Below are 72089 nucleotides of genomic sequence, written 5' to 3' on the forward strand. Positions count from 1 at the left end.
GGGCTTTTACTGAGGAGAGGCTTCTTTTTGGCCGCTCTGCCATAAAGCCCAGATTGGTGGAGTGCTGCAGTGATGGTTGACCTTCTGGAAGTTTCTTCCATCTCCACCCAAGATCTTTGGAGTGATCATTGGGTACTTAGTCACCTCTTTTACCAAGGCCCTCCTTCCCCGATTACTTAGTTTGGTGGGGCAGCCAGCTTTAAGAGTCCTGGTTGTTCCAATCTTCTTACATTTAAGAATTATGGAGGCCACTGTGCTCTTGGGAACTTTCAGTGCAGCAGAAATCTTTTTGTAACCCTTCTCCAGATCTGTGCCCCCACACAATCCTGTCTCTGAGCTCTACAGGCAGTTCTTTCCTCCTGATGGTTTGGTTTTTGCTCTGATATGCACAGTCATCTGTGAGAACTTTTATAGACAGGGGTGTGTCTTTCCAAATCATGAATTTACCACAGGTGGACTCCAATCAAGGTGTAGAAACATTTCAAAAATGATCTGGAGAAGGCTAAACTTCAAGTGTCAGAGCAAAGTGTCTGAATATTTATATCCATGCACAATTTCCGCTTTTAATACATTTGTAAAAATTTCTAAAGTTCTGTTTTCACTTTGTCATTACTTTTTCACTTTGTATAAACTTGAATTAGGGACAACTCTGTAAATGTCCTTAAGTGTCTCAGCCAGAGTCCTGACTTCAACCCAATTGAAAATCTTTGAAGAGACCTGAACATGGCTGTCCACCGACAGTCCCCATCCAACCTGACAGAGCTTGAGAGAATCTGCAGAGAAAAATGGCAGAAAATCCCCAAATCCAGGTGTGCAAACCTTGTGGTATCATACCCAAGAAGACTGGAGGCTGTTATCACTGCCAAAGGAGCTTCAACTAAGTACCGAGTAAAGGGTTTGAATACTTACCGTATGTCAATGCAATATTTTAGTTTTTCCTTTTCAATAAATTAGCAAAGATTACTAACATTCTGTTTTCAATTTATCATTATGGGGTATTAAGACCAGAATGATGGGGAAAAACTTACATTTTTTATTTATTTTATTTATTTTAGCACAAGGACTTTTCGAATGCATTGTAAGTCTCTTTCTATATTTTTTCAATGCACTGTGATCATAAAGTGTATTGATTGAGAAATAGAATCAACCAATCGTTATCTTAGTTCCTTATAGTACATGATGTACTTAAAGGGGAACCAAGAAGAATAAAAATACCCATTATAATATGTAGGAAATTGTGTTTAACATTTATTATGAGGCTGCACTTTTGTGACATTCTGTCCTAATTTATGACAAGTCCAGTGTTTCTTGCTATCCCTTCGTTTTTTGTTATCAGATGCGTGAGTCTGAATCAACAAATACATAGATGTCCTCACATATACCCACATAACTACCACTACTCAGGCCAGGTAGGATGCAGATATTAATCCCTCGATGAGAAGCACCATACATTTATGGCCTTGAGGCTATGTACTGTAGTTAGCACCAAGCACCGTAAAAGTATGGCGTGGGAATAATGCGGGCACAAAAGCCGTGTCAACACCATCCGCCAAAGTTGTCAGCATTATATTACAGTCTAAACTATGTTGCAAGGGCCAGGATCAGAGATGGCTCTGATCCTGTCCATTTAACCCCTCAAATGACACTGTCAACAGCAACCCCGGCATCTAAGTGGTTAGACAGAGAGGGAAGCTCCCTCTGTCGCCTTATCAGATAAGCAAATAACATTGATTGTCTCGTTACAATGGCACCTGTCAAGGAATGGGATATATTAGGAAGCAAGTGAACAGCCATTCTGGAAGTTGATGTGTTGGAAGCAGGAAAAATGGGCAAGTGTAAGGATCTGAGTGACTTTGACAAGGGCAAAATTGAGATTTTGTGCTGACTGAATCAAAGCATCTACAAAACGGTTCGTATGCAGTGGTTAGTACTTACTAAAAGTGGTCCAAGGAAGGACAACCGGTGAACCAGCGACAGGGTCATGGTTGCCCAAGGCTCATTGATGCGTGTGGGGTGTGGATGCTGGAATGATCCCACAGAAGAGCTATTCTAGCACAAATTGCTGAAAAATATATAGCTGGCTATGATGGTATTCCCTAATGGCAGTGGCTTCTTTTAGCAGGATAATGTGACCTGCCACAATGCAAAACTTATTCAGGAATGGTTTGAGGAACATGATACAGTGTTCCAGGTGTTGACTTCGCCTCCGAATTCCCCAGTGGTCAATTTGATTGTTTAACTGTGGGATGTGCTGGAAAAACAAGTCCGACTCATATAGGCCCCACATCTAAACTGCTACTAATATCTTGTGCAGATATCAAAGGACACCTTCAGAGGTCTTGTGGAGTCCATGCCTCAACGGTTCAATACTGCTGTGGCTACAAAAGCGAGACCGACACAATATTAGGCAGGTGGTTTTACTTACTGTTATGGCTAATCAGTGTGTATATATGTATACAGTATATATATATATATATATATATATATATATACAACCAAATTCACTTGCCCTGCAGAAGCCATTATAAGAATACAAATCTGTTAATGGAAATTTTATCAGAATCATAAATCAGATGTTTCACTCTTTTGTTCTGTCCAGTTAGTTGTCCTCCAATGGTCCAAGTGCTGAACTTGTCAGAAAGTCAAAATTAATTTTGCGAGCTATACGTACATTTTGAGCTTCTTTCTGCAGCCTGTCCTTGCATATCCCAATAGATTCCTTTGGCCTCAGATCAGATGCGGTCTGTGGCATCACCTAGTTTCTGTGATATTTCATTATATACATATTTCTTGTGACAAAAAAGAATGTTGAGGAACTCCAACCTGGCAAGTTGATTCTGACATCTCAAATTGTCAGCACTTCATTTTAAATAAATAGACTTCCTAATAGCTTATAGAATTCTGTTCTCTGTATGGGCACCAAGTATTACATACAAAAACAAATTTGGCAGATGAGCTGCATAGAGTGAGAAAGCTACACTCCCTTTTTTCTGACAAATGCAAAAAAAAATCTAAATGTTGTGTTAGGAGGAGGGCTGGATAAGTATGGCGTCCCGAATGAAAACTGGCATGATTGCATTTATAAATATGACCCAATGCAGAAAAGTAGCGCTCATTAATACAGCGCTGATGTCCAAAGTGACACAGATTGCTTTTGCAACAATAAATGAAGAACTGGATTACTTTCAATGGGTAAATCCGAGTTTCTTATTTTTCATGCACAACTAACCTAGAACCCACCTAATACATTTATGAGAGAATTTCATTGTACACTGTTTTATATCAAACTTCCAAGGATAGCTGATACAGTACATGCGGTAACACCCAGGAGACAGTTGTTACCAATGCCACGCTGAGTGCCTTGCCAGGTCTTTTTTTAATTTTAAACTCTCCTGTCATCACTTATTTATTGAGGCTTGGGGCTCATTGTTAAGTGTTTCCATCCTCTTTTATTTCCATCATCATCTTCGGTATCGTTCTAATTATTGCTAGTTTGCTAGCAGTCCATAGCCCTGAACGCTGAAATGTCATATTCGCAAGAGATTTTTATTCTAATCATAACTATGACTTGTGGCTTGGTGGGTTGAATCTCCTACCAAAACTGAGTTTTCAGATTTCGTTTTTTTCAGTGTCTGAATTTAAGCAATGGATATTTTCATTCACTGACAGCAAGTAGAGATCTCGAAAATGGGGAGAAAATGAAACAACATTTAAAAAAAAAAAAATGCATTACTTTTCATTGCATTGTTAACCACCTACTGTACATTGTACGATTTATAATACTGGTGTCTTCTTTTGTAGCAAAGGGTCCAGTTTCGGCTGCTGCCTCCGCAGTCCCTATAGCTACACCTCTGGAACTAACTTAAAAAAAGCCTTTAAATACAATACCGTACCGTCCGTCCCCCCTCCTTTTAATTGCCACATAAAACAAAGAAAATACTGTGTAGGATATATAGGTGAAGAAGCTTTGAAACAAACAAACTCTTACACTTACTCTTACAATAAATGCAGTACATGAAGCAACAGACACCTGAAAGATGGATATAAAGGAACACTCAGTGGCGGTCATCATAGGGGAGTTTTAGGTAGCTGCCCGAGGACCTATGGCTGTCTGAAGTACATTGCAGTTTTGATGCATTTTTTGCCATGAATTGTGGCAAAAACTGTGACAAAACTGCATTGTGTATGTCCTGCAAAAGGCCCTGCAGACATAAGGTCACATGAACTTATGTTTGAATATCTTGTTACTGTTGAGAGACCTGCAGGTCACATGATCACAGGTACTAGAACAGCAGCAAGACTCCAGGGAAAAGACTGTGAGCTGCTTTGTAAGTATAAGTGGGATGGATTAGTTTAAGGAGTAAGGGGTTTGTATTTAGGTGGTCGGGTCTGGGATCTGTATTTAGGGTGTCTGGTATGGGGTCTGTATTAGTTTAAGGGGTTTGGAATCTTTATTTAGGGGGCCTGGTCTGGGGTCTGTGTTAGTTTAAGGGGTCTGGGTCTGTATTTAGTGGGCCTGAGAAACTGTATTAGTTTTGGGGTCTATATTTAGGGGTCTGTATTTCAGGGGTATAGGGTCTGTATTAGTTTAGGGGGTCTGGGGTCTGTATTTTGGGGTCTGTCTTAGTTCAGGCAGTCAGGTCTGAGGTCTATTTAGGGGGTCTGCCGTACATGTACCCCACACATTTGTAACTATGTGCCTATGCAGTTCTATATGTCTGCCATTGATTTCCATTAGAAATCAAACCTCTTTTTTGCATATTGTTGTTTATGAAAAGAACTGTGCTCCAATGCATTTCGGCCAAATGCATGCCAACTGTACAGTACATTGTTTAGAAAATGTTTGAGCATTACAGTCTATGGGCATGTAGTTGTCACGTCAGGAGATTTTTCCGGCGTATACACAGAACGTGGAAGCGTAAAGCAAGTGGGGGCGCAGTGTGAGTATATCCCTACCTATCTCCCTGCTGTTGTCAAATAATCATTCATGTCTGCTCATTTGGTAGAATATAGTAAGGGATTCGTCATACCTGGTTAACCAATTGTTTGCTCTTTGTAAAGCGGCATGCAGACCGAAGAAAGCACACAGACCAGAATAAAAACATTCCAAAGCCTTTTACTGCTCTTGTCTACTTTGAAGCACTTATATTTTTGAATAAAGTAACACAAATGTTCTATTAGAAAACCTGAATAGAACAGATTTAAACGTCATGTACAACAATAATAAATGATATCAGAGGAGTAGCTAGGTTCCCCAGCACCAGGGGCAAAGATTCAGTTTGGCGCACCCCCCAACCTCTTTCTCGACATCTCCTTCCCCCTCGCCGTGTTTGTTTTCTCTACCAATCGACGTGTAATTTCTTTTTATGTAACGCGAGCATAAAAATATTTGTACATTTCACAAGCAATATGGTTCTATACACAACACCAGAACCAAGCTCAGTACATATATACAGCCCCAGAAGCACGCTCACTACATATATACAGCACCAGCACAAATACAGCTCAATTTAGTGCAACCCTTGCCGTATAGGTGTGTACGGCGTAAAACTACAGCTCCCAGCATGGCCCGAACAATGATAAGGATATGCTGGGAGATGCTGTTTCACAAAAAATAAATCCTATCATAATCATCTCGCTGCAGATCATACAGTGACTACAGTACTCAGAGGTAGAATAAACATTTACATTAAGTGACTCACCGGTGACGTCTCAGATTCTAGTTATTTTTCTCCATCCGGTCCAGACCTCTATGGTGGCTTCTCCCGGTCACAGCCCATTTCTCCAGTTTGCCGCTCACATGTCTTCAGCTTCTCACTTTTCCAACATTTCTGCACCTATAAATAAATATAAAGTTATCATTATACCACACACTACACCCCTAAATATAATAGCGCCATACACTGCACCTCTAATTATAATAGCACCATACACCGTGTTCCACACACACACTGTGCCCCCTGTAGATAGTGCCTGCCATAGAGCCCCTGTAGATAGTGCCCCCATATAGACCACCCCTGTATATAGTGTCCCACAAATAACTCCCCCTATAGTGCTCTACAGATAGCCCACCCCTGTATATAACCCCCTGTAGATATAGCCCACCCCTGTGTTAGTGCTCCACATATAGTCCACCCCTGTATATAGTGCTCCACTAGATAGGCCACCCCTGTATATAGTGCTCCATAGATAGCCCACCCCTGTATATACTATATACAAGGGTGGGCTATCTGTGGAGCAGTATATACAGGGGTGGACTATATGTACAAGGGGGCTATATACAGGGGTGGGCTTTCTGTGGAGCACTATAGGGGGAGCTGTTTGTGGGATACTATATACAAGGGTGGGCTATATCTACAGGGGGACTATATACAGGGGTGGGCTATATCTACAGGGGGACTATATCCACAGGGGGACCATATCTACAGGGGGACCATATCTACAGGGGTGGACTATATCTACAGGGGTGGACTATATCTACAGGGGTGGACTATATCTACAGGGGTGGGCTATATCTACAGGGGGACTATATCCACAGGGGGACCATATCTACAGGGGGACCATATCTACAGGGGGACCATATCTACAGGGGTGGACTATATCTACAGGGGTGGACTATATCTACAGGGGTGGACTATACACAGGGGGGCTATATCTACAGAGGGGGGCTATATACAGGGGGCTATATCTACAGGGCTGGGCTATATACTGGGCGACTATATCTACAGGGGGGGGCTATAAACTGGGGTGGGCTATCTATGGAGCACCATATACAGGGGTGGGCTATATCTACAGGGGGCTATATACTATCTAGCCATGAATAAGGACGGAGATACCGTCTGAAACGCGTAGGCTACCTACCATTACTCCTATCATTGCAAGATATTATACATGCTATCGAACCTCTTATTTTTTAACAAGAATAATTAAAACTTGGAAAAAGATTCCTTTTATTTCCACGAATGCTGGATCCAACCTTCCTTTCCTTCTAGGCTATATACTATATAGCCCCCCCTGTAGCTATAGCCCACCCCTGTATATGGTGCTCTATAGACAGCCCACTCCAGTATATAGCCCCCCTGTAGATATAGTCGCCAAGTATATAGCCCAGCCCTGTAGATATAGCCCCCCTGTAGATATATTCCCCCTGTATATAGCCCACCCCTGTATATAGCCCCCCTCTGTAGATATAGCCCCCCTGTAGATATAGCTCCCCTCTGTAGATATAGCCCCCCTCTGTAGATATAGCCCCCCTGTAGATATATTCCCCCTGTATATAGCCCAGCCCTGTAGATATAGCCCAGCCCTGTAGATATAGTCCCCCTGTAGATATAGCCCCCCTGTAGATATAGCCCCCCTCTGTAGATATAGCCCCCCTGTAGATATATTCCCCCTGTAGATATAGTTCCCCTGTAGATAGACACCCCCCGTAGACAAAGTCCCCCCTCCCCCAGCAGATACAGCCGCACACTTCTATTACATTTAAAAAAAAAAACATTCAAACTCACCTTATTCCCGCTCCCACGCCGTCCGGCAGCCATGGAGACCTGCTCTCTTCTGCGCAGGTCTCCAGGGGGTTGAACGCAGCGTCTATGAAAGGCGCTGATTGGCTGGGCAGGATGACTTTCCCTGCCAGTCAGTCAGCGCCTTTCATCGACGGAAGCGTCACTGGTACAAAAGGTACCAGTCGCTTCATTCGTGGAGAGGCGCTGAATGGCCGGGCATGGAACGTGCCCGGTCATTCATTGCTTCTAATTGTACCTGTGTCCTTGCGACACAGGTACAATTATAGTGTAGGAGGAGGGGGCGCTGGCGCCCCCCTCTGATCTGCGCCAGGGGCATGTGCCCCGCCTGCCCCCCCCTAGCTACGCCCCTGATGATATCACTTCAGATGGAAAGCACATCATTCTGGCACATTAATGCTGCTTTTCATGGCAATTTATCATTCACATGATGACATTGTCTTTCAATAACGATAAGGCCAGGATCACACCACACACACACACACACACACACACACACACAGTTTTGATGCCGTTTTTGGCTCAGTTTTTAGTCAAACATAGGAGTGGACACAAAAAGAAAGGAGGTGCATCAGTCTTTTCTTTATACCTTTCCTTCCTTATGATTCCACTTCTGGTTTTGACTAATAAAACTGTGTGTGGTGCTGGTCTAATAATTGCATTGGTTGCTATGGACAACATTGCGTGGCTTTTTTTGTTATTGTATTCATATACAACTGCTTTACATTAACCCCTATCCGCACTCCTCAGTAACTAAACGTCGTTGCAGGAGGTTACTTCCCGTACGAGGACGTATAGTTACTGAGTCGTTCCCGGTGCACACTGTCGGCGATTTCCCGGCTTCCGACAGCTGAAACTCCACTTCGGCAACAGTGTTCATCAGGACCCGGGAGGTCAGCTGTCCCCGACAGCTGACACTCCAGTGTTGCCGATCAGCGGCTCATCGCCGCTGATTTTGGTAATTAACCCCTTAAATGTGACAATGGATTGCGATTGCTACATTTAGGGAGTTTGTAGCACATCGGCAGCCCCCATGCGATCGTGGCGGTTGCCATGGCAAGCGGTGGCCAGACAACGGCCTCTGGCTGGTCCTCATAGGCTTGCTGTCAGAGTGAGTGTGACGTCATACTGACCGCTGCTAGAATACATTACACTACCTAGGTAGTGTAATGTATTCTAGCAGCGATCAGAGCTGCAGGTCAAAAAAGAAAGTGTAAAAAGTTGAAAAAAAAAAAGTTAAAAAAAAGTTAATAAAAATGTTTTATAAAAGTGTAAAAATAAAAGTTTTTATTCCCTATAATAAGTCTTTTATTATAGGAAAAAAATGAAACCGTTAAAAAAAAGGACACATATTTGGTATCACCACGTTTGTAACAACCCAAACTATAAAATTATAATGTTATTATTCCCGCATGGTGAACACTGCAAAAAAAATAAAATGAAAAACTATGCCAGCATCGCTATTTTTTGGTCACAACCCCTCCCAAGATATAGAATAAAAAGTGATTAAAAAGTCGCATGTACCTCAAAATAGTACCAATAAAAAAACCCGTCCCGCAAAAAACAAGACCTCCCACAGCTTTTTTGAATGAAAAATAAAAAAGTTATGGCTCTCCGAATATGTTGACATAAAAAAGAAATAATTTTTCAAAATTTGATTTTATTGTGCAAACGCTGCAAATCATAAAAAAAACTATATACATATAGTATTGCCGTAATCGGACCGACTTGCAGAATAATGTAAAACGTAATTTATTGCGACGGTGAACGCAGTAAGGGCATGACCACACGTGGCGGATTTCCTCCGCAACTGTCCGCATCAATGCCGCACAGAATCTGCGTTGCAGATTCTGCTGCGGATCTGCACAAAATGTGCAGTAAATTGATGCGGACTAGCTGCTGCGGACTGCGGGAAAAGTGCTTCCCTTCTCCCTATCAGTGCAGGATAGAGAGAAGGGACAGCACTTTCCCTAGTGAAAGTAAAAGAATTTCATACTTACCGGCCGTTGTCTTGGTTACGCGTCCCTCTTTCGGCATCCAGCCCGACCTCCCTGGATGACGCGCCAGTCCATGTGACCGCTGCAGCCTGTGCTTGGCCTGTGATTGGCTGCAGCCGTCACTTAGACTGAAACGTCATCCTGGGAGGCCGGACTGGAGACAGAAGCAGGGAGTTCTCGGTAAGTATGAACTTATATTTTTTTACAGGTTGCTGTATATTGGGATCGGTAGTCACTGTCCAGGGTGCAGAAACAGTTACTGCCGATCGCTTAACTCTTTCAGCACCCTGGACAGTGACTATTTACAGACGTCTCCTAGCAACGCTCCCGTCATTACGGGAGCCCCATTGACTTCCTCAGTCTGGCTGTAGACCTAGAAATACATAGGTCCAGCCAGAATGAAGAAATGTCATGGCAAAAAAGCAAGACGCATCCGCAGCACACATATCATGTGCATGACAGCTGCAGACTTCATTGCGGAACTTAGAATCTCCATTGAAGTCAATGGAGAAATTCCGCCATGAGTCCGCCACTGCTCCGCAACAGACAGAGCATGCTGCGGACACCAAATTCCGCTCCGCAGCCTATGCTCCGCAGCGGAATGTTACGCATCGTCTAAACGAACACTTCTAAATAGAAGTGGAAGTCAATGCAGAAACGGCTCCGCTGCGGATTAACGCTGCGGAGTGTCCGCAGCGGAATTTAAGTGAAATTCCGCCAAGTGTGAACCCAGCCTTAGAAATAAAGAATTTAAAACGAATTTAAAAATGTAATAAAAAGTGATCAAGAAGTTGTATGTACCATAGAATGGTACAAATAAAAGCTACAGCTCGTCCAGCCAAAAATAAGCCCCCAGACCGGTCAATCGACCAAAAAATAAAATAGTTATGCTTCTCAGAATGTGATGATAGAAAACAATGTTTTTTTTTTTAACAAATAGTCTTTTCTTTGTAAAAGTAGTAAAATATAAAAAAACTATATAAATTTGGTACCACCATAATCGTATTGAGACGCAGAATAAAATTAAGTTGTCGTTTTTACCGCATGGTGTAAGACGTAAAAACAATGGAAGAATCACAGTTTTTTTCCAATTTCGGCCCACAAATTAATTTCTAATAAATTTCTAACTTAATTAATTTCTAATAAAAAAACATTTATGACCACGTGGGGTATTGCTGTATTCGGGAGAAATTGCTTTTCAAATGTTGGGCGGCTTTTTCTCTTTTATCCCTTGTGAAAATTAAAAAAACAACATTTTAGTGGACACAAATGTTGATATTAATTTTCACGGCCTAATTCCACTAAATTCTACAAAAAAATCAGTGGGGTCAAAATGCTAACTATACCCCTAGAAAAATTCCTTGAGGGGTGTAGTTTCTAAAATGGGGCCACTTTTAGGGGGTTTCCACTATTTTGGTCCCTGCAGGGCGTTGCAAACCCGACATGGCACTGAAAACCAATCCAGCAAAATCTGCGCTCCAAAATCCAAAAGGCGCTCCTTCCCGTCTGAGCCCTGTTGTGGGTTCAAACATCAGTTTATGACCACATATGGGGTATTGCCGTAATCGGGAGAAATTGCTTTACAAATGGTGGGGTGCATTTTCTCCTTTATTCCTTGTAAAAATGAAAATATTCTATGTTTTAGCAGAAAAAAAAGTTGATTTTCATCTTCGCAGACTAACTCCACTAAATTCTGCAAAAAAAACTGTGGTGTCAAAATGCTAACTATACCACTAGAAAAATTCCTTGAGGCATGTAGTTTCTAAAATGGGGCCACTTTTAGGGGGTTTCCACTATTTTGGTCCCTGCAGGGCGTTGCAAACCCTGACATGGTACTGAAAACCAATCCAGCAAAATCTGCTCTCCAAAATCCAAAAGGCGGTGTAATTTCCAAAATGGGGTCACTTTTGGTGGGTTTTGACTGTTTAGGCACCACAAGACCACTTCAAACCTGACATGGTGCCTAAGGTTCTGTTCACATCTGGGTTGGGGTCCCGTTCTGAGGTTCCGTCGGAGGTTTCCGTCAGAACGGGACCCTGAACAGACACAAACTGACACAGACAGAAACCAGAGGTTTCAATGGTGACGTATCCGATGCCCATGGTTTTTTCTGTTGTGCACCGGACCCGTCGTTTTGCCGGAAGCAATAGCGTAGTAAGCAAGTAAAAAAAAAAAGGTAGATAATCCAAAAGAGGAATGTTAGATCTGCCTAGATAACACAGGACTATTTGTAACATTTTGAGAATCAGAAGGAGAAAGGGCAAAGAAGAAAAAGAGAGGAAAGGAAAAAAAAAGGAGGGGGGATTTGCTAAAATAAATAAATAAATTAATAAATAAGCAAATAAATAAATTTGTAAATAATAATTAAACAAAAGTTACCTGCGCAAGCACCCCAGTGCCTAGAAAAAAAACGAATAGGAGGAAAGCCATGTAACAAGCTTGTCACTTTCTCTGAATGTCAACCATGGGGTCCAGAGGGAGCGATAAGTTCTTCCATTCAATATATATATATATATATATATATATCTCAGCTATTTTTTTAGAGTTTAGAAGTGTTGTCGTTTCCTTCCAATATCTGGGAATAAGTCATCTAGAGGCTACTAAATGCGAGGGGGATTACGACCTCTGGGCCCCTTCCCGATTCTCAGAATGGAAGGGCCACAGCACTGATTAGCTCTTTGTCCCATTCGCTGTTTTTCCCTAGATTGTGGTGTCCCAGCCACGTGCTGTGCAGAGAACTGCAATTAGGCCCTTAATCAGGTGAATGCTGGGCTTTTCTTCACCCAGGGCAGAGATTCCGTTTGTCACTGTAGTATTGTATCTCAGTACCTCGGCCAAGCCAGAGTTGCTCCCCTAGGTACACCCAGGCATTAGGCTGCCATCATTGTCTGGGGATCTTTCTACTGCTTAGTCGAGCATTCACATAGAGCTATATTTCCTAAACAGTTATTAATGTAAATGTGGATATTGAGATATTGCTCCTGCTGGGTCCAAAATGCTACTCAAACTAACAAAAGCCACTGACAACTCAGCTGACAACATTATAGTGTCTATTACTTCTGTGCTGTTAGTTATTTTGGTTCTGTGCTGCTACTATATGAAGCCCAGTGTGGTCGGGACAAGTCATTACCATCTCACTTTCATGTATCAGCAAAGTCTAATGTGAGAGAAAGTTGCACTTACTGGTATTGGAGCTTCACCATACATATTCTTGGTGTACCTATGTGAATCTTAACTTTATTATGTGATGTGGCAAAAAAAAGACCTGGTCACTGTTGGGGGGGCAAACTGAGCAATTGCCCAGGGCCCCATCCTTCCAGGACCCCCTGCCCAGTGGCGGAACTGCCACTATAGCAGCCATAGCGGCTGTTACGTGGTCCCCAGAATGAGGGGGCCCGTGCCACCCGGCACATAACATTTACAGGCCGGGCGGCACGGGCTCTTCAATGGCAGGTGGCATCGCTATCATCGGGGGGCTCCCGGTGCTAGTGACAGCCACATTCAATTGTACAGTGCATTCGGAAAGTCTTCAGACCCTTTCACTTTTTTCACATTTTGTTATGTTGAGGCCTTGTGCTATAATAAAAAAAATTCAAGTTTTTCCCCATCATTCCGCACTCAATAACCCTTAATGACATAGTGAAAACATAATTTTAGAAATTTTTACAAATGTATTAAAAATGAAAAACTCAAATTGTGCATAGACAGTATTCAGACCCTTTACTATGACACTTGCAATTTAGTTCTCGGGGTCTCCCATTTCTCTATATCATCTTTGAAATGTTTCGACACCTTGATTGCTGTCCACCTGTGGTAAATTGATTTAATTGGACATGATTTGGAAAGACACATCCCTGTCTATATAAGGTCTCACAGCTGACAATGCATATCAGAGCAAAAACCAAGCCACGAGGAGAAAAGAACTACCTGTAGAGACAGGATTTTGTGGAGGCACAGATCTGGAGAAGGGTACAAAATAAAATTCTGCTGCAATGATAGTTCCTGCATGATTCTTAAACGGAAGAAGTTTGGAACAACCAGGACTCCTCCTAGAGCTGGCCACCAAACTAAGTAATCGGGGGAGAAGGGCCTTGCTAAGAGAAGTGACAAAGAACTCTGATCACTCTGGCTGAGCTCCAAAGATCTTAAGTGCAGGTGGGAGAAACTTCCAGAAGGTCAACCATCACTGCATTATTACTGTGTGGGGGCACAAAGGGGGCACGGTTACTGATGGGGCACTTTTATTGTGTCGAGCACTAATGGATCATTAATACCATCTGGGGCACTGTGGATTACGAGTTTGTTTAGAGGATGGGGTATAGGTGGGGGGAGGGGGTACTGGAAAAGCGAGAAACCATGTCTGTGTGTCTAATTCTGCAAAGACGAGTCCTGGCTGGAATAAGTCGTCACAGTGGTCTGGGCCGGATGGAGAAAAAAAGAGAAAGTGAACGACTCATATCAGAGAAAACATCACCTGTGAGTCACTGGATAGAAATGTGCTGTAATCACTATATTGTCTGCAGTGCTCCTGTGTATAACTGGCATCTACCACTATATAGCCACTACATGGTGGTAATATTGGTCTTTGTATAGTGGTTTTTATTCAGTAACAGTATGGGGGTATTATTCAATCACTCTGTGGTTATAGTGTGGCGGTATTATTCAGTAACAGTATGGGAGTATTATTCAGTCACTATGTGGTTATGATGTTGCGGTATTATTCAGTAACAGTATGGTGGTATTATTCAGTCACTATAGTGAAGTATATGGCAAGGGGATGTCTATAAAGGACAAATGGTGACTAGAAATACACTATAAATGTATATTTCTTTTTAATTATTTTAATTATTTTGACGCACTAAAATGAATTTTCCTACTTTAACAAACAATAAGGAAACTTTGTCTTTCTTAATATATTTAATAGTATACATATTCAGATACAATATATTCTTTAATAATCACATGGATAAACACTTTACAGTTGGTAACATTTATAAATAAAGTTTGTAACGAAGTGAGAAATCATTATGCAGTTATAGATAGAAATTGTTTGGTATCCCTATTTCATGTAGTAAGATCCCCACTCCCACAATTACATGAAAATATGGCATCATATACTATATACCATTAAAGTATCCTTTACAAACTGGAAAAATTGGGTTGTATATGTCATGTTTTATTCTTCCAATGATTTACTTTCGACAGGGTGTATCTTTTTTCCTATCTATATGAGGGCAAGATGTCAAAATTTGAACTTGCTATGATTTACAATTTATTTTTTATATATATTACAAGCCCTTGTATAAAATTTTATTGTACTAGCTTCCACTCAAGTCAACTTTGTTGGCTATGGCTGCATGGGGTATTGTTTTCTCTTTAGCTGCAGGTTGTGGAATTCCAATTTGTCGGAAACACTAACCATGATGTTTAAAAAATTATAGTATAATATATATAACATGCACAATTTTTATTAAACATAAGACAAGATGTACAGATGTGTCATTTCTTAAATTTCTTCTTATCTCAACATGAAAACACACCTTGACAGATCTGTGGCCCGAGATGAACAGCTTTAAAAAAATTATTTCATGAGATTCTATCACGAGATGTCTAGTTCTATGTGTCTATGTGTCTATGCGTCTTGCTGGCATGTTGCAATATTGTATCTAAATGGTTTCATGAGAAATTGGAGCCCTTAACCTAGTTCAAGCAAAGGTAAGGGTGGACACATTTGTAACCCAAAATGTAACCCACCCACCTAATGTACCATAAACCACAAGTCACACATTTTTTCAATTACATATCTCCTTTAAATGCAGATATCACTTTCTTGATTTCTGAGCGAATACATTCATGCAATAATAGTCACTTGCTGATACCTTTAGATCCAGGTGTGGGCTTACATCTGATTTAAGTCTCTAAGGGGAGATTCACACGAACGTTGCGTTTTTGCGCGCGCAAACAACGCAGCGTTTTGCGAGCGCAAAAACCATTTGACAGCTGCGTGTGTCATGCGTGTCTGATGCGCGGCTGCGTGATTTTCGCGCAGCCGGCATCATAGAGATGAGGCTTGTCAACGCCCGTCACTGTCCAAGGTGCTGAAAGAGCTAAATCTTTCAGCACCCTCGACAGTGAATGCCGAACACAACAGCGAAAAACCTGTACAAAAAAAAGATAAAGTTCCTACTTACCGAGAACTTCCCGGCCGTTGCCTTGGTGACGCGTCCTTGGTGACGCGTCCTTGGTGACGCGCCTCTCTTGACATCGGGCCCCACCTCCCTGGATGACGCAGCAGTCCAAGTGACCGCTGCAGCCTGTGATTGGCTGCAGCCTGTGCTTGGCCTGTGATTGGCTGGAGCTGTCACTTGAACTGAAGTGTCATCCCGGGAGGTCGGACTGCAGGAAGGAGACAGGAGTAATCGGTAAGTTAGAACTTCGTTTTTTTTTACAGCTTAATGTATTTTGGGATCGCAAGTCACTGTCCATGGTGCTGAAACAGTTTAACTCTTTCAGCACCATGGACAGTGACTATCTCCTGACGTCGCGTACCGATAATTTTTTTGCCGGGATCGGCCAAAACGAGTTTGGCCGAACCCGGTGAAGTTCGGTACGCTTGTCCCGCTTCGCTCATCGCAAAGACACTCCGTTTGGATGTTCGGAAACAGAAAAGCACGTGGTGCTTTTCGGTTTTCATTCATCCTTTTCACTGCTGTTGCGCGAATCACGCTCGTCCCACGGAAGTGCTTCCGTGTGGTGCGCGTGATTTTCACGCACCCATTGACTTCAATGGGTGCGTGATGCGCGAAATACGCAGAGTTTTTGAACCTGTCGCGCTTTTTGCGCAGCAGACAAACGCTGCGCAAAAAGCACGGACTGTCTGTACTGCCCCATAGACTTGTATTGTCCATGCGTGCCGCGTGAAAACCACGCGGCCCGCACGGACCGAATACACGCTCGTGTGAATCCCCCCTAAAGCTAAGAGTCAACCAATTAAATTTGTACTGTACAAAGCCAATAATAATATTGTAACTGATTGAAAACCCATGGCTTAATGTTAAATTATTACCAACCTAGCATAAAAACTTATTCACAAATTTATATACATTACAGGTTTGTCTACAGTTTTTGCAGCGTTGACAACTGGCTTTACCATTCCCCTTGACAACAGGATGTGCCCGTACACAGTCCGACACTGTCAGCACTGATTGAACAATGTCAGAGCCAATTACATGGGTAGATGCCCAAAAGGAATAAGCAAAACAAGGTCATTACTATAATAGTAATAACTATGAAAATGATCATCTGAAATATAATAGATTAAATAATTTTTTGGATGTATTTGATGAGTCTTTTAAAATTCCTTACAAAAACAAAGCAGAGCAAACAGACATGATATCCTAAAACATTCACATATTCGTAGCAGTATGCTTAAAGTGTTCCTCCTGCTACATTATTTGATGGTAAATGCATACTACAGTCTGCATAAAGCATTTTACCATTGTATTTTATTAGTCGGCGGTGCTCTGATTGCTTATACTGAGCTCCGAATATACTGTTTTCCCCACTTTCTTTAAAGAGGAGCTATCACCAGGTCCTGACACCTAAGGTATATTTATTACCTTTAGGCTAAATGCACACATTGCGTAATTTGATGCAGAAAATCTGCATAAAAAATGCAGGTATACACACATAATTCCTTAGCTAAAACCCAAAGGGCACACGTAGCGGAATTGCTGCATATTTTTCATCTGGAATTGCAGACGGGAAAATCCGCAGCATAATACAGTAGCAGCAAAGTGGGTGAGATTTAACAAATCTCATCCACACGCTGCGTAAAATTTCCAAGCAGAAATTCACCTGCGTGGCGCATTTTACATACCGTAGTATGTCAATTCCTGCTGCGGAAAGTGGACGGAATTGCTGCGTTTTTCAGAGGTGAGGTCACCATCTCTCAACATTGTGAAAAACGCAGCAAAATCTGCAACATTTTCTGCAGTAAAAAAACGCAGGAAATGGTGTGGCTTTTCCGCAGCGGAATTTCTGATGGTTTCATTGGATTTTCTGCAGTAATTACGTTACGTGTGGACAAGCCCTAACGGTGCGTTTTTTATGTGCGGTTTTTACATTTTGATGTGGAAATAGGTGCAGTTTTATGCTGCGTATTTTGGTGCGTTTTTCTTTAAAACTAGTCAGATACAATTTGCAAGCGGAAACGCAGGATAAGTTGACATGCTGCGGATTTTAAAATATGCACCGAAAGTCAATTTACGTGTAGAAAGAAATCTGCACCGTGTAGATGAGATTTTTGGAAATCTCATTTACTTTGCTGGTTCTGTATTATGCTGCAGAAGGTGTGTTTTTTTATGCGTTTTTTCGGTGTGGTTTTTAAGTTTTGCTGCGTAAATAACTGCGTTTTCATGCTGTGGGTTTTGCTGCGTATTTCTTTAGAACTACAGGGATAGAATTCGCAAGCGAAATTGTGAGGTAAATTGACATGCTGCAGTTCCAAAAATACGCACCGCAGATCAATTTATATCCTGAAAAATACCGCATGGACATAAGATTACCTGGAATCTCATAGACTATGCTGGTACTGTATTACGCTGCGGTTTTGTTGCATGCGACTACGCGCAGCAAAACCGCACGTAATACGCAATGTGTGCATTCCACCTTAGCTTGTTCTCTACCTGTTTCCATCAGCGTTTCTTTTTTTGTTCTGCTTTCCTCCGTTCCTGAGTAATTCCTGAGTAATTGTGCTCCAACCTATAGGCTCCTGAAATGGTAATTCCCTGTAAGGGTATGTTCACACGGCCAAATTTCAGACGTATACGAGGCGTGTTATGCCTCGTTTTACGTCTGAAAATAGGGCTGCAATACGTCGGCAAACATCTGCCCATTCATTTGAATGGGTTTGCCGACGTACTGTGCAGACGACCTGTCATTTACGCGTCGTCGTTTGACAGCTGTCAAACGACGACGCGTAAATATACTGCCTCGGCAAAGAAGTGCAGGGCACTTCTTTGCCACGTAATTTGAGCCGTTCTTCATTGAAATCAATGAAGCATGGCTCAAGGTTTGCGAGCGTCTCAGACGCCTCGTAAATTACGAGGAGGAGCTTTTACGTGTGAAACGAGGCAGCTGTTAACAGTCTGTCTTTTCACACGTAACTGCCTCTCAGCGTGTGAACATACCCTAATTAGCACTGATTGGACCGCATCAGAGGTAGTGAAGATTGCTCCACCCAGGGAGATTCACTGCAGTTCACCCCCGTTGGCTTAATAAAGTGAATTACCATATCGGGCGGGTAAAGAATGGCGCCCGACATGGCAGAATTACTCAGGAACGGCGGGGGGCAGAATAAAATAAATAAACGGTGATGGAAACAGGGAGGGAGCGGACTAAGGGTAATATTTGTATATTAGATGTTAGGACCTGGTGACAGTTCTGATTTAATATTGAAGTTCCGGTGGCGTCACTAGGGGTATTGACCCACTTACATCCAACTACAGATACCAATTAACTAAAAATAATCCACATTTAAATGGAAACCAGTGGCACACCCTGGCACGGTCACATGTAGCATGCATTTTATATATTATAATTACAGAGATAAGCACACTTTAACATAATTTGAAAACAAAGATGGTAGAGATTATAGCGAAATTAAATTCTGTTGCTTTGTTTTATTTGTAGCATATAATAGTCACGATAAACCCTTGATCTTTTCATAGTGATCAGTGAATATTTTTCATGTATGTTTTTGTACTTTTTGTATAGCATGTAAAGAATGGAAAGCCCCTATTATAGTGCATGCTGTGCCTGTTTATAATTCCGTATTATAACACTCCCACTGCTCATCTGTGCCAGAGGCGCCTGCAGTACAATGGTAGAACAATGAGTTGCAGGGCACATTGGCACAACAGGGCCCAAGGCATCACTCTTCATTTCTCGCTATGTGCACCTAGAAGCAAAAATAATTCATGGCTGAAAATACATCTATCAGCACACGTTAGAGTTGCATAATTTGGTTGTTAATGACGAAAGGACATTGCACGCCTTATAAATATGCATGTTGGAGGAGCTTTGCTTTATAATTTATTCAGTCCTATAAACTAGGTCTGTATTTGCAATAGACTGCTGCATGAGATATCTGATTAATTCTGATAATAACAATGTCATAATAATTATAAAAAGAACTTAGCGTTTCTATATTTAGGTATTATGTCTAAAGTCAATTAACTCCATCAGCATTTGTAATATCAGTCATGCAAGACTCAGGTTAGTATGTTAATAAACAGAGTTTGAATGTGATTTGTCCGCAAAAAGAGACATTTTGTAGCAAATACTAAGAACTTTTAACTTGTCTACATTGCATTTAAGCGGCTGTATTTGCTTTAGGCTCAGGCTCTCTGCAATAAAGTTGCCTCTTCTGTTCTTCTTGTAGAGAATGTAACATATTAAGTCTGAATTCCAGCCTCTGACTCCATTCTTCTCTTAATCTGAAATAATCCAAGATTTGCACAATTAACTTGCAATTTTGTAGTGCTTCATATTTATATATAAATATAAATATATAGTTTCTTTATACAGCGTTCACCACGCGTTATAAATTACATGTTAACTTTATTCTACGGGTCAGTACGATTCCGGCGATACCTACACTACCGTTCAAAAGTTTAGGGTCACTTAGAAATTTCCTTATTTTTTAAAGAAAAAGCACAGTTTTTTTCAATGAAGATAACATTAAATTAATCAGAAATACACTCTATACATTGTTAATGTGCTAAATTACTATTCTAGCTGCAAACGTCTGGTTTTTAATGCAATATCTACATAGGTGTATAGAGGCCCATTTCCAGCAACCATCACTCCAGTGTTCTAATGGTACATTGTGTTTTCTAACTGTGTTAGAAGGCTAATGGATGATTAGAAAACACTTGAAAACCCTTGTGCAATTATGTTAGCACCGCTGTAAACAGTTTTGCTGTTTAGAAGAGCTATAAAACTGACCTTCCTTTGAGCTAGTTGAGGGTTTGATTAAACTCTCAAAATGGCTAGAAAAAGAGAGCTTTCATGTGAAACTCGACAGTCTATTCTTGTTCTTAGAAATGAAGGCTATTCCATGCGAGAAATTGCCAAGAAGCTGAAGATTTCCTACAACGGTGTGTACTACTCCCTTCAGAGGACAGCACAAACAGGTTCTAACCAGAGTAGAAAGAGAAGTGGGCACAACTGAGCAACAAGACAAGTACATTAGAGTCTCTAGTTTGAGAAATAGACGCCTCACAGGACCTCAACTGGCAGCTTCATTAAATAGTACCCGCAAAATGTCAGTGTCAACGTCTACAGTGAAGAGGCGACTCCGGGATGCTGGCCTTCAGGGCAGAGTGGCAAAGAAAAATCCATATCTGAGACTGGCTAATAAAAGGAAAAGATTAATATTGGCAAAAGCACACAGACATTGGACAGAGGAAGATTGGAAAAAGTGTTATGGACAGACAAATCGAAGTTTGAGGTGTTTGGATCACACAGAAGAACATTTGTCAGACGCAGAACAACTGAAAAGATGCTGGAAGAGTGCCTGACGCCATCTGTCAAGCATGGTGGAAGTAATGTGATGGTCTGGGGTTGCTTTGGTGCTGGTAAAGTGGGAGATTTGTACAAGGTAAAAGGGATTTTGAATAAGGAAGGCTATCACTCCATTTTGCAACGCCATGCCATACCCTGTGGACAGCGCTTTATTGGAGCCAATTTCATCCTACAACAGGACAATGACCCAAAGCACACCTCCAAATTATGCAAGAACTATTTAGGGAAGAAGCAGGCAGCTGGTATTCTTTCTGTAATGGAGTGGCCAGCGCAGTTACCAGATCTCAACCCCATAGAGCTGTTGTGGGACCAGCTTGACCATATGGTACGCAAGAAGTGCCCATCAAGCCAATCCAACTTGTGGGAGGGGCTTCTGGAAGCATGGGGTGAAATTTCTCCCGATTACCTCAGCAAATTAACAGCTAGAATGCCAAAGGTCTGCAATGCTGTAATTGCTGCAAATGGAGCATTCTTTCACGAAAGCAAAGTTTGAAGGAGAAAATTATTATTTCAAATAAAAATCATTATTTCTAACCTTGTCAATGTCTTGACTATATTTTCTAGTCATTTTGCAACTCATTTGATAAATATAAGTGTGAGTTTTCATGGAAAACATAAAATTGTCTGGGTGACCCCAAACTTTTGAACGGTAGTGTATATATAAGATTATATACATAAAAAAACAAAAGCTTTTATGAACATAGTAACAAGGCAGTAGGCTGGACGAGAAACCTTTAACAAAATGTTCATATTTCACAAAGACTTGAACAGTCGTCAATGCTTATTTATAAAGTATTTTTCGTTTTGTAATTGATGCCTCACAATGTCACAACATTTTGGTGAGAGATCATCAACAAACGCAAAATATACAGTTCTAGAGCCAGGTTGCAACGTGACAAAATCAAGAAAGAGAAGGGAATAGAGGGTTAAGGGAAATAACGACGGTATGCGTGTATTACAACTTAACCGTATTAAAGTACTGTATGAGTAATAAACTCATCACAATTCCTCTCTCGTTATCCTTCCTGACTAATTATTCTCTTGTTTTACGTTTTGCTATTGTCCTTCTCACTACTGGCGGTACCTCCGGTCCATTAAGGTTGCACGGATAGTCCAGCTCATCCAGGATAGCACTTACATAAATGCCATTGCAAGAAGGTTTGCTGTGTCTCCCACCACACTCTCAATAGCATGGAGCAGATACCAGGACATGGGCCATTACATGAGGAGAGAGAGACAGGGCCATAGAAGGGCATCAACCAATCAGCAGAACCAGTATCTGCTCCTTTGTGCCAGGAGGAACAGGAGGAGCACTGCCAGAGCCTTACAAAATGACCTCCAGCAGGCTACTGATGTTCAAGTTTCTGACTGAACTGCCAGAAACCAACTCCATGAGGGTGGCATGAGGGTCTGACCTCCTGTAGGGGAACCTTTGCTCATATCCCAGGATGGTGCATTCGCTAGAGAATACCAGAATTGGAAGTTCCGACATCTGTGCCCCGTTCACTTCACAGAAGACACCAGGTTCACACTGAGCTCATATGACAGACGTGAAAGAGTCTGAAGACGCATGGTGAACGTTATACTGCCTGTAACATCATCTAGCATGCCCGGTTTGGTGGTGGGTCAGTGATGGTCTGGGGTAGCATATTCACCTTTCCGTTGAAGGCGTTTTCAATGGGAAGGTGAAACGTGCCTAGACACTGGGTGAATAAACTGTCTTGATATTTAATTTGGATTGCTGCCTTTTTCCTTGGTCTCTTCCCTGGATTTGTGCAGTTATATACTTGAGTTTATGGCCAGAACTCTCTGAGGCTTATATATATATATATATATATATATATATATATATATATATATATATATATATATGTAAAGGCTCCCATTTTAAACCGTCACGGTATTAATATTAATTTTCCTTGATTTTTTTTCATTTGCAGCAGTACTGTTTAATACTCTTTAGGTGACAGCATGACATTGTATTTTAGTGGATGCTCCTTATCAAACGAAGCTTCGAGAGTACGGATGAAATAACAAGTCTGCCTGAGCCTAGTTGATTGAAAAGCATTTCTTGTCATCAGGCTTTGCATTTAAATAAACAAAGTAAATTGATACTGTGCGTGAAAAGTGGCAGCAGCTTGAAGGGTATCATAACGCCAATACATATTACAAGACTAGTTGTCAGCAGAATCATCTGTATGTGAAGCTTGCAGAAGGCTCGAGCAAATGGATATCATGTATCATCAGGTTACCATGTTCCACTTGTTTGTTAATGATGATAAGATGTGAAAACACCAGTGGTCATTTTGTGATAATTTTTAGTTTATTACACACATTCATTGAGTTTTTATTATATATACAGAGAATATACACAAATAAATATATATTTTATGCACAAACACCACATATAATATAATCTACTTATATAATACCTTTTCTACTCTTTGTATAATTCTTTAAAGAGGCTCTGTCACCAGTTCATAACTTCCCTATCTCCTACATAATCTAATAGGCGCTTTGATGTAGATAACTACTGTTTTGTTTTTTAAAAAGTTTATTATTGTCCAAGTTATGAACATTTTTCAATTTATGCAATTTTTTTCTAATCAGAAGTCATACACTTCTCTTCATTCAGGCCCAGCTTGATTCACAGCACAGTGTGATCTCGCGAGACCACGCTATGATGTGACTTCCTCCAGCAGGTCCTTCATCGGAGAGACGGAAGACTGAACAGACATCTCCTCCAGCCATGCCAAGACGTTTATCCGAATCTGCAGCAGTTTATCCGAATATGCAGTCTTCCGTCGCTCCGGTGAAGGACCTGCATGAGGAAGTGACGTCACAGCGTGATCTCGTGAGATCATGCTGTGCTGTGAATCAAGCCGGGTTGGAATGAAGAGAAGTGTATGATGCTGATTGGTGAGCGTCATACACTTTTCTATACAACGCCCACTTGGTGCATAGAAAAATAATGCCCAGTTGGGCATTAAGAAAAAATTAGCATAAATCTAAAAATGTTCATAACTTGGTCAATAATAAAAGTTTAAAAAACAAAAACAAAACAGTAGTAATCTACATCAAAGCGCCTATCAGATTAGGTAGGAGATAGGGAAGCTATAAACTGGTGACAGAGCCTGTTTAACCACAGGAAGTCTACCATCATGTATGGCATTCAGTGCCACTATAAATAATAGTAGACATATATACTAAAGAAAACAGTAGTCACAGATGCTTCGCTTCCACATACAGTAGTTTTGTTCTGGTATAAATTTGCTATATTTAGGGAATGATTTACAGAAAAAGGGAAAGAGAAAGTAAAAGGTGGGAAGAGAGAAAAATGGAGGGGGACTGCATGGTATAACAGAACACTGGCAGTGATACAAAATCTATAGAAAATTGGTGAAGAGCTCCTTGGCTGATGATATTAGCTCCAGTCTAGCAGTATGTCCCTTAACTATCTGAAAAATAATTTTAAATTAAAATTGTAAAAGCAATTTTAAAAAGGGAATGACAAATGACATGCTAGCAATTTTGGTATTCCTTAGTATGCAATTTATGCAAATAAAATTCTGCCTCCCCAAGCACCTGGACCTCCATAATTTTCTGCCACCTCTCTTGTTTCCCTTTATATAGACTCCTATTCAGGACATTGACAGAAGAGAAAGAGCATGGTGTCCTGTGCCTCATCACATTACCAGCATGAAGGTCAAGAATCAGTTTATAAGGAGCAAAGGGAACCCAGAACAACAATAGTTAACTTCTGTAACCTGCTTTTTGGAACTTAATATGGTGAAGAAATGTGGAAAAAAAGGGAATAGGTTTCACTATTTAGTTGTAAAGATATTGCTCAGATCGCTTTCTCAGCTAGGTTCAGATGGCGGCGTGTAGGAGTTATGCAGGGTAGTTATCTAAACATAGGTCTTAGACAGGGTAGAATGTGCAGGCACATCTCCTCTAGGCAAGTATCTTTGAGAAGGATTTGAACAAACCCTGCAAGGAAGTACTGGACTTTTTCCCCTGGAAACCCACAAGCCGCAATTCTCAATGCAAATGTCAGGGTCATACATGCTCTTTGAGAATGCTGGGACTACAGCAGATATTTTATTGGGAAGAACGTGCGGATGTAATGTTGATCCAGTAAAACTTACAATTACTGCAGTGTTTAAAGGAGTTTTCCAATTAGGGACATTCATGACATTCACAGGGTATGTCATAAATGTCACATAGATACAGGTCCCACCTCTGGGACCCGCACCTATCTCTAGAACGGGGCCCCCTAAACCTCGTTCTAACACTCTGTGTTGCAGATGAAGCATGTGATCTCCGACCATGAAGAATAAAACAGCGTAGCTCGCTGAGCGACGCTGTTTCCAGAACTCCCAATGTAGTAAAAGGAGGTTACGGAGGCAGCGTAGCATGCGAGTTACCCTGTTTCTCTAATTACTATTCACTTCTATGTGACTTAGGGAAACAGCGTAGCTCAGCGAGCTACTCTGTTTTCTTCTTATATGGTCAGAAATCACAAGCGTCCGCGGGAACACAGAGAGGTAGAACGGGGCTTAAGGGGCCCGTTCTAGAGAAAGGTTCGGGTCCCAGAGTTGGGACCCGCATCTATCTGACATTTATGACATATCCTGTGGATATCAAGAAAAAAAGGATTTTTGAAGCAGCACTAATCCCGAGTATGATGCGGTGCACACTGTCAAGCCAGGCAAACCCCCTCCGGCACGATGTGAATTTCAAAGAAGTAGTAGAACAACAGCACACGTCTTCAAATCATCAAAGTGGTTTTAATGTCAAGACATCCACAAACGACAGGCAACGTTTCGACCCATAGTGAATGAAGGGTCTTTGTCAAGGCTTGACAAAGACCCTTCACTCACTATGGGTCGAAACGTTGCCTGTCGTTTGTGGATGTCTTGACAATAAAACCACTTTGATGATTTGAAGACGTGTGCTGTTGTTCTACTACTTCTTTGATATCCTGTGGATATGTCATAAATATCCCTGATGGGAAACCCCCTTTAAAGAGTACTTCTCCTTGTCTTTCCGTAAGGCCTTATGTGATGTGGTACAGATCCGATGTGTAATACACCACCCATAAAAATCTAAGGACTCACACTATACCTCTATGTGCCTCTGATTCTATCTGGAGAGGCTATTTTTTTTCTCACATATTTCGCGAATATTTCTGTAAAAAAAATAAATGTTGGCACAGGTCATTACGGTGGTTTTCTACCATAGAAGCAATGCTTCTAAGGAGTATAAAGTGCCTCATGAAGGAACCATGGGGTGGCACATGGAATTCTTACTGGTTTGTAATGCGGTCATGCAGGGTCTTCGCTTACAGCATTGCCATGCCTATTAACTGTTAATTTACATAAGCCAATGATCGGGGGAACGGATTGCTTGTTCCCGATCATTGGCTCGTGTAAAAGGGCCCAGTTATCAGTCGACAATTGAGCAAACCTTCTTTTGTCGGCTGATCGGATCTTTCATCCAGTCCTAAAAATCATTGTTGTCGGCAGTATATCTCCACATATAAATAGGGAATGTATTGCCGACAATGATGCAAAGTTGTCTCATTCGTCACCATACAGTTAACATTGTGCTACATCGTCGATTGGCGTTTGCTTGCTGGCATATATCTGCATGTCTATATTACATGGGACGACTTTCTATATAAACCATTTCTGAACGTGAAAATGTTTCCAAGCCGTTCAGTCACTTCCATTTGTCATAAATGTATCATAATAATTTCAATTTGTCAGATGGAGCACATTTAATTGCCATCATCAATATGTATATAGGAAGAAATGTCTTTCAGCTTTGAAGACAGGGCATAAAGTTCATTTATCAATCAAGGAAATCAATTTTCATCATCAATGAGAAGTTATTTCATTTCATAAATCTTGTCGTGTGGGCAATTTCTGTTTGGCTGATGCGTTTGGAGCACATACCTTCAGGGGGTATGTATCTGCACATTTTTTTAACTGCTACATAAGCACATTTTCAATATTATTCTGTAACAAAGCCAGCAATAAACTTGTACATAATCTTTCACGATAATAGTTGATAGAATATGTTAGTTATTTATTTTATTGGAAACGTTTCTAACACCTATATTTAAACTGAAAACGTATCTCCATAGTTTACATAGTAATTTATTGTACACAGACCAAATTAAAGAAGTCCTCAGAATCAATGGATCCCAAAACAGGGATTAATAATGCAGCCTGAGACAGGGAATGACTTGACGCTTCTCTGCTAACAGCGCCGCGCCAAATCAGCTTTCAGCTAAACTGCTACGTTATTTGGGACAGACCGGTAACTAGGGACACACGTCCTAACAACCACAGTCTTTCCAGTTAAGTAGTCAGGCACAGCATCCCTAGCAACTGATCCACTGTAGCTCAGATAATTCAGGTCTATATCAAAATAGAGCACAGAAAATTGCAAACCTTACTCTATCTCTTATTGACAAATACTTTATAAAATAAACCAATGAAAATATCTGAAAGAAGCGAAATTATTTGATTTTTACAAAGAGCTCTCATGATAATTATTGATGTAGTTATAGCTGAACACTTACTTGGAAAGTGCACTCTTGTGTCTTCTTGCGTCATCAGTTTGATGCTCCATTGTTTGTTTTTCGATTTTCTTCTCCCAAAAGTTTTTCAAACCATCAGTATCATGGGACATAAGTAGTCTGCGGCCTGAAATAGATTTTGCATCCATTTTCTAAAATAAAAAACAGAAAAACATGAATGACTGTGATAAATATTTTAGTATAGACATTAAAGGGGTTCTCCAGGAATATTATATTGATGGTCTATCCTTAGGATAGGTCATCAATCAGATTGGTAGGGGTCCAACTTATCGCACCCCCCCCACGATCAGCTAAGTGACGGGGCTGCGGCGTTCGTCACTGTGGCCTTTTCACAGTTTACAGGCATCTATAGCGGTTGTGCCTTGGATTGTGCTTTTGCCAGTTCATTTCAGCGATCGGTGGAGGTCTCAGTGCTCGGAACCCCACCAATCAAAACTTCTTACATGTCTCTATGACATGTTAATAGTTTTTTTAGTTACCCTTTAATGTAAAAGTCAAGTCATACATAAAGTTTATACCCATATAAGTTCGTTTATATAATTTGATAGTGCAGGTGGCTGACAAGAGACATAATGGCTGAATCAAACAAAGCCTTATTCTCCTACAATCTACGCCCCTTTTGATGCCCTCTTAGCTACAAGAGGTGTCCTGGAACCAGAAGTGACACCAGTGACAGATTTAATGCAGACATTTTGAATTAAATGAAATGAATGAAAATTTATTTGAATGGGGCTTTCCGAAATCCACGCACATGCTGAAAAATCAACCCCGTTTAAATTTAAAACTAGGGTTTTTTAGTCGCAGAGTATATAACTTTATTTTAAGATTGTTTAAAAGCAAATTAATTGCAATGATAATAGGTACGTGTAAGCAAGCCTTAAAGTTAGGTTACCTAAGTTTCATTTATTTAAATTTAAATTACTTTCCACTTTGAGCCATTGATATAGATTTGTATCAGTTATCCCTTGCAGCATTTGGCAGGTGGAGATAGCAGCTCGGATAGCAGTTATTGTGGCGGACGGAGTCTTTTTTATTATAAATAAGTGTCATATGCACTGAGATTAATACGAGGGAATATTTATGAAGTAGTTTGTCATTTCAAAAAGTTAGGTATATTTGAAAAGAGCATGTAAAATAGTAACAAGGTATGTGTAAAGTTTCATATAAGACCCTTTTAAACCTTTTACTAGCTGATGGAGCTAAATTTACAAGCTAGAAATAGTAAAATAAAATGGAGCATTTTTAACTAGAGAAGTATTTCAAGGGTGTCCCATTAAGGTCACGGTGTCTTGTAACTGTCAAACAAGGCTTGTAAAATGACTGCATTTTCTATTGCTAATGTTTGAGAAGTGCATGTTTACTTTCCTGGACTGACCTTTAAGAAACGCAGAAGGGTCTAATTAAAAAGAGACGTTGTAACCGCTCATAACTTAATTGGACTAACCGAATGATTAATCTATTTTATGTAATGAAGCTCCTGGTGACCTGCAGGAAAATGTCATTGTTAATAATTGTGATAGTTTACACTTAATTATTAGCTGCTGTAATACTATACTTATTATGAATAGACAAACTATTGCCAATCCCGTGGAAATAATGAGAACCTGCACTATTTAACCTCCTCACAGCGGATCATTGTGGGAAAATAAACATATCAAAATCAATTGTTCTAAGCATAAAATGGAGTTATAAAAGTATGCCTACCACAGAAAATATTATTAAAGTTCCAGCCAACTATTTGATGCGTCCTACATGAAGTAATGAATTGTCTTTTCATATTCTTCCCTCCCTTCTTTACATTAAAGACAGCTACATATTAGATGCCTGTCGTATTAAAGATAAACCCAAACTGCCCACCTAATATAATGTATGTACAGCTAAGCTCTATCGCCTGTTGTCTCAATGGGAGGCAAAAGGATCGGGCAGGTAAAATTGAACCTGTTCAATGTATGCCTACTGAATATACTTTTTACTACTCATTGTAGTTATTTTCATATTATATCGGGACATCATGTCCCTTGCGCTTTTGTGCTTTGTAGGTTGCTGTCTACTGAAAGCAGGCATTGGGGGACAGCAGCCATATACATATTGGTGGCGTTGACAGAATCAAATATCTTTGGGTATCTATAAAGTAAAATGTGCAAAATAGCATATTATTGTTTTTTATATAATCTGGAATAAAATCGGGCAACTTTAGTTTTAGTCAATGATTTTTCCCCTTTCCATGATATACACACGGACACAGCCAAGGTAGCACACCATCCATAAATTCATAGACAGTTGGCCAGTGTCAGTAATAAATAATAGATGTGCCTGTCAATTTGTTTTAAGCTGGAGGAGCTTGTACAGGTTATTTTGCTTGTAACTATCATCATTATAAAGTAATTGCTGCTAATGTGTTCATACTAGTATCTGAGCATGGCATGCTGGAATGCATGGTGCATGTCTACAGCACTACCACTAATGGAAAGTTTGAGTGGAATTCCATGTAGTTATTTCCAAACTACAGATTTTTCACTATCTAGGTTTATACAGTCATGAAAAAAAGTACACCCTATACAATTTTATTTTTTTATTTAAATATGTGTTAAATATGTGTTACCAGTTGACAAGAATTAACATCACTCACTGAACCTATCTGAATACTATCCCACAGTAGACAACAGCTTGGCAGCAGACTAAACGCACAGGAAAGGCAAACAAACCAGTGGAAAAACTGATCCCAGGATACACATAAAACCACTATACAAAAACTAGATCTCTCAGAGGACCAAAAGGTCCCACAGTACAAACAAACACATAGACAAGAACAAAGTCACCAACTAGAATCTGGAAAGAGTTTAGCACATGCCAGAAACAGTACAACCAGCACCTGAGTAATTCAGGCCTAAATTATATATAAACCCAAGAAAAGTACTCCGCCCTAATTAACCAGGCAAATCTAAATGATGACCAAATCTAGATTCCGACCAAAAGCATTGCCTAGCAATGTCCAAACACAGAGATAACAGAAATCATTGATTAGCAGAAGGCCTGCTACTAATCATAACAATATGGAATTCAGTTTTGGGCTAGATTAATAAATGGGATGGGAGGTCTCCATTACAATGAAAGGCTAGAGAAATTGGGCTTGTTCAGCTTAAAATAAAAAAAATTAAAATAAGACACCTTAGAGGTGATCTTATTAACATGTATACAAAGAACTCGCACATAATATATTTAATTCAAGGACTTTACAAAGGACCAGGGGACATTCATTACATGTAGAATAAAGACGTTTCCTATCAATATAGGCAAGTGTTCTTTACAGTTAGAGTAGTCAAACTATGGAATGCCTTACATCAAGAGGTGGTAAAGGCAGATATGTCAGCAGTTAAAAAAGGCTAGATGTTTATTTACTGACACATGGAATTCGGGATTATAACTAATCTAGCAATGAATGAAGTGTAATGGATTGAGAGAAATTGAAATTGATGGACAGGTGTCTTTTTTTTTAACCTATGTAGCTATGTATGTATATTTACCAGGACCTAAATAACAATTGTGTGGTCCTTACCAACTTCTAGAAACAAACAAATAAATAACTTATGGTGACAACACAGAACACAAGAAAGTGATAAGCAGCAACAATTGCTTTTCTCAGGTCATGGCTGATATCCTTTCTTCTTCTCATGGTGTAGACACCTGAGTCCTTCATAACATCAAACTGTTGAAAGTTCTGCTTTTATAGAGGTATCCACACTTCTTGATGATTAATTAATCTTGTGCATTTAAATAGTAACACCTGGCTACTAATTACTCTTTTAATGATTTTGTAAGTTGGAAGGGTGTACTTATTTTTTACAACATGGCTTCTGAATTTTGGTAAACCTTTTTGAAAAAAAATTACTGCATATTGAAATCTGTTGTGTTTTTTGTTGTCACTAGAGGTTACTTGTTCAAAGAAGTTGGCAAGGAATACATAATTGTTATATACGTACTGATAAATAAAAACATAAAATTGAAGAAGGGGGGAATATCTCTTTGCCATGACTGTGTAAGGCTATGTTCACATCTGCGTCAGGGCTCCGTTCCGTCGGAACGGTGCCCTGATTGATGGTACAACTACGGTATTCATCTGGTCAAAACGACGGAACCCTTGCACAACGGAGACAAACTGAAACCATCGGCACCGGATCCGTCACCATTGAAATCAATGGTGATGGAAACAGAAACCTACAGTTTCAGTTTGTGTCAGTCAGGGCTCCGTTCAGACGGAGAGTTCCAACGGAACGGAGCCTTGACGCAGATGTGAACGAAGCCTAAGAGAGGTATATCCAGTATAAATGTATAAATATTCTCTCTTCACTAGTAAATGATAGCAATATAAATATTTTATCTGATCATATGACCACTAATGAACATTCATGAATTTACAACCACTTGAAATCTTTTCTACCTTTAGGGAAAATGTATTGGACATATTTGATATATTTATCAGTCATTTGTCATTGAGGCATCGAGTAACAATCTGACAAGTTGTGAGTGATGTATTAGAGTTAATTCACTGCAAGGCATATTAACATAAAGGGTTTGGAGATGCTGTAGACGAATGTATAAAATCATTTGCATGGCTCGGATTAATCAGGATGTTTATGGGGAATTTAGTAAGGATCATATGCTGATCAATCAAATAGCAGACTTCATGATAAATGGTTGTTACATTTTCTGCTTTATCAGACAGTTATGTACTTGTAATTATTTGAGTTTTATGACAGCTTACCTCTGCTTAGTCTTCTTGTCCTGCGTCTGGCCAAATTCCAGATTATCTTGCAGCTCTGTGAAATACACATGCCAGAATGTCTAAACTATCAGATGCCAGATTCATATTTGATGTTTTTTTAATATTTATTATTTCTAAAATTGGAACTATAAATAGAATTTGATTATGTTTTACAAATATTTGTGATGTCATATAATAATATTCAGGCTGGGTGATTTTTGTTTTATCCTTTAATAATATAATGGCAACATATTCAACAGTGTTGTAGAGAGATTTTCACCATTCACATCGTTCACTGTCCGCAATGGGGTCTTACAATCAGATTTCCCCTCTCTCAGATACACACTAGTGCCAATTTCATAGGAAGCCTATTACTAGGTTTTTGGAAGGTGGGAGGTAACCGGGGAACCCAACACATGCAGATGGTGCCCTTACCCAGATTCAAACACAGAATGCCAGTTCTACAAGGCAACAGTGCTAACCACTAAGCCACCAGACTATACATAAGCTAATATATATAACCTAAAGAAAAAGATGCCACAAGACTAGAAAATATAGAAAAATAGAAAAGTACTTTATTGAAAATGACACATTAATACACAATGATTAAAAAAGAATCCATAAACCAACAGGTTAAAAAAGACATACAAGCCATGCAGTATACAAGGTAGATAACGTCTGAATAGACAAGGATAATAAAAGCCAAATGGCTTGACCTGGTACTAAATTCATCGGCAAACTGTGTATTGTCTTAGTGAGTACTAGTAAATAGAAGTATAAGCCAAATAGAATGGTCTAAGAAAGAGTACTCAGAAGCATAAAGACAGTGCCGCAAGAAAATGAGCTATGCTAATATATAAGAAATATTATCAAAAGATGATAGCAGTTAAACATACCCATAGAGGGTCCAGGTAAGTGCACGGCGAGATGTCTGCCCCTGGGGCATCTCCATGCTGTGTTTTTCGGTCATATACATAAGCTAATGTTGGCCAGCAATGGTTTAACCTGTGTGATAAACACACTTGCAGGTATAAAGTTATATAGGACTGAAACAATAAATAAGTTGGCACAAAATCAAGAGATCCTCAAAACTTTCTATGCAGAAAAAGAGGTTTAATAGAATTGACCGCGGATGAACATTGGACATATTAGGTCTTATACCATATTAGACAATACTAAAATTAGTACTTTATGTATATGTGGATGCATTTATTGGTGATGATCCAAGTAGAATAAGGGATAAATAAATAAAAACAAATAGGGAGACAGCGGACAGCAGAACACCATGGTGAGAAATACTGGTACGTTCAACTGTACAAACATGAATGGTAGATGTCACCCTTAGCTAGATGTCACCCTTGTGCCCTTATAGCAATAAGTAATGCTCTTAGTAAATGACACTCACATTTTGCAATGCAATCAGTTATTTGAGTGACATTTACTGAGATGCCAAGAATATTACTACTATGTTGATAGACTCTAGCACAAATAGAACATGAACATGAATAGTACTATGTACTCTTGTTATAATCTTTGTTTAACAGTGATGCCAGTGACATCCAGAGTGGTCGTAAAAAGGTCCCTTATAATCCTGTTAAGTAATATAGATTGAATTTTATTTTCTGACAGCTCTCAGGGCAATTTGTTTATACCAGTACTTCCATACATATACATCAAAAGATTATAATCTATTTTCAGATGTTTGGACAAATATTAAATCAGATTAAAAAAAACATTTTCGTCTAGTGCAGCGTTTCATTGTGTCCTTTTTACCACCTTTTATGTGTTCTTTTTACGCCTGGCTGTCGAAAACTCCACCTTCTGCCTCTTTCCTTCCCCACCACCCCTATGTATATTTAGCTTGGCATCAGGTCTGTTATACAATTCTGCATGTAAGTCTTTTATGGAGGTTAGTTACTTATTTTATTTAAATAGCGCGAACATATTCTGCAGCGCTGTACAGAGATTGTTACCACTTGGGTAGTTCCCTGTCCACATTGGAGCTCATAATTTTAATTCCAACAACCTATCAGTACATTTTTGCAGTATAATAGGAAACCTGAGTAACCAGTTTACTTATTTCAAGCAGTAGAGGAATATACATTATACGCCTAGTTTTATGTTATCCTTCAGCACAATTTGTGAAAATCTAGAGGATAATCTTGCTTAGAGGATAATCTTGCTTGTTCTTCACATATTATTTTTCTTCTCTAAATTCTACAGATCTATTAGACTGAGAAATTATCATACAAATATTTGTATAATCGTTCAAATGTAAGGGAAAATCGTCACGTGTAATAGCGTGCAAAGTTCGAACGACAAATGATAAATTGTTGGGTTTCCATGGATCGGCCACATCTACCTGAATGAAATATTATCATTCGTCGCCGCCCCCATATCCCCTCATCTAATCAAAAATCTTCCAGTCATTAGCAGTTCAGGGTTGAGGTGTGGGCGAACAACCAATGTTCGCAGTAACGACTGAACAGCAAAAATCTTTATCAATTATTGTCACGTTTAATAGACCGTCTTTCGATTGCAAACAACTCGCTAAATCATTACTCATCGCTCGTTCACAAAAGTAAATCTGCCTATATAATAGGACCTTAGTCATACCCAAATTGCTATTATATCATCAAGGAATTATCATAGCAACCCATAGCATTGTGAAATATCTCAATACCTTCAAAGCAAAGAAAAAGAAATAGGTAAAAGGAGTATATTAGGGAATTTTTGTAACTGCATTTTCCTTTTACATAGTATGGTTGAAAAAAGACACATGTCCATCAACTTCAACCAAGGGATGGGAAGAGGGATAAGAAAAATGTCTACACCTTGACATAGGAGTTATTATTTTTTTGTTCTAGGAAATTATCTAACCCTTTTTTAAAGCCATCTACTGTCCCTGCTGTGACCGGCTCCTGCGGTAGACTATTCCATAGATTCACAGTTCTCACAGTAAAGAAGGCTTGTCGCCTCTGCAGGTTGAACCTTTTTTTTTCCAGACGGAGGGAGTGCCCCCTTCTTTTTTGAGGGGGTTTTACATGGAACGGGATTTCACCATATTTTTTTTATGTGCCATTAATATATTTTTATAAGTAAATCATGCCCCCCCCTTAGTCGTCTTTTTTCAAGGCTAAATAGGTTTAATTCTTTTAATCTTTCCTCATAACTTATATTCTCCATGCCCCTAATTAGCTTCGTTGCTCTTCTTTGTATTTTTTCCAACTCCAGGGCATCCTTTCTATGAACTGGAGCCCAGAACTGAACTGCATATTCACATACTCCTGTATATAGTCTCTCAATAGCCCCTCAAACATTTTCCCCACGATGGATGTTAAGCTCACTGGTCTATAATTACCCGGGGAAGACCTAGAGCCCTTTTTTAAAATAGGCACCACATTTGCCCTGCGCCAGTCCCTTGGCACTATACCAGTCACTAGAGAATCTCTAAATATTATGAAGAGGGGGACAGAAATAACTGAACTAAGCTCCTTAAGAACTCTAGGGTGTAACCCATTTGGTCCCGGGGCCTTGTGTACATTTATTTAGTTTAATTTAGCTTGGACCATCTCTACATTCATCCAATTCAGTATATCAACTGATATATTAACAGCACTGGCACCGGCTACTTCAGCTGCTCTTTCTTCTGTTGTATATACAGAGCTGAAGAATCCATTTAGTAACTCTGCCTTCTCTTGATCCCCTGTGACAAACTCCCCATTACCACTATTTAGGGGTCATACATGTTCAGACCTTGGCTTCTTTGCATTTCTATACTTGAAGAATTTTTGGGGATTTGTTTTACTATCCTTGGCCACCTGCCTTTCATTTTGTATTTTTGCTGATTTTATTACCATTTTACAGATTTTATTAAGCTCTTTATAATTTACAAAGGCTACAGCTGTACCCTCAGATTTCTATTTTTCAAATGCCCTTTTTTTTGTCATGTATTGCCCTTTTCACAGAAGGTGTAAGCCATGTGGGGTTTAATTTTAGTCGTTTATACTTGTTACCTATAGGAATAAATTTTGCACTATAATAACTCAAAGTAGATTTGAAGATCTCCCATTTATCATTTGTACCATTATTTGACATTAGTTTTTCCCAGTCTATATCCTGAATTGCAGCCCTCATCCTGGGGAAATTGGCCTTCTTAAAATTAAGTGTGTTTGTTTTTTACAGTATAGGTAAAATGTAACTATATTATGATCACTGTTACCGAGGTTTTCACGAACATTGACGTTCCCAACAAGCTCTGCATTATTAGAAATGACCACATAATTTCTGATCATCCTTTATGATATACATTAGGCAAGTAAAAATGAAAAATTAAAACGTGTTAAAGTTCCTTTAATTTACTATCAAACATCATCAACATTTAGATTAAACCAGTTGTCACCTAATACTAATACGACACTTTAGAGCCGCTGAACATTACTAATGATCTATCTAACTTTGTTAATCCCAGCATTTATGGCTGTATGCAACTAATTTATATTACTTCATACTATATGTACACTATAAGGAAATGTAAGAAAATGCACATCATGCGTTGTCTATCTGCGTAGTTGTTCCAGGGTTGATTAAGAGTTCACTTGATGCTCGGGAATCAGAAATATAATAGCATAGTATAAAGATTATGTTGTGTGGTTTAATTTGCTTTCCTGACTCCACGATATAAAAGGCTGTGTACTGCAAAACAAAAGGACTGTGAAATTCATTGGTTATCCATCAGAGCTGTGAATATAAAGCAATATGCCCTTTCTCCTAGCCGCCTCTACGGCAACATTACCCAGTACTAATAGGGCTGCCAGTGCTTTTAATAACCTGGCAAGCAAACGCTGAGTCAAGGTTGTTAAAAATTTTACCATAAAAGATCACATCCTAAAGCATAACTGTATACTATGTACAATGCAGAGTATAGAATCAAATGTCTGGATATGTGCCTTCTGTAACATGGCAGCTGGGGAGCGGAGCCTCCTGAGCTCATTAAACAGTCCCATGTAAATCATATTTACGATTGGTGACAGTTGTCTGGTCAGTTGACTGTAAATATACGTGACATTTTTACAGTCGCTGACTTTAGCAAATCAGAGAAATTTAAGGATTTTACTCCTATTTTTCTTATCTTCTTAACTTAAGTAACGATTTCTGTAAAAAGTCCTATAAATTAAAATACGTAGATGGCTCTTTAAATCAATCTTTGTTTAATTAGTGAAACTCGTGAAATTAAAATTGTGATTTTTAAATCTATGTGTTAATAAGGAAGTTTTAATTATAGTTTTATTCCATTTCTTAATTTTTTTTCTGAAAAGATTACTTTTCAATAGGTTATGGCCATTTCAAATGGTTCTATAAATACTGATAAAATAAATGCACTTAACAGGCTCACACTTCCGAATATACATTCTGCTGTACATCGGTCCCTAGAGCTTCAAGAGTGGAAAACATTTGTTTCCATTCAGCTCTTCCTTAAGGTTGCTCCATGGATGGGACATGGACGAATACCAGATTTTTCTACAGACCCTACCATATAGAGTTGCTGCATGCTGAAAAACAATGCCCACTGCAGTGAGGGTATGTTCACACGACCTATTTTCAGACGTAAACGAGGCGTATTATGCCTCGTTTTACGTCTGAAAATAGGGCTACAATACGTCGGCAAACATCTGCCCATTCATTTGAATGGGTTTGCCGACGTACTGTGCAGACGACCTGTTATTTACGCGTTGTCGTTTGACAGCTGTCAAACGACGACGCGTAAAAATACAGCCTCGTCAAAAGAAGTGCAGGACACTTCTTTGGACGTTTTTGGAGCTGTTTTCTCATAGACTACAATGAAAACAGCTCAAAAAACGGACGTAAAAAACGCAGCGAAAACGCCGCGAAAAATGCGAGTTGGTAAAAAAACGTCTGAAAAGCAGGGTCTGTTTTCCCTTGAAAACAGCTCTGGATTTTCAGACGTTTTTGTTGACTACGTGTGAACATACCCTGACTGTCCAAAAGATTAGTGCCGAGTAAGACCAATATTGGCAGAAATGCTGCATAAAAAAAAATGCGTACAGTTTTAGGACATGGTGTAGAAATATAAATCTGTAACAATCACTATTGATGATGGATTTTGGGTTGGAATGTTGCATTTTCACCGATTTACGTTACTGGGGTAAAGAAAATAAAAAACGGCAATCCAAACTATTGTTCACATAGAAGCTGTTCTTGAAATTGCTTATGAGTACCTTAGGGCAGGTAGGACTAGTTTTCATATCCTAGGCAACTTGCCAGAGCTCCCATGGTGCTCTTTCCATTGCTTTTATCCTGATGCCGCATCATGGGACATTGTCAATGAAGGGATGTGGAGAGCACCAGGAAGACATGGAGGATTCTGGGAAGATGCATAGTATAGAAAGTTATTTCTCCTCCCTTCTTTATTAAGGTTCTCATAAGGCAGTTTCCATAGGCCATCAATATTTGATTGGAGGGGGTACATACGCTAGGTCCCCAGTTGATCCACGCAAAGAATGGACTGTGACGTTGGGCAAGCACCACATTCCCTTTATTGTTTACACAGGCACAGTAACTCATCCGCACAAGTGGCTGGTGGCTGTGCCTGGTACTGCATATTGTCCTATTTACAAGCTGCCGTAGTAGGCAGTGCCGCAGTATAACAGTGGCCCCTATATTGTGTTGATCCTAAGGATAGGCCATCAATTTTTGTATGGAGAACCCCTTGAAAAGTTGTATATGGAGCCACTGTAATTTATTATAAAATCTGGTCAACAGTAACAGTGAATTTGAATTCCTCACTACTGCTCTTCTCTATTACCGCATATAAAAGTGAATTGACTAACTCAGGTGATGGCTCCGAAGCCAGGTTGTCAATTTAATAGGTTATACAAAGTTACTGTGATCTGATAGTGATATCTACAACTGCTGTTGTAAGGGGTTAAATATGTATTATCCCTACAGTCTAGTTATGCAATCTTTGGACTCCTTCTCTCTAGGGTGGTAATGAGCATGAATTCCACACTCGGGTCCTTGGTGCTTTGAATTATGTGAGACCCTTACTGAAGTCCAAAGTGTTAATTACCAGCTCAGGGATATTTCCAGACTCGCAGAGTAAGATTTAACATCTGATCCATTTGCATTTGCCACTGAGAAACTATAATTCTTATAAAACTAGCTAGCACTAATGAACACAATACATATTTTACCATGATTTATCGCCCACCAATTCTGTAAAGAGCAAATTTTTTTTCATAGGATCATTTACATAAACATGCTTGTCCTGACCTCTCATTTTTTATGTCAAGCATTTAGAAATCTACTAATACTCATAAATATGCCGTTCCTTTTAGAAGTGGTTTTTAATCTGTGGAGCTTTTTCCTCTTAGATTGTGAGCTCTATTGAGCAGGGCGCTCACTTTTATTTGTACATATACATTCTGAATTGTAGAGTGCTGTGGAATATGATGGTGCTATATGAAGGATAAGAATAGTAATAGTAATAATAATAATAATAATAATAATAATAATAATAATAATAATAATAATAATGATAATAATAATGATAATAAAACTTTAAGAAAAATTTGAGTTCCAGCAACTGATACCCCCGCCTGAATGTTCATGTCCATGAATGTATGGTATCTCTTGACTGAAATTAATGAAACTAGTGTATCAATTATCTCTATACAGGGATCGCTTGTTAGACCAGAAGAAGGAGCAAATAGTCCTAAAATACGTTATCGCTTCGAGACTTTCAATAGTATGCCCTCTTCTACATTATTTCTACATTTAATGTGGAATTTTCTTGAAAAATGAAAGCGCCAGTGGAAGCGTCATTCTTTGCTTTATACTCTAGTCAGTAGTATTTGCTTAGTCTTTTTTGGGGCACAAGAGTCCATAAATGAAAAGCAGCGATCAATAGTGTAGTTATAGGTTTGAAAAGATATCAATCACAATGAATAGCAAACAAACCTGCAGGGACGTAGCTATAGGGGTGCAGAAGTAACAGTAACACTTCATAGTGCTGCCTGAGGGGGCACAATAGCCCCTCTACCCCATAAAAAGACACCAGTATAAGACTAGGTTCACATCAGCATTATTCACTTTCATTGCTCTGCTTTGTCATAAGAGCAGAACAACAAAAATGGCGGTGTTGACGGAAATCATTGACTTTAAAGCACTTTGTTGTGTTACCTCCAAACATACATATCTGTTGGAACATTTATGACTCCATATGTAGAGTATGGACCCAACTCGGAGGTTGTACGGAGCAGTGATACAGCCGTTGGCATTAACCATTAGTGTTCATCTTGAAGTGCTTCTAACGATTCTATAAAATATATATTAACCTGTAGAAAAACTCTTGTAAAGTAAGTTCACACGTTGCGTAAATACTGCGGATTTTCCGCAACGGAATTCTTTGCGGAAAATCCGAAGCATAATACAGTAGCAGCAAAGTGGATTAGATAGAACAAATCTCACCCACACGCTGTGTAAATACTAAGCGGAAAAAACGCTCAGAAATTGACATGTGTGGATTTTTTTCCCGCAGCATGTCAATTGTGTTTGTGCCAACGTTGCTTATTTGTTGCGGGTTTTCTCCATTGTATTCAATGGGGAGGTAAAAGCCACAACAAATAGCACTTGTTGTGTTTTTTAGTGGCGGATTCACAGAGATTCAGCTGCAAAAATCTCAACTCAGAAAAAAAATGTTTTATACTTACCCAGAAGTCTGTATTTCTTCCGCCAGGCCGGCCTCCTGGGATGATGTTTCATCCCATGTGACCGCTGCAGCCAATCACAGACTGTAGTAGCGGTCACGAGATGAAACGTCATCCCAGGCGGCCGGTCGAAAAACTGCACCACAGTTTGATGCGTCTTTTCGCCCGGAATTCGCTGTGGCCACCTGGGCGGATACGCGGTGTAACTTTACGCAGCATATCCACCATGTGTGAACTCAGCCTTAGTGTATGCCAGGTGACATTGGCTTCTTGACAGTATTTTGCAGTAAAAAATATTACACAGCCTTTATTCATGAGGCATGTCTGTGTTTATCTGCTGCACTCAATAAAGGCAACATTCACAAAATGGAAAATGGGAAAATGATGTCATCTAAATGCTATACGCATTGTGCAAACATATTTGTCTTATTTTAATGACACTTTGGGTAATATAGTATATTTTTAGGATCCACCTGTAATCGATCACAGATCCCGTGGACCTGACAGGTACAGGATTCAGCACAAGATAAGGCTGCTCTGTACACAGGATACAGAGCAGCTGTATCTCAAAAAGTAAAAATAATTTTTTATAAAAACTAATTCTAAAGTTGCACAAAACACGCTGATGGACCTTTTTTATTACGGAAAAAAAAAGAAACCACTTTCAAAGGTTTGCATAGACTTTAATTATTTTTTTCTCCATATAATACATAAACATTTCATGGATCTGTGTTATTCAGAATATGTAGGGAAAAAAATCCCAATGTCATAATATCTCAGAAACTCTTGTTATCTCAGGTTTGATATAATAAGCCAGTGCATATTACATGTATAGACATCCAAAAAGTTTTTTTTTTAGCACCAATTAACCAACTATTAAATACAAAAAGCACCAAATTTGCCACAAATTTTATAAATAGTGCTAAATTATATTTATTCAAAATAGGTATATGTCTTTAATACTTTATATAATGATGACATCATTTGTAGAAATACAGTAGGTAGAGCAAAAATTATTACTAACAATATCTATCTATCGATCTATCTCTCATATCCCGCTCTATCTAATTTCTATTTAGCTATCCATCAACAGATGTATCGATCTTAAAGAGGCTCTGTCACCAGATTTTAAGTGCCTTCGGTAAAGTTTGTGTGGGACTTACTCACACAGCACAGCGTGATCTCGCGAGATCATGCTGTGCTGTCATTCAAAGAGCTGTGATTAAGTCCCACACAAACTTTGCCGAAGTGTCGGGAATGTGAATAGACATCGCGTCCTGGCTGGAGGAAATGTCTATTCACTCTCAAGACACTTCGGTAAAGTTAATGTGAGTGTATGTGACAGCACAGCATGATCTCGTTAGAACACGCTGTCCTGAGTACAAATGGACATGAATGGAGAGAAGTGTATGTTGCTGATTGGTCAGCGTCATACACTTCTCTTTACAACGCCCACTTGGTCAAAAGTTAAAAAACGCCCAGTTAGGCATTAAGAAAGTAATTAGCATAAATCTTAAATTGCTCATAACTTGCTCAAAAATGATCGTTTTTAAAAATAAAAACCACTGTTGTTATCTACATTACAGCGCCGATCACATTATGTCGGAGATAGGGCACTTATAATCTGGTGACAGAGCCTCTTTAATTCTGACTTTTAACGTGTTAAATACGCAGTGGAAAGAAACTTTAACTTGACTTTTTCAATGGTTCTCAATGGCTTTAGGGCATGTTGTTTTTGGGGCGTAAACACCTCGAAAAATGCATGGAAAAAAACGGAAAATGAGGGCCTCCAAACATCTGCCCATTGATTTTAATGGCAAAACCAGCATTTCGTTCAGGCGGGGCATTTTTTTACGTGGCCATTTGGAAAAATGGCGCATAAAAAGACACCCCGTAAAAAGAAGTGCATGTAACTTCTTGAGCTGTTTTTGAAGTAGTTTTTCCTTGTCAATAGAATAAATTTTTTTTTTATAAAAACTAATTATAAAGTTGCACAAAACCCACTGATTAACCTTTTTTATTTAAAAAAAAAAAGTAGAAGCCACTTTTAAAGGTTTACACAGCCTTTAATGATTTTTTTCTCCATATCATACATAAACATATCATCGATCTGTGTTATTCGGAATATGTAGGGGAAATTTTTTTCCCAATGTCATAATATCTCAGAAACTCTTGTTATCTCAGGTTTGATATAATAAGCCAGTGCCTGATATATCTCAGAATTACATGTATAGACATCCCAAAAGTTTTTTTTAGCACCAATTAACCAACTACTAAATACAAAAAGAACCAAATATGCCACAAAGTTCTACATATTTTGAATAAATATAATTTAGCACTATTTCCAGTGGTGTAGCTCTAGGGTTCACAATGGTCGAAATTGTGAACCGGGCCCCTAAACCTGGGGGACCTGAAGGGCCCCCATAGCCACACAGCGCTCACCGCGCTGGTCCCGCTTCCTGAATGCTGGAGCAAGGAGCTGACAGCTCTGTGCTCCAGCATTCACTCTGCCTTGAGCGGTTTGGCGCAGGCAAGCGCGATGTAGTGACGTCATCGCCTGTCTGCGCCGAGTCACACACCACAGACTGGAGGAGAAGGATCCTCCACCCATTGTGGGAATGGGGATAGGTAAGTAATTATGTTATTATTTTTCTATTAGGCACATATGGGGGCATTATACTGGGTAGGGAAGTGAGGGGCTGATATGGCTGCTATAGGAGCATTTTACAATATGGGGCGGCATTATACTGTATTGGGGCATTATACTGTGGGGACAGCTATGGGGGCATTATACTGTGGTGACAGCTTTGGGGGGCATTATACTGTGGGGACAGCTATGGGGACATTATACTGTGGGGACAGCTATGGGGGCATTATACTGTATGGGGGCATTATACTGTGGGGACAGCTATGGGGACATTATACTGTGGGGACAGCTATGGGGGCATTATACTGTATGGGGCATTATACTGTGGGGACATCTATGGATGGCATTGCACTGTAGGCGTAGCTATGGGGGGCATTATATTGTGGGGGTAGCTATGGGGGGCATTATACTGTGTGGGCGCAGCTATGGGTGGCATTATACTGTATGGGGGCATTATACTGTGGGGACAGCTATGGGGGCATTGTACTATGGGGGCAGCTATGGAGAGCATTATACTGTGTGGGGGCAGCTATGGAGAGCATTAAACTGTGTGGGGGCAGCATGGTGGGCATTAAACTGTGTGGGGGCAGCATGGGGGGCATTATACTGTGGGAGCAGCTATGGGAGTATTATGCTGCATGGGGGCAGCTATGGGGGTATTATGATGCATGTGGGCAGCTATGTGGTATTATGCTGTATGGGGGAATTTGTTTGGCCATTATACTGTATGGGGCATCTGTGTGGGCATTATGCTGTATGGGGCATCTGTGTGGGCATTATACGGTATGGGGCATCTGTGTGGGCATTATACTGTATGGGGAATCTGTGTGGGCATTATACTGTATGAAGCATTATACTGTATAGGGCATCTGTGTGGGCATTATACTGTATGGGGCATCTGTGGGGGCATTATACTATGGGGGCATTATACTGTATGGTGGCAGCTATGGGGGCGTTATACTGTGTGGGCTGAACCGGGTGTGTACGAGCAGAGATTGGGTGGGATTAGAGGCTTGGCTTAAAAGAAAAAAAAATTGCTGCTGCGCGCCAAATCGGTTGTCCCTCTTTGTGATACTTTAAAGTATAGCACTGTCTACAGAGAGGGCTGTATAGCACTGTAACAGGGACGCTGTATAGCAATGTCTACAGGGGGCTGTATAGCACTGTCTACAGGGGGGGCTGTATAGCACTGTCTACAGGGGGGCTGCTATCTACAGGGGGACTGTATAGCACTGTCTACAGGGGGACTGTATAGCACTGTCTACAGGGGGGCTGTATAGCACTGTCTACAGGGGGGCTGTATAGCACTGTCTACAGGGGGGCTGTATAGCACTGTCTACAGGGGGGCTGTATAGCAATGTCTAAAGGGGGGCTGTATAGCACCATCTACAGGGGGGGCTGTATAGCACTGTATGGGAAGGTTGTATAGCAATGTCTACAAGGGGGCTGTATAGCGCTATATGGGGAGGCTGTATAGCAATGTCTACATTGGGGCTGTATAGCACTGTATGGGGAGGCTGTATAGCACTGTCTACAGGGGGGATGTATAGCACTGTCTACATGGGGGGGGGGCTGTATTGCACTGTCTACAGGGGGGCTATCTATAGGGGGGCTGTATAGCACTGTCTACAGGAGGGGCTGTATAGCACTGTCTATAGGGAGGCTGTATAGCACTGTCTACAGGGGGGCTGTATAGCACTATCTACAGGGGGCTGTATATCACTGTCTACAGGGGGGCTGTATAGCACCTACTACATGGGGGGCTGTATAGCACTGTATGGGGAGGCTGTATAGCAATGTCTACAGGGGAGCTGTATAGCACTGTATGGGGACGCTGTATATCAATGTCTACAGGGGGTCTGTATAGCACTGTATGGGGAGGCTGTATAGCAATGTCTACAGGGGGGCTGTATAGCACTGTATGGGGAGACTGTATAGCAATGTCTACAGGGGGCTGTATAGCACTGTCTACAGGGGGGCTGTATAGCACTGTCTACAGGGGCGGCTGTATAGCACCTTCTACAGGGGGGCTGTATAGCACCTTCTACAGGGGGGCTGTATAGCACTTTCTAAAGGAGGGGGCTGTATGGCACTATTTACAGAGGACACTATCTACAAGGCCGGACTGTGTGTGGCACCCAGGGGAGGGGAGCCCAGTCAAAAGTTTGCTATGGTGCCCAGTGTTTCCTAGTTACACCCCTGACTATTTCTATGTCTTTATTACTTTACATAATGATGACATCTCCATGACAGAATGTATTGTGCCCTACACAGCTGTTTAACTACACATTTACAGGTTAGATATTGGCTTATAAACTTCCTGGTATTGTAGGCACACAACATTGCGTTTGACATGGACTAAAACTAGTCTACAACATGCTAAAAAAAATAAATGTTTTTGTATAAATACAGTAGGTGGAGCAAAAATGATTACAAACCATATCTATCTATCTATCTATCTATCTATCTATCTATCTATCTATCTATCTATCTATCTATCTATCTATCTATCTATCTATCTATCTATCTATCTATCTATCTACCCACCTGTCTGTCTCATACCTATCTATCTATCTATCTATCTATCTATCTATCTATCTATCTATCTATCTATCTATCTATCTATCTATCTATCTATCTATCTATCTATCTATCTATCTATCTATCTATCTATCTAATATCTATTTATCTATCTATCAACAGATATATAGATCTTAATCTTGACTTTTAACGTGTTAAATACGCAGTGGCAAGAAACTTTAACTTGGCTTTTTCAATGGCTTCAGGGTATGTTCACACGCAGTGTTTTCAGCCGTTTTTGGGGGAGTAAACGCCTTGAAAAACACCTGCAAAAACAGCAGCTGAACATCTCCAAACATCTGCCTATTGATTGTATTGGCAAAAACGGTGTTTCGTTCAGACGGGGTGTTTTTTTACATGGCCGTTTCATTGTCAATAAAAAAACAGCTCCAAAAACCGCTCAAATAAATGCATCAAAAAAAGTCTGATGCTTTAAAAATCGCTGAAAATCAGAGGCTGTTTTCCCTTGAAAACAGCTCCGTATTTTACTGCCGTTTTTACTTTAGCTTGTGATTTACTAAGCGATACGATATCACGCTGCTGCAAGTTATATCAGAGTAAAGATATGTATTATCTATCATCTCTGTCTATTTGTCGGTCTATACATACAGTAGATAAAACTTCAGAACCAGTTTCACAAGAAAAATTGGGTATTAAATCTATCGGAGAGGCATACATAATATACAGACATTCATCCTTATAAAAGCTACTTCTCTGATCTCTTGTTCAGTCATTGCCAGTTACAAACTACATTGCTATATTGCATAATATAATATGAAGTTGATGCAAAATGATCTATATAGTCTGTCTTACCCATCTACTTGTATGAAACCGAGCAGAAGGCCTTGTATATTTTCAGCACACAAACTGTTACAGCAAAAGTCATCTATGACTAGGGTAAACGTGAACGTGAACATGAACATTTAGAATTGTTCACACTGTCATACCCTTACTTGTTCTCATGCTTCGAATAATTTTGTTTGTACTTTTCTATAGGCTTTTACTATGAAGATTTCATGATAATAAACGATGTATTCATGCTTAGAATATATTAAGACAACTATGTAAAATAGCAGCATATACTTGTTTTAATTGTCATTTCATTTGTCATTGAAATATTGCACGTTACCTACTTAAAACAACGAAATGCAGAACACATTTATTATCATAAAAGAGAATGTCATTACACAGGGAGGGGAGATACAACAACATGTTCATTAATATATCATTATTAATATACATTATAAATAGAAGCAACATTGAGGGTTACAATTTGATACATAATATAATAATAATAATTAAAAAAAGTAATAATAATAATTTATAATGAAATGGCTTGTTCTTACTGTTGTGCTGTATGTCTTGCTGACATAAATGTGGATGGATGTGAGCCTGCTCTTCTTCTGTCCCAGCTATATGTCTTATGTGGGAGTGACCTCATGTGTCACCACTGTCTGCATGGGTTTGAGTGACAGGTACTATTTTAAAGGCACAGACAAGTCCAATTTCATTTAGGATCTTAAGTAGCTAAGACTTCCTCTGTCTGTTCCAAGACTGGCAGCCTTTCTAAACAGCTGACAAGGGTATTTCATATTTATTTTACCATGACTGTAAAGTAGACAATTTGCACACTCACTCGTTCTTGTATGAGACGGACAGTGGACAGTGAGAAAAACTGCTATTGATTTCTAATTAAATCATTTATTTCTTATAGTAAAACTTAGGCTATGAGAAATTTATAGAAAATGGCTTAACCACTATTACCTAATATAATCTTATTATAGGATAAGTTATTCTGAGAAGTTCAAAGGACTACAACCAGGGACGGAGACAGACAGCTGAGGGCACCCACATAAGAACATTATATGGGCCCATGTTTTCCAATATTTTATCATAAATCACCCTCTTATGTCTCCCTAACAATTCATCAGTAATTGTGAGCCATAAAATTCAATAGTTCAGGCATTTACATGCAATCTATTAGACAGAAGAAGACTGATTTAAGGTGACAGTGGGCCACCATACCTACTGTCCCCTGTGCAGCGGCACAGGTTGCACCAATGGTATGTCCGCCCCTGACTACAGTAATAGATTCTGTTAAGAAGATTCCACCGACTGTGCTGATCTCTAAGAAAACTTAGAGAAGTTATTGAAAAGCCATCTACATGTGCCAGCTGCAGTAAAAGAATGGCACAGGATCATAGAGTCGCTAAGTACTGTTTTTACTGTGTATGGGGAACCAAGACTGGCACTACTTAGGAGACACTTTTTTGGGGCACTGTCAGCACAACAGTTTTATGGGCTCTGTGGGTTCAACTGTTATGGGAACACAATAGCTGGCACTTGTATAGGGGAACTATTTGTAGGGCACTGGCATAAAAATGTTGCCGCAGTTCTCCTCCTGCAGCAGTTGTAGAATAGTGCAAACCAAAACTTTTGTGGTGCATTTTGAAGAGGAAGGGAAAGCTTTATGTAAGCTCCCTTTTTGCTTTACAAGGGTTTTCTACAGTTACTGCAGTGTATAGTATACAGAGACGTAGCTAGGTTCTCTTTCACCCGGGGCAAAGATTCAGAATGGCGCCCCCCCATTTATTTCCTGACATCTTCTTCCCCCTCGCCGTGTTTTCTTTCCCTACCAATCAATGAGGTGTAATTTTTTTTTAAAAAAAATCTTAATGTAACTCGAGTATAAAAGCATTTCTACATTTTACAAGCGATGTAGTTATATAACGTAGTTAACATAAAAATAAATTAAAAGAAAATAAATTAAAGAGGCCACACACAGCCCCCTGTAGATAGCGCCACACACAGCCCGCTGCCCCTTGGTAAATAGCACCACACTCCCCCCCTTTGTACTTAGCGCCACACTGTGAACAGACCGGTGAGCGGTAGCCTACCGCTACCACTCTCCGCTCCGCCTGGTGTGACTTACCGGAGAAGCCGAGGAGGTCATTCGGCACAGGCAGCGGCGGAGTTACTTCTGACTAGGGTTGGTGATAGCCAGGGCCGGCCTTAGCTTGGATGGCGCCCTGTGCGGGACTCTATTTTGCCGCCCCCTACACAAACCAAAAATTAACCACATATATGGACACGCTGGAACATATATACTGTACATACATAAAGATAGATATTTAGACATACAGGCAAATATACATACACACATCTGGAATATATACATACAGGTAAATATATAGACGTACAGACACATATACGCACACACCCCGGCAGATAAATAGACAGACCGGTACATATACGAATACATAAAAGGCACAAATATACAAGCACAAAGATACATTCACAAACAGACCCATATATACCCACACAGGCATATATGTACACAGCACAGATAATGTAGTAGATGTTACCTGCAGTCCTATGTAACACCACAGATAACACACAGTGATAACTCTCTGAGTACAGATAATGTAGTATATGTTCCCTGCAGTCCTATGTAACACCACAGATAACAAAGTGATAACTCTCTGAGTACAGATAATGTAGTAGATGTAAGAGACAAACACATGCAGAGACACAGACAGACAGAGACACACACACACACACACACACTGTATTCACACTACACACACATACACACACACACACACACACAGACACTCACCATGTCTCCTTGCTGACAGCATCACAGGTCAGGACGGGCTGTGGGCGGAGCTTCCTCTCTGCTTCTCGGCATGTGTAACAGCAGAGCTGGAAGGCTGCAGCACGGGAGAGGACCTGTCCCCTGACCTGAGTCTCATCTGACCTCATGTCACTGATGTGAGGTCAGGTGATAAGTCAGGTGACTGGACTGGTCCACTCCCTGGCCGTCACAGACCCCAGTCAGAACGCCGTAATTTCCTGGCTCTTCCTAAAGCTGCTGCAGGAGTCCGACATACGGGGCGCCTATCAGCAGCGATCAGCTGCTCTTCGGCGCCCCCCCTTCCCTACCACCGGGTTGCGCCCGGGGCACATGCCCAGCCTGCCCCCCCTAGCTACACCCCTGTAGTATATGCTGTCCCAACTGACACTGAGCCAAACTTTAGCTACATCAGATGATGCCTGTGGCCATTTGCTTTTTATGGAGACAGAACTCCACTACGACTTATTATTATAATTTAGAGGGGTGGAGGCATTTTACAATATCTATTTATTTATTAGAGAACTGATAATATGCAATTTTACATTTCTGAACTGCATTACTAAGGTGTAGCGCCATCTACTACATCCAATTTTACAATTTAAATTAAATTAAATGAGTAACTTTGCAAATGCTGTGCCTTACTTATTGTGTACTGATCTTTTGATCCATCATGTGTATTATGGCTCCACATTGTATGGAGCTTCAATATGGTGCAAATATGTGTTTGGGGCCCTATGGTACCTCCGAATGGCTTTGAGTCCATACAGAGGGAAGCCGTATTTTTTTCTGTCGAATCACGAATGAATTCAACAGAAAAAAATATGCCATGTCTCATTCTACACTACATTAACTCCATATTACAGCGATGAATGGAGCACCATATGGCAGCACACTGAGTGCCTATTGCTCTGCAGTACAGAGCCAAGGGGACTGTGTGGGGCTCTGCACATCCTTGCTCCTCATAGCTTTAGTTATTGTTTATTTTCTTTCCTTCTATATTCTTTCTTATCTATGAAAACTCTGTTAGTTTCCATTGGAAACAGCCTACAGTTAATTTATTTATCAGATGGAACCTAAAAGCCAATAGAGATTAATGACTCTCTCGGGGCCAACAGAGGATAGTGTGGACTCACTTTGTTGCCGATGTATTTGGCCTAGGTCTTAACTGAAGAGCAGAGGGATAGCTAGGTTTTTACAATTTAACCTCTGTACAGAGATGTGGGCTTGGCTTCTAGAATCCCCAGGTCTCAGTTGGCAACTGCCGATATGAACAGGCTATATATAATAACAGCAGACAAGATGAATGGTCCGTAATAGTTTAGGTCAGGTCAGGTGACATATGGTCACTCACGGTTAGCAGAACCAGAGGTCAGGGCATGCGGCAGATTGTCATCAAGATAAACAGGCAGGGCTGGTGGCAGACAGGAATACAGATAATCCAATGGAAAACACAGAAGAACAGTACTTGCAAACTGGGCGATAGATCCTAATTGCTCAGAAAAAGAGCAAAGGGGGAGGGGATCTTAAGTACCCAACACTAGTGGCCGACAGGGAAGCTAAAGGAAAGCAGTGGTGGGGAGGTTGCCAGCAGCGTTAACTAGGAGAAATGCTAGTTAGAGCCAAAAGATGTTGGGGACGGTAAAGTACACGGCGGCGGGAGTGGGAGGCAGAGGCCACTACAGTAGGAGGTCTGGTGTCTGAAGTAATTTAGAGGTCTGGTTGGGGGTCTGAAATATTGTAGGGGTCTGGGGTTTGAAGTAATCTAGGGTTCTGGTCTGGGGTCTGACGTAATATAGGGGTCTGAGGTCTAAAGTAATTTTGAGGTCTGGTCAGGGGTTTGAAATTAATTATAGGAGTTTGGTCTGAGGTCTTAAAAAAAATGTAAGGGTTCTGATTGTGAGTCTGAAATTAATCAAGAGGTCTGATCTGGGGCTTAAAATTATATTAGGGGTCTGTTCTGGGGTCAAAAACCACGCCTCCTGAGGAAAACTAAGGCGAAACTCGCGTCAGGCCGGTCATACACGCTAGTCACTCCACTTACTCTTTGTTCACTGTGTCATGTAAGAAAACTGTCTTGTTTTTCTCTGTATGAATTCTTATTCGTTAAATCACTGTTGTTATTCATGTGGGTGTAATGTAAATCAGCTATTGCTACGTTTGCATAAATACTTATGTTGATTTATAAAACACCATCCTGTATTTATGAGGATGCCTTTGTTTCTATGACTGACATGATAAAACTATACGATGGATTTATTCCCAGTTTTACAATAGTTGATATTCTGACCATAAAATTTTGGATTAACAGGCAGTGTACATTAGATACATAGCAGCGTTGTATGCACATTGTTGATAGCATCTTTTTTATTCTTTGTATGTTTCATTTTGTCTTTTTAATTATTTCTTAATAAAATTCACTATGTTTTAATCTTACTTGAGGTTATTCATGGTCTACATACTCCTACATTTTTTCGAGTCAGTCTAAAAGTGATATTTGCGGGAGTTTTAGCCGTCTTTTGATAAAGATGAACCAGATATAGGAATACTAGTCCATGTCTTGCACGGCTGTTTCGTGCCGGCTGGAGTGGGTGGTCGACTTTCTGGTGACTTTCTGATCCCAGCTGTTGAACCCCTTAGATGCCCTGGTCAATGGCAAGTGTGGCATCTAAATGGTTTGAAGAGGGAGGGGCATGAACGCGGACTGACAGTCCTGCCAGGACTGCATGTCTAACAGGTTGCCTGTCAGTTTTACACTGACCGATAGTACGTTTTTTTTCATACTAAATATGACAAAGTATTATTTCAGCGATTAAAGGATCAAATTATGAAGTCACTTAACCCCTTAACGACCAAGGACGAAAATGTACGTCATGGTCGGCTGCTAGTTCCCGCACCATGACGTACATTTTCGTCCGCATTTCAAACTGTCACTCTGTGTAAACACAGAGTGACAGACCCGCGCTGACAGTTGTCCCCGACAGCTGAGACATCAGTCTTGCCGGACAGCGGACCATCGCCGCTGATTTCGGCAGTTAACCCCTTAAGTGCGGCGACGGATTGCCGTCGCCGCATTTAAGTGGTTTGAAGCACATCAGCAGCCCCCACGAAGTGATCGTGGGGGCTACCGATGCTTGTCACGGCAATCGGAGGTCAGATAATGACCTCCGGGTTGCCATGCACGGAAGCCTCGGAGGAACAGCCTCCGGCCGTTCCTCCTCTGCTTCCTGTCAGTGTGACTGTCACGTCACAATGACAGTTAGAGTACATTACACTACGTGTGTAGTGTAATGTACTCTAGCAGCGATCAAAGCTGCAAGACTAAGTGTCCCCTAGTGGGACAAGTTAAAAAAGTAAAAAAAAGTAATAAAAATGTTTTAAAAAAAGTGTAAAAATAAAAGTTATAAGTTCTATAAACACTAAATGCTTTTTTTCCTATAATAAGACTTTTATTATAGAAAAAAAATGAACACGTTAAAAAAGTACACATATCTGGTATCACCGCGTTCGTAACGAACCCAACTATAAAACTATAATGTTATTTTTCCCGCACGATGAACACCCCAAAAAAAATCAATAAAAAACTACGACAGAATCGCAATTTTTTGGGTCACCACCGCTCCCTAAATAAAGAATAAAAAGTGATCAAAAAGTCGCATGTACCCGAAAATAGTACCAATAAAAACTTCTATCCGTCCCGCAAAAAACAAGCCCTTACACAGCTTTTTTGACTAAAAAATTAAAAAATGATGGCTCTCAGAATATGGTGACACAGAAATTTTTTTTTTTATAAATAAGTCATTTTATTGCGCAAACGCTAAAAAAAAGGACCAAACCTATATACATATGGTATCGCCGTAATCGTACCAACCCGCAGAATAAATTAAAAATGTCATTTATTGCGTACGGTGAGCGCCGCAAAAAAAAAACCTAAAAAAACGGTGTCAGAATTCCTGTTTTTTGCTCAGGATTGCAAAAAAATTGAATAAAAAGTGATCAAAAAAAATCGCATGTACCCCAAAATGGTACCAATGAAAACTACAGATTGTCCCGCAACAAATAAGCCTTCACACCACTCTATTGATGGAAAAATAAAAAAGTTATGGCTCTTGGAAAGCGGGGAGTGAAAATCTAAAATATGAAAGCAAAAAATGGATCAGTCCTGAAAGGGTTAATTCATTTCTAATGAAAAAACGTATGACCACATGTGGGGTATTTCCGTACTCGGGAGAAATTGCTTTATAAAAAAATGGTTGTTTTTTTCCTCCTTTATCCCTTGTGAAAATGAGAAAATGCAACATTTTAGTGGAAAAAATTTTGATATTAATTTTCGCGCCCTAATTCTAATAAACTCTGCAAAAGACCCGTGGGGTCTAAATGCTCACTATACCCCTAGAAAAATTCCTTGAAGGTTTTTCCAAAATGGGGTCACTTTTGGTGGGTTTCCACTGTTTTGGTCCCTCCAGTGCATTGCAAATGCGACATGGCACCGAAAACCATTCCAGCAAAATCATAAATCCAAATGGCGCTCCTTCCCTTCTGAGCCCTGCTGTGGGTCCAAACAGCAGTTTATTACCACATATGGGGTATTGTCGTAATCGGGAGACATTGCTTTACAAATGTTGGGGTGCATTTTCTTCGTTATTACTTGTAAATAATAAAAATTTCTATGTTGTTTCAGAAAAAAAGTACATTTTAATTCTTACAGACTAATTTCAATATATTTAGCGAAAAACCTGTGTGGTCAAAATGCTAACTATACCCCTAGATAAATACCTTAAGGGGTCTAGTTTTCGAAATGGGGTCGTTTATGGGGAGTTTCTATCATTCTGGCAGCTCAAAGCCTCTCCAAATGTACATTGGGGCCTAAAACATTTTCAAGCAAAATATGAGTCCTGAAAGCCTCCGGGTGTTCCCTTCCTTTGGGGCCCTGCCGTGTGTCCAAACAACGCATTAGGGCCACAATGTGGGTATTTTTGAAAACAGGAGAAAGAGGGTGATAGATTTTGGGGTGTGTTTCTTCATTTTCATTGTCGCTTTACAAAGAAATCGGTCTTCAAACAAATACTTTTATGAAAAAAGTGAAATTATTATTTTTTTCACCTGATATGCATTAAATTTAGCAAAGAACTGTGGGGTCAAAATAATTACTATACCCCTAAATAAATACCTTATGGGGTCTAGTTTTCTAAATGGGGTCGTTTATGGGGAGTTTCTATCGTTCTGGCAGCTCAAAGCCTCTCCAAATGTACAGTGGGGCCTAAAACATTTTCAAGCAAAATATGAGTCCTGAAAGCCTCCGGGTGCTCCCTTCATTTTGGGTCCTGCCGTGTGTCCAGGCAGCGCATTAGGGTCACAATGGGGGCATTTTTGAAAACAGGAGAAAGAGAGTGATAGATTTTGTGGTGTGTTTCTTCATTCTCATGGTCGCTTTACAAAGAAATTGGTCTTCAAACTGATACTTTTATGAAAAAAAGTGAAATTATTTTTTTTTTCACCTGCTATGTATTAAATTTAGCAAAAAACTGTGGGGTCAAAATACTTACTATACCCTTAGGTAAATACCTTAAGGGGTCTAGTTTTCTAAATGGGGTCATTTGTGGGGGTTTCCACCATTCTGAGACCTATGAGCCTCTGAAAACCTGGCTTGGTGCCGGAAAACAAAATGTACTTCAAAATTTATAAAATTATTATTCAATTTGTAAGTCCTCTAAATTGCTGAAAATTTATTTTATTTTTTCAAAAGTGCTGCCAAAATGGAGTAAAGAGATAGAAATATATATTTAATTAAAAAAATTGTACAGTATGTGTGTACATATGTGACATATTGCAGTTAAAAATAGGGGAAAATGGTAATTTTTACAAAATTTCTTCCATTTTTCTATTTTTTAATTAATTTCCGCAAATCGTATCAGTCTACTTTTACCACTAAAATAAAGTACAACATGTGACGAAAAAACAATGTCAGAATTACTTGGATATTCAAAACTTTCACAGAGTTATTCTCTGATAAAGTCAGACATACCAGATTTGACAAATCTGGCTTGGTCATTAAGGTACAAACATGCCCGGTCATTAAGGGGTTAATGGTAATAAAAAGTAATTAAATAAAGTGAAATAAAGTTTATTATATATAAAAAAAAAAGTGCACAGTAAAAAACAAACATATTTCCATTAAAAACAAATGAAAAATACACGGCCGCGGCAAGGAGAAATGCTTGCCGCGGCTGTGAGCCAGAAGATGTTGGGGACGGTAAAGTATATGGCGGCGGGAGTGGGAGGCAGAGGCCACTACAGTAGAGGTCTGGTGTCTGAAGTAATTTAGAGGTCTGGTTGGGGGTCTGAAATATTGTAGGGGTCTGGGGTTTGAAGTAATCTAGGGTTCTGGTCTGGGGTCTGACGTAATATAGGGGTCTTGGGTCTAAAGTAATTTTGAGGTCTGGTCAGGGGTGTGAAATTAATTATAGGCGTTAATAGACATGACTGCAAGTCTAACAGGTTGCCTGTCAGTTTTACACTGACAGATAGTACAGGTTTTTTTTTATACTAAATATGACAAAGCATTATTTCAGCGATTAAAGGATCAAATTATGAAGTCACTTAATGGTAATAAAAAGTAATTAAATAAAGTGAAATAAAGTTTATTATATATAAAAAAAAAAGTGCACAGTAAAAAAAAAAACATATTTCCATTAAAAACAAATGAAAAATACATATATATGGTATTGCCGCAATCATACCGAACCAAAAAATAAATTTAAAATATTATTTAAACCCGCATGGTGAACGGCATAAAAAAAAAAACACTCAGCAAAGAATAATGGTGGATTAGCTTCTTTTTTCATTCCACCCCGCAAAAAAATTAATAAAAGTTTGTCAATAAGTCCCATGTACCCCAAAATGGTATCAATGAAAACTACATCTTGTCCCGCAAAAAGCAATCCCACATATGGCTACATAGATGGAAACATGTTAAAGTTATGGCTCTTTGAATGCAACGATGAAAAAACTGTACAAATTGCTTGGTTACCTAGTAGTTAGTACGGCTGAAAAAAGACACATTTATGGGCTACATTTATTCTGCAATTAAAGCCTTATATTCATCACAACCATCAGCTAGAGTTTACTATAACAATACTTTGTCACAAGAATTCTCAATAACTAATGGTACCAGGCAGGGATGTCCTTTATCCCCGATTTTTTTAATTTTATCTATAGAACCATTGGCAGACACTATCAGGATTGACTCCAAAATACAAGGCATCACTATTGACCAAAAGGAACATAAAATAACCTTGTTTGCAGATGATATTATTTTATGTAATACCTTTTCAGATAGCTCACTAGGTAGAATCTTTGAGGTGCTACACACTTTTAGCTTTGTCTCCTACTACAAGATTAACCAAACTAAATCTCAAATACTTCCGATACATATTGCGCCACCAGCTCTCTATGATTTGCAGGCCAGGCATGATCTTGATTGGCAAACTTTAGAACTCAACTACTTGGGCATTAAGCTCACATATCCTACTAAGAAACTATATCAACAGAATTTTCCACAACTTCTAATGACTTTGACAAGGGATATGCAGTGTTATGCTAAATCTATTCTATCCTGGTTCGGAAGAATTGCCACCTTTAAAATGTTTTTACTACCACAGCTACTGTATCTTTTCAGAACGATTACAATACCAATACCTAGCTCATTCTTTATTGTACTTACCAACCACCTAAAAAAATTCATTTGGAATTGGAAAAAATTGCGTACAGCATATAAAATAATGACTTTAAATAGGAAAGCAGGGGGCCTGGGACTCCCTAACTTGAGGGAATACTATTCAGCGTGTATATTAGAACAATTTACTCATTGGTGGTGCGATAATTCCGACAAAAGCTGGGTAGAATTAGAGAGATGTATAAGTGGATAAAGTTCTTTGAAGGCAAGGTTGATATCCTCGCTATGGAAGATACCTGTTAGAAAGACATACTTGTTATCTATACAAACATCGGATAGAGTGTGGCAAATTTATATTAAGACTTCGGGAAATAACATGGCTTGTCCATATGATCAAATCTCCTTTTGCTTTTTAGAAGATAATATCTCAGGACTAGATCTAAATAACTGGAAACTAAACAACATAAAATCTATCGCTGACATAGTGGCTCAGGACGGAATGGCTCACTTTTCACACCTTAGTAAGAAATACCAATTACCCCAAAGCCAATATGTCAAGTTCTTACAAATCCAAAAGTTCCTACAGGGGTAAAGATCAACGATTAGTAACCAGAGCTCAGAACTAGTATCTATGTTCAACAAAATTAGCACAGTAAAGGGAGGAATATCCCTTTTTAATAACAATATTGGAAACAAATTACTTTTGATCAAAAATCAATATTTGATGAAATGGGAAGAGGACTTGAAGGTTACTGTGACCGAAATTGAATGGAAATTAGCTCTTCACACAATATATAAGCGGCTTTCAAAACTTACTTAAAGAGGCTCTGTCACCAGATTTTGCAACCCCTATCTGCTATTGCAGCAGATCGGCGCTGCAATGTAGATAAGAGTAACGTTTTTATTTTTAAAAAACGAGCATTTTTGGCCAAGTTATGACCATTTTTGTATTTATGTAAATGAGGCTTGCAAAAGTCCAACTGGGCGTGTTTAAAGTAAAAGTCTAACTGGGCATGTATTATGTGCGTACATCGGGGCGTGTTTACTACTTTTACTAGCTGGGCGTTCTGACGAGAAGTATCATCCACTTCTCTTCAGAACGCCCAGCTTCTGCCAGATCACGCTGTGACGTCACTCACAGGTCCTGCATCGTGTCAGACGAGCGAGGACACATCGGCACCAGAGGCTACAGATGATTCTGCAGCAGCATCGGCGTTTGCAGGTAAGTAGCTACATCGACTTACCTGCTAACGCCGATGCTGCTGCAGAATCAACTGAAGCCTCTGGTGCCGATGTGTCCGACGCGATGCAGGACCTGTGAGTGACGTCACAGATCTGCACTGCCAGAAGCTGGGCGTTCTGAAGAGAAGTGGATGATACTTCTCGTCAGAGCGCCCAGCTAGTAAAAGTAGTAAACACGCCCCGATGTACGCACATAATACACGCCCACTTGGACTTTTACTTTTAAACACACCCACTTGGACTTTTGCAAGCCTCATTTGCATAACTACAAAAATGGTCATAACTTGGCCAAAAATGCTCGTTTTTTAAAAATAAAAACGTTACTGTGCCCCCTTGTTTTTTGAGTGGGTTTTACATGAAACAGGGGTTCACCATATTTTTGTATGTGCCATTAATATATTTATAGAGATTAATCATGTCCCCCCTTAGTCATCATTTTTCAAGGGTAAATAGGTTTAATTCTTTTAATCTTTCCTCATAACTTAGATTCTCCATGCCCCTTATTAGCTTTGTTGCTCTTCTTTGAATTTTTTTCCAACTCCAGGGCATCCTTTCTATGAACTGGAGCCCAGAACTGAACTACATATTCTAGATGAGGCCTCACTAATGCTTTGTAAAGTGGTAATATTATATCCCTGTCCCGCGAGTCCATTCCTCTTTTAATACACGACAATATCTTGCTGGCCTTTGAAGCAGCTGATTGACATTGCATGCTGTTATTTAGTTTATGATTTACAAGTACACCCAGATCCTTCTCAACAAGTGAATCCCCCAGTGTAGCTCCCCCTAGGACATATGATGCATGCAGGTTGTTGGTACCCAGATGCATAACTTTACATTTATCTACATTAAACTTCATTTGCCAACTGGATGACCAAACACTTAGTTTGTTTAAATCCGCTTTCAATTCACAAACATCTTCCATAGACTGAACTATATTACATAGCTTGGTGTCATCTGCAAAAAAAGAAATAGTGCTATTAATCCCATCCTCTATATCATTAATAAATAAGTTGAATAATAGTGGTCCCATCACTGAACCCTGGGGTACACCACTCATAACTGGGGACCATTCAGAGTAGGAATCATTGACCACAACTCTCTGGATACGGTCCTTGAGCCAATTCTCAATCCAATTACAAACTATACTTTCTAAACCTATAGTCCTTAATTTACCCACTAGACGTCTATGAGGGACAGTGTCTAATGCCTTTGCAAATTCCAAAAACACTATATCCACAGCGGCCCCTCTGTCTAGGCTTCTGCTTACCTCTTCATAAAAACAAATCAGGTTGGTTTGACAACTTCTGTCCTTAGTAAAACCGTGCTGGCTGTCACTTATAATACTATTTTTTTGTCAGATAATCCTGTATATAGTCCCTCAATAGCCCCTCAAACATATTCCCCACGATGGATGTTAACCCCTTAACGCTCATTGACGTACTATTACGTCATGGTAAGTGCCCTGTTCGCGCTCCATGACGGAATAGTAAGTCTCGGGAGTAACGGCCGTTTCGGCCGTCCTCCCGACACATACAGGAGCTGTGACAACTGCTGTCTCGTACAGCAGCTGCCGCAGCTCCAACAGCGGGGACCGATCGCTGTGTCCTCGCTGATTAACCCCTGAAAAGCCGTGTTCAATAGCAATCACGGCTTTTTATGGGTTAAGCTGCTACACGAAAGCGGCCGGCGATGGTGACTATGGCAACCGGACACCAAACAATGGCGTCCGGCTATGCCATAGAAGGAAGCCTAGTGGGTCCTGACAAAGTCAAAACCCACTATGCTTGCTGTCAGTGAGTAGCTGACAGTTCTAATACACTGCACTACGCATGTAGTGCAGTGTATTAGAATAGCGATCAGGGCCTCCTGCCCTCATGTCCCCTAGTGGGACGAAGTAAAAAAGTTAAAAAAAGTTTAAAAAAGATGTGTAAAAATATGAAAATAAAAGATTTAAAAGTAATAAAAGTAAAAATCCCGCCTTTTCCCTTATCAGTCCTTTATTATTAATAAAAATATATAAACAAACAAACAAACTATACATAATTGGTATCGCCGCGTCCGTAACGGCCTGAACTACAAAATTATTTTATTATTTATCCCGCGCGGTGAACGCCGTAAAATAAAATAATAATAAACCGTCCCAGAATCACAATTCTTTGGTCACTTCACCTCCCAAAAAATGGAATAAAAAGAGATCAAAGAGTCGCATATACCTAAAAATGGTACTGATGTAAACTACAGTTCGTTACGCAAAAAATAAGTCCTCACACGGCTTTATTGATGGAAAAATAAAAACGTTATGGCTCTTAGAATATGATAACACAAAAAGTGAATGATTGTTTACAAAACGTATTTTATTGTGCAAACGCCATAAGACATAAAAATAATCTATAAACATCTGGTATCGCCGTAATCGTATCGCCCCGCAGAATAAAGTGAATATGTCATTTATAGCGCACGGTGAACGCTGTAAAAAAAATAGAATAAAGAAACAATAGTAGAATTGCTGTTTTTTGGTCACCGCGCCACTTAAAAATAGAATAAAAACTGATCAAAAAGTCGCATGCACCCCAAGAAAATTACAATGGATTCCTCAAGGGTTCTAGTTTCCAAAATGGGGTCACTTTTGGGGGGTTTCCACTGTTTTGGCACCACAAGACCTCTTCAAACCGGACATGGTGCCTAATAAAAAGGAGGGCTCAAAATCCACTAGGTGCTCCTTTGCTTCTGAGGCCGGTGCTTCAGTCCATTACCGCACTAGGGCCACATGTGGGATATTTCTCAAAACTGCAGAATCTGGGCAATAAATATTGAGTTGCGTTTCTCTGATAAAACCTTTTGTGTTATAAAAAAAAGTGGTATAAAAAGGATTTTCTGACAAAAAAAAAAGTAGATTTCACCTCTACTTTGCTCAAAATTCCTGTGAAACACCTAAAGGGTTCATAAACTTTCTAAATTCTGTTGTGAATACTTTGAGGGGTCTAGTTTCTAAAATGGGGTGTTTGATTGGGGTTTCTAATATATGAGCCCCTCAAAGCAACTTCAGAGCTGAACTGGAACCTAAAAAAATAAATAAATTAGGCAATACTTTGCTTCTTACATTATACTGATAATGAGCCGTGCCCACCCCGAGATGACCCCAGTTTTGACCATTTGTATAAATGGAGACCCCTATTAGACCGTTTTAGTGCCCGGTTTTCCCAAGCATACACCCCCGAGAAGTGTATTTCTATTGATGAGTCCTTGGTACATTTTAAACGGAGGGTTAAATTCCGCCAGTACCTGCCGGGTAAGAGGGCAAGCTATGGCGTAAAGATGTATAAGCTGTGCGAGAGTGCATTAGGGTATACCTACAAATTTAGGATATATGAAGGGAAGGACACCAGTATTCAGCCCCCAGAATGCCCCCCCCCCCCTTACTGGGAGTTAATGCAAAAATTGTGTGGGATTTGGTGCACCCACTGCTGGACCAGGGTTACCACCTCTACCTGGATAATTTTTATACCAGCGTCCCACTCTTCAACTGCCTCGCTTCCAGAAGTCCTGCGGCATGCGGCACTGCTAGAAGAAATCTGAGAGGCCTCCCTAAGACTCTGCAGGGCAAACACTCAGAAGGGGTGAGAGCAAGGCACAATCTAGCAGCAACATATTGTGTTTCAAGTACAAGGACAAGAGAGATGTCACACCAGTCCCCTTGTACCTGTACGAGGTACCAGTACAGAGACCCCCAAACCAGACTGCATCCTGGACTACTATAGGTACATGAGAGGGGTGGACTTGTCAGATCAAGCCCTGAAGCCCTACAGCGCTATGCGGTGTGGTATAAGAAGCTGGCCGGGCACATCATACAGATGGCATTGTACAACGCGTACGTGCTACATCGATGTACAGGCCAGACGGGAACTTTCCTGGAATTTCAAGAGGTGGTTATCAAGAAACTAATTTTTATGGACCAAGAAGGGGGGGGCACCCAGTACTTCTGGAAGCGAGGCCACACGCATCGTACAAGGGCAACACTTTCCAGGAGAAGTTCCCCAAACTGGCAAGAAAGAAAAAAGTCAAAAGAGGTACAAAGTCTGCTATAAGAGGGGGATAAGGAAGGACACAATATATCAATGTGACACATGTCCCGAAAAACTAAGGCTCCGTATGAAAGAGTGCTTCAAAATTTATCATACATCCCATGATTTTTAATCTACCCCAGTTTTACTTACCCTGATGCACTCCGCACAGCTTATCCCCCCTCGTCTTTCCCCTCTGAGCCCTGCTGCGTGCCTAGGCAGCTGATTACAGCCACATGTAGGGTATTGACGTACCCGTGAGAACCCACATTATCGTTTATGGGGTGTATGTCTCCGGTCAAAATGCTCACTAAACCTCTAGATGAATGCCTCAAGGGTGTAGTTTTTAAAACGGGGTCACTTCTTGGGGGTTTCAACTGTACTGGTACCTCAGGGGCTACTGCATACATGACTTTGCACCAAAAAATCCCCAGTAGGCCAAATGGTGGTCCTTTCCTTCTGAGCCCTCCCATGGGCCCAAACTGCAGTTTATCACCACAAATGGGGTACTGCCGCACTCAGGACAAATTGGGCAACAGAATGGGGTATTTTATTTCTTGTGAAAATTAGACATTTTCAGCCAAAACTACATATTATTGGAAAAAATAATTTTGTTTTAATTCCCAGATTAATTTAAATACGTTCTGTGAAAAAACTGTGGGGTCAAAATGGTCACAACACCCATAAATGAATTCCTTGAGGGGTGTAGTTTCCAAAATGGGGTCTCTTCTGGTGGGTTTCCATTGCTTTGATACCTCTGGAGCTCTGCAAATGCGACATGGCACCCGAAAACCAATCCAGCAAAATCTGGACTCCAACAAACACATAGCACTCCTTTGCTTCTGAGCCCTCCCATGGGCCCAAATGGCAGTTTATCACCACAAATGGGGTCTTGCCGCACTAAGGACAAATTGGGCAACAAAATGGGGTATTTTGTTCCCTGTAAAAATAAGACATTTTGATAAAAAATGCCATCTTATTGGAAAAAATGTCATTTTTTTTATTTCACAGACCAATTCAAATAGGTGCTGTAAAAAAACTGTGGGGTCAAAATGATAACCACAACCATGAATGAATTCCTTGAGGGGTGTAGTTTCCAAAATGGGGTCACTTCTGGTGGGTTTCCATTGCTTTGATACCTCTGGGGCTCTGCAAATGCGACATGGCACCCGAAAGCCAATCCAGCAAAATCTGGACTCCAAAGAACAAATAGAGCTCCTTTCTTTCTGAGCCCTCCCATGGGCCCAAATGGCAGTTTATCACCACAAATGGGGTATTGCTGCACTCAGGAAAAATTGGGCAACAAAATGGAGTATTTTATTTGTTGTGAAAATAAGAAATTTTGAGCTAAAACGACATATTATTGGAAAAAATTATTTTTTTTAAAATTCCCAGCCCAATTCAAATAAGTTCTGTGAAGAAACCATGGGGTCTAAATAGTCACATTACCCATAAATGAATTGTTTGAAGGGTGTAGTTTCCAAAATGGGGTTACTTCTGGTGGGTTTCCATTGCTTTGATACCTCTGGGACTCTGCAAATGCGACATGGCACCCGAAAACCAATCCAGCAAAATCTGGACTCCAACAAACACATAGCGCTCCTTTCCTTCTGAGCCCTCCCATGGGCCCAAACGGCAGTTTATCGCAACAAATGGGGTATTGCCGCACTCAGGACAAATTGTGCAACAAAATGGGGTATTTTGTTCCCTGTGAAAATAGAAAATTTTGATCAGAAATTACATCTTATTGGAAAAATAAAATAGGTGCTGTGAAAAAACTGTGTGGTCAAGACCTACAGCCCTTTTTGTAAATAGGCACCACATTTGCCCTGCGCCAGTCCCTTGGCACTATACCAGTCACTAGAGAATCTCTAAATATTAGGAAGAGGGGGACAGAAATAACTGAACTAAGCTCTTTAAGAATTCTAGGGTGTATCCCATCTTTGTCCCGGGGCCTTGTGCACATTTATTTTATTTAATTTAGCTTGGACCGTATCTACATTCATCCAATTCAGTATATCAACTGATATATTAACAGCACTGGTACCAGCTACATCAGCTGCTCTTTCTTCTGTTGTATATACAGAGTTAAAGAACCCATTTAGTAACTGTGCCTTATCTTGATCCCCTGTGACCAACTCCCCATTACCACTATCTAGAGGTCCTACATGTCATGTGTCATTTAAAAACGTGAAGAATTTTTTGGGATTTGTTTTACTATCCTTGGCCACCTGCCTTTCATTTTGTATTTTTGCTAATTTTATTACATTTTTACAGATTTTATTATGCTCTTTCTAATTTAAAAAGGCTAAAGCTGTACCCTCAGATTTGTATTTTTTAAATGCCCTTTTTTTTGTCATGTATTGCCCTTTTTACAGAAGGTGTAAGCCATGTGGGGTTTCATTTTAGTCGTTTATACTTGTTACCTATAGGAATAAATTTTGCACTACTATGGTCATTAAGGCCTTAAAACAGGATGGTAATTTAGGGGTTAATTTTCCTACTTGTACTGATGGTGTAGCTTACATATTTAAGGGAGTAGTGAGCGGCGTGACCAAACAAAGCAAAATTCATTACGTCGTGAATCGCTCCCCAATTTCCCCTAGAATTCTGGGCACAATTAACGTAATATCTAATCCATCAAGCCCTAACTTGTAATTATTATTAAATACTACATGTGATTGTCTTTATTATTTACCCACTGTTGCTACTTCCAATTCTACCGTCACGTCTGAGAGGTAAACTGACAGAAATATAATTTCATTTTATACAGCAGTTGATCTGGCAGGACATAGTGAAATGCTGAAAGAGCTGATGTAGCCGGCCAGGTGAAAATGCTTTTCCAAGTTGTTTTCCGAATGCAGCCTATTACATGGATTTCTCACTCACCTTCAATGTCAAAGTTGGCAGAGAAATCAAAATTTCATTTTAAACTTTTTTTTTGTGTGTCTATGAGTTTCCAAAAAAACAAAAAAGCCTGTAACATTATTGTTCAAAAATACCAAGAAAATATTATTTGTCTGTTAAAATAAGATAAAATTCGAACTATTTTGCTGGAGGAAAAACTAAATACATTTAAGACATCATTTAGACTAGCGTAATATACGTGCGTGCGACGCGCGTGCTTTTCACGCGTGTTGTACGCACCTATATTAGGCTATGGGGCAGTGCAGACAGTCCGTGAGTTTTGCGCAGCGCGAGTCCGCTGCGTAAAACTCACGACATGTTCTATATTTCTGCGTTTTTTGCGCATCACGCACCCATTGAAGTCAATGGGTGCGTGAAAACAACGCAGGTCGCACGGAAGCACTTCCGTGCGAACTGCGTGGTTCGCGCAACAGCTGTCATTCTCTGAATGTAAACAGAAAAGCACCACGTGCTTTTCTGTTTACAAACATCCAAACGGAGTGTCAAAATGATGGCGGCTGCGCGGAAATCACGCAGCCGCGCATCATACACTGATGACACATGCAGCTGTTTAGTGCCTTTTGCGCACGCAAAACGCCGCGTTTTTTGCGTGCGCAAAACGCACACGCTCATGTAAATCAGGCCTAAACCACATGGCTACTGAGTATTTAAGCCCCCGCAGCAGATTAGTTGGGAGTTTTCTGTCTGGATTTGTGGGTGTAAAATTCGCTGCAGAAGACTGTTGCAAGCAAGGTTAAGATTTAAAAAATCGAATTGAGATGTTGCTGAAAATTTTCCGGTTGGAAATTAGATCATGCTGCGGATTTTCAAATCAGTTCAGTACTGAAGGTTCAGGCTCAATGCACACGATGCGTATTACGTGCAGTTTTCCGTGCGGATTTGCGTGTGGCAAATCCGCAGCATAATACAGTGCCAATATACTCAATGAAATTCCAGAAAATATGATGTACACACTGCGGTATTATTCGGGATGGAAATTGACCTGCGGTGCATATTTTAGAATCCGCAGCATGTCAAATTTATCTTGCGTTTCCGCTTGCGAATTGTGTCGGCCTAGTGCTGTGGAAAATCACACCAAAACGTGCAGCATGAAAAACGAATCGAAATGTAAAAATCGCACCAAAGACCGCATCGAAAAACGCACGATTAGGTGCAGTTTTTACATGTGAACTTCCTGCGTATTGCTTCGATTTTGGTGAGTGTTTTTCGCAGCAAAATACGCAATGTGTGCATGTAGCCTCATTGTGAATTTTACCCTTTACAATGTAGAAGGAGTGAATTCCGCAGCAAAATCTGCATATCAAACATGTGAATTTTGCTGCAGAAATGCTGTGTAAACAATGAGTGAGCATCCTTAGGGCTCGTCAACACGCACCGGAATTGCCGCGTTTTTTCCATCCGGAATGACGCAGCAGAATACAGTAGCAGCATAGTGGATGAGATTTAACAAATCTCATCCACATGCTGCGTAAAATTTCGAAACCAAAATTGACCTGCAGGTGCGTAATTTTCGGACCGCAGCATGTCAATTCCTGCTACAGAAAGTGTGCAGAATTCCTGCGTTTTTCATAGGAGATGTTGCCATCTCCTAACATTGGGAAATGCGCAGCAATTTATACACCATTTTCTGCCGCAAAAACGCAGGAAATGGTGCGTTTTTGCCGCAGCGGAAAGACTTTCAACGGAATTGCTGCAGAAATTTTGTCCGGAATAAAATCTACAAAAAAGGCAATAAAATCAGCAAAAATACAAAATGAAAGCAAGGTGGCCAATGAGAGTAAAACAAATCCCAAAAAATTCTTCAAGCATGTAAGTGCAAAAAAGTCAAGGTCTGAACATGTAGGACCCCTAGATAGTGGTAATGGGGAGTTTGTCACAGTGGATCAAGAGAAGGCAGAGTTACTGAATGGGTTCTTTAGCTCTGTATATACAACAGAAGAGCAGCTGATGTAGCCGGTGCCAGTGCTGTTAATATATCAGTTGATATACTGAATTGGCTGAATATAGACATGGTCCAAGCTAAATTAAATAAAATGAATGTGCACAAGGCCCCGGGACCAGATGGGTTACACCCTAGAGTTCTTACAGAGCTTAGTTCAGTTATTTCTGTCCCCCTCTTCATAATATTTAGAGATTCTCTAGTGACTGGTATAGTGCCAAGGGACTGGTGCAGGGCAAATGTGGTGCCTATTTTAAGAAGGCCTCTAGGTCTTCCCCGGGTAATTATAGACCAGTAAGCTTAACATCCATCGTGGGGAAAATGTTTGAGGGGCTATTGATGGGCTATATACAGGATTTTGTGACAAAAAATAGTATTATAAGGCTTTATTCAGACGAACGTAAAATACGCGCGTGCAACGCGCGTGATTTTCACGTGCGTTGCCCGTAGCTATATTAGTCAATGGGGCCGTGCAGACATGGCAGCGTTTTTTGCGCAGCGTTGCTCCGTTGCCAAAAACTCACGACATGTCCGTTGATTCAGCGTTTTCAATGCATCACGCACCCATTGAAGTCAATGGGTGCGTGAAAATCACGCATGTCGCACGGAAGCACTTCCGTGCGAACTGCGTGTTTGCGCAACAGCTGTCAAAAGGATGAATGTAAACAGAAAAGCACCACGTGCTTTTCTGTTTCCGAACATCCAAACGGAGTGTCTTTGCGATTAGCGAAGCCGGACAAGCGAACCGAACTTCACCGGGTTCGGCCGAACTCGATTTGGCCGAACCCGGCAAAAAAAATATCGGTATGCGACGTCAGGAGATAGTCACTGTCCATGGTGCAGAAAGAGTTAAACTGTTTCAGCACCATGGACAGTGACTTCCGATCCCAATAAACATGAACCTGTAAAAAAAAAACGAAGTTCTGACTTACCGATAACTCCCGGTGTCTTCCTCCAGTCTGACCTCCCGGGATGACAATTCAGGCCAAGTGACAGCTCCAGCCAATCACAGGCCAAGCACAGGCTGCAGCAGTCACATGGACTGGCGCGTCATCCAGGGAGGTGGGGCCCGATGTCGAGAGGCGCGTCACCAAGGACGCGTCACCAAGGCAACGGCCGGGAAGTTCTCGGTAAGTACGAACTTTTTCTTTTTTTCAACAGGTTTTTCGATATTGTGTTCGGCATTCACTGTCGAGGGTGCTGAAAGAGTTAGCTCTTTCAGCACCTTGGACAGTGACGGGCGTCGACTAGCCTCATCTCTATCATGGCGGCTGCGCGAAAATCACGCAGCCGCGCATCAGACACGGATGACACACGCAGCTGTCAAATGGTGTTTGCGCGCGCAAAACGCCGCGTTGTTTGCGCGCGCAAAAACGCAACGCTCATGTGAATCCAGCCTAAGTGACAGCCAGCACGATTTTACTAAGGACAGAAGTTGTCAAACCAATCTGATTTGTTTTGTATAAAGAGGTGAGTAGAAGCCTAGACAGAGAGGCCACTGTGGATATAGTGTTTTTGGACTTTGCAAAGGCATTTGACACTGTCCCTCATAGACGTCTAATGGGTAAATTAAGGACTATAGGTTTAGAAAGTATAGTTTGTAATTGGATTGAGAATTGGCTCAAGGACCATATCCAGGCAGTTGTGGTCAATGAGACCTACTCTGAATGGTCCCCGGTTATAAGTGGTGTACCCCAGGCTATCGTGCTGGGACCACTACTATTCAACTTATGTATTAATGATATAGAGGATGGGATTAATAGCACTATTTCTATTTTTGCAGATGACACCAAGCTATGTAGTATTTTTCAGTCTATGGAAGATGTTTGTAAATTGCAAGCTGATTTGAACACACTAAGTGTTTGGGCGTCCACTTGGCAGATTATGTTTAATGTAGATAAATGTAAAGTTATGCATCTGGGTACCAACAACCTGCATGCATCATATGTCCTAGGGGGAGCTACACTGGTAGAGTCACTTGTTGAGAAGGATCTGGCTGTACTTGTAGATCATAAACTAAATAACAGCATACAATGTCAATCAGCTGCTTCAAAGGCCAGCAGGATATTGTAGTGTATTAAAAGAAGCATGGACTCGCAGGACAGGGATATAATATTACAACTTTACAAAGCATTAGTGAGGCGTCATCTAGAATATACAGCTCAGTTCTGGGCTCCAGTTCATAGAAAGGATGCCCTGGAGTTGGGAAAAATACAAAGAAGAGCAACGAAGCTATTAAGGGGCATGGAGAATCAAAGTTATGAGGAAAGATTAAAAGAATTAAACCTATTTAGCCTTGAAAAAGATGACTAAGGGTGGACATGATTTATATAAATATATTAATGGCACATACAAAAAATATGGTGAAATCCTGTTCCATGTAAAACCCCCCCAAAAAACAAGGGGGCACTCCCTCCGTCTGGTGAAAAAAAGGTTCAACCTGCATAGGCGACAAGCCTTCTTTACTGTGAGAACAATTAATTTATGGAATAGTCTACCGCAGGAGCTGGTAACAGCAGGGAGAGCAGATGGTTTTAAAAAAGGCTTAGATAATTTCCTAGAACAAAAAAATATTAGCTCCTGTGTGTAGAAATGTTTACCTTCCCTTTTCCCATCGCTTGGTTGAACTTGATGGACATGTGTCTTTTTTCAACTGTACTAACTATGTAAGAATGTATGGATGAGAATTCTTGAAATATCATTTACTTTGCTGGTACTGCATTACGCTGTGAAAATTCGGGTAGCAAATCCGCAAGCAATACGCATCGTGTGCATTTGGCCTTATATTCTGACATGGCAGCGCACTTTGCATTCCTATGAAGGCCAATAGTCAGAGGCGTAGTTAGGTTCTCCTGCACCCGGGGCAAAGATTCAGATTGGCGCCCCCCCCACCCCAACTTATTTCCCAACATCCCCTTCCCCCTCGCCATGTTTGCTTTCTTTACCAATCAATGAGGTGTCATTTATTTTTCACAATTTTTTTAATGTAACTCCAGAATAAAAGCATTTCTACATTTTACAAGCGATATAGTTATATAAGGGAGTTAACATAAAAATAAATTAAAAGAAACTAAATTAAAGAGGCCCCCCTTGTAGTTAACGCCACACAGCCCCCGTTGTAGATAGCGCCACAGCCCCCCTTGTAGATTACGCCACACACAGCCCCCCTTGTAGATAGCGCCACACACAGCCCCCCTTGTAGATAGTGCCACACACAGCCCCTTTCTTGTAGATAGTGCCACACAAATCCCCCTTGTAGATAGTGCCACACACAGCCACCCTTATAAATAGCGCCACACAGCTCCCCTTGTATATAGTGTCACACACAGCCCGCTTCCCCCCTTGTAGATCGCGGCACACGCCACCACTTGTAAATGGCGGCACACTCCCCCCTTGTAGATAGTGCCACACACAGCCCGCTGCCCCTTTATAAATCATGCCACACTCCCCCCCCTTGTAAATAGCGCCACATTCCCCCCCTTGTAACTAGCGCCACACTCCCCCCTTGTACTTAGCGCCACACTGTAAACAGAGCGGTGAGTGGTAGCCTACCGCTACCACTCTGCCTGATGTGACTTACCGGAGGAGCCGAGGAGGTAATGCGGCACAGGCAGCGGCAGAGTTCCTTCTGACTAGGGTCGGTGACAGCCAGGGCCGGCCTTAGGTTAGATGGCACCCTGTGCGGGACTCTATTGCCGCCCCCTACACAAACCAAAAATTAACCACATATATAGACACGCACATACTAGAACATATATACTGTGCATACATAAAGACAGATATTTAGACAAACAGGCAAATATACATACACACATTTTGGAATATATACAGTGAAGGAAATAAATATTTGGTCCCTTGCTGATTTTGTAAGTTTGCCCACTGTCAAAGACATGAACAGTCTAGAATTTTTAGGCTAGGTTAATTTTACCAGTGAGAGATAGATTATATATTAAAAAAAACAACAGAAAATAACATAGTCAAAGTTATATATATTTATTTGCATTGTGCACAGAGAAATAAGTATTTGATCCCCTACCAACCATTAAGAGTTCAGCCTCCTCCAGACCAGTTACACGCTCCAAATCAACTTGGTGCCTGCATTATAGACAGCTGTCTTAAATGGTCATCTGTATAAAAGACTCCTGTCCACAGACTCAATTAATCAGTCTG

General features: G+C 40.4%; 1 protein-coding gene across 1 annotated transcript; it reads right to left on the reverse strand.

Moving 5' to 3' along the window:
• Nucleotides 1-18524: 18524 nt before the first annotated feature.
• Nucleotides 18525-47836, reverse strand: LOC142742551 (protein FAM240B-like). The gene is made up of 3 exons (XM_075852423.1): nucleotides 47784-47836; nucleotides 27702-27850; nucleotides 18525-20019 (listed from the first exon to the last, which is right to left on the reverse strand). The coding sequence occupies exons 2-3, from the start codon at nucleotides 27845-27847 to the stop codon at nucleotides 19896-19898; spliced, it is 270 nt and encodes an 89-aa protein (XP_075708538.1). The 5' UTR covers nucleotides 27848-27850; nucleotides 47784-47836; the 3' UTR covers nucleotides 18525-19895.
• Between the last annotated feature and the right edge of the window lie 24253 nt (nucleotides 47837-72089).

Source organism: Rhinoderma darwinii, chromosome 1, assembly GCF_050947455.1.
Source record: "Rhinoderma darwinii isolate aRhiDar2 chromosome 1, aRhiDar2.hap1, whole genome shotgun sequence".
In the NCBI taxonomy this organism is placed as follows: Eukaryota; Metazoa; Chordata; class Amphibia; order Anura; family Rhinodermatidae; genus Rhinoderma; species Rhinoderma darwinii.

What these genes read in the sequence shown, in the direction of transcription:
- LOC142742551 (XM_075852423.1), bottom strand. Translation starts at nt 27,847, where the DNA reads ATGGATGCAAAATCTATTTCAGGCCGCAGACTACTTATGTCCCATGAT. An exon ending in CACAAGAGTGCACTTTCCAA is followed by an intron (nt 20,020 to 27,701) that starts GTAAGTGTTCAG and finishes GGATTATTTCAG; the next exon opens with ATTAAGAGAAGAATGGAGTC.